At 44.6% G+C, this 67500-nt stretch overlaps 2 protein-coding genes across 3 annotated transcripts; both read right to left on the reverse strand.

The window, feature by feature from the left end:
• Window positions 1-5040: 5040 nt before the first annotated feature.
• On the reverse strand, window positions 5041-23116 carry LOC308672592 (adhesion G-protein coupled receptor G1-like; the record flags this gene model as incomplete). Its single annotated transcript, XM_081335636.1, is given in 14 exon segments — window positions 5041-5823; window positions 7816-8084; window positions 9675-9783; window positions 9953-10221; window positions 11905-12020; window positions 13137-13240; window positions 15400-15445; window positions 18260-18382; window positions 19129-19248; window positions 19603-19747; window positions 21133-21259; window positions 22706-22810; window positions 22813-22857; window positions 23065-23116. Coding segments are annotated over 14 exon segments (1746 nt in total). The 3' UTR covers window positions 5041-5707.
• A 23093-nt stretch (window positions 23117-46209) lies between these two features.
• LOC308672743 (adhesion G-protein coupled receptor G1-like) lies at window positions 46210-65749 on the reverse strand. Of its 2 annotated transcripts, XM_081335894.1 has the most exons (14): window positions 65588-65617; window positions 65084-65267; window positions 63296-63724; window positions 61875-62001; window positions 60542-60686; window positions 60117-60245; window positions 57208-57330; window positions 53096-53141; window positions 52664-52767; window positions 52351-52469; window positions 51283-51551; window positions 50424-50532; window positions 49189-49457; window positions 46210-46595 (listed from the first exon to the last, which is right to left on the reverse strand). In XM_081335894.1, the coding sequence occupies exons 2-14, from the start codon at window positions 65121-65123 to the stop codon at window positions 46480-46482; spliced, it is 2025 nt and encodes a 674-aa protein (XP_081192020.1). In that variant the 5' UTR covers window positions 65124-65267; window positions 65588-65617; the 3' UTR covers window positions 46210-46479. The 2 variants fall into 2 exon arrangements, with proteins under 2 accessions (XP_081192020.1, XP_081192019.1); XM_081335893.1 differs by having other exon boundaries at window positions 65084-65749.
• Between the last annotated feature and the right edge of the window lie 1751 nt (window positions 65750-67500).

Below are 67500 nucleotides of genomic sequence, written 5' to 3' on the forward strand. Positions count from 1 at the left end.
AGTGGTCCCTATTTTTCTACTTGCGTTTTTACGTGCTTTCGAACTGCTAGGTTGGCAGAAGCTGGGACGAGTAACAGGCGCTCACTCTGCTACGCGGCACTCGGGATTCGACCCGCCAAACTGCCGACCTTCTGATCGACAAGCTCAGCGTTCTAACCCACTGAGCCACCGTGTCCCCTGAGTGGCATATACATTGGATAAATAATCATTAAGAGGCGTGTATCATCTCTCCCCTAAGCCTTCTCTTCATTAGGCTAAACATACCTAGTTCCCTTAGCTGCTCATAGGATTTAGCTTCCAAACGCCTTGTCGTTTTTACAGCACTTCTCTGCACTGTTTCTAAAGCTTTGGCATCTTTTTTTAGCTGCTGACCACAACCAGATGCAATATTCTGTGAGCCATCGTGGCACAGTGGTCAGAATGCAGTATTGCAGGCTAACTCTGCCCACAGTCTGGAGTTCGATTCTGACTGGGTCAAGGTTGACTCAGCCTTCCATCCTTTTGAGTTTGGTAAAATGAGGACCCAGAGTGTTGGTGGTGGTGGGGGAAAAATATGCTGACTCTGCAAACCGCTTAGAGAGGGCTGTAAAGCACTGTGAAGCGGTATATAAGTGCTATTGCTGTTCTAAATGTGGCCTCATCAGTGCAGTGTCTTATCTTGACTGATAAGTAGTCAAGATAAACAGTATCATAGGGGTGACATGATAGCAGTAATCCAGTATTTGAGAGGCTACCACAAAGAAGAGGGGATCAACTTCTTGTCCAAAGTACCAAAGGGCAGCACAAGAAACAATGGTTGGAAACTAATCAAAGAGAGAAGCAACCTGGAATTAAGGAGAAAATTCCTAACAGTGAGGACAATTAACCAGTGGAACAACTTGCCACCAGAAGTTGTAGGTGCTCCATCACTGGAGGTTTTTAAAAAGAGACTGGATTTGTCTGAAATGTATAGGATCTCCTGCTTGAGCAGGGGGCTGGATTAGATGACCTCCAAGGTCCCTTTCAGCTCTATTCTATTCTATTCTATTCTATTCTATTCTATTCTATTCTATTCTATTCTATTCTATTCTATTCTATTCTATTCTTTCAAGTAATCTTGATCAAGAAGGATAGTGTCAGGATTACTTGATCAAGCAATCTTGATACTGTCCTTCTGTTGATGCAAGCAAGGATCACGTTGGCTGGTTTGGCAGCTGCAGCACGCTGCTGACCACAGATCAAAAGACTGTTCAGGCAGGTTTCTCTTGTGCTATATTTTCTAATGTGCCAGGCATGCTGGCATGCTAGGAAAATGTATAAGGACACAATAGGAACCAGTCCTGGCTTCTTGACAGTTTCTTGAGGGTAAAAGATGCACTGTTATTTTATTGGTTCTGGATTCATTATTAATCATTATTAACAATGCGTCTTGCTCGAGGTGGTAACTTAGTAGAGCTTCCGTAAGATAGTTAACATGGCTCCAACACACACACACACACACACACACACTGCTTTTTTGTAAGAAAAAGGGTGCCAGAACTCACATCTTGTTAATCTTTTATTAATATACGATTAATAAGACAATTTTTTAAAATAAATAATTTACCTTTTTTTGCACGTTGTCAATCACTGTACACCCACCCACACGTCAGTTGTGTAACGAAACATAACAGTCTCTGCCCGCAGCAAACACTCAGTGTGCAACCACATGACCAATCCCAAGCCAAGCAGCGCCATCACAACCAACGCAGACGAAGGACGCATGCATCGGCCTCCACACACAAGCAGCCAGCATGATTTCACCGCCAACTTGTTACGCTTGACAGGGCGATTCAAGTCCATGTGGACCAAACATCAAATTTTCAAAAGTTACTTTTAAAACTTGGAAAATCCGTCGAAAAAAGGTGCCAGAACTCCATTCCAGTGCGTTCTATGACAAATAAAAGCACTTCATACACACACACGCACACATATACACACATAATAATGCTATAAAGAAGTCAGTGGCAAAGATTTCGGCATATTTGAAAGACCAATCGCAACAGAGATATATTGTGGAATGGAGAAGATGGATTGAATATATTCAGAATAAATATGGGACTAAAAAGTTTCATTTAGCATTTGAATAAGTAGTGGATTTTTATGATGTATGATTAGTTATTTGTTACTTTATTAATATTATGATTATGGAGAGTTAAAGTCCGATAGAACTTAATGTATTATTTTTGTTGTTAGCATATTTTAGTTTATGTTTGTATTATTATACCCTGTATTCAGCTCTGGGAAGCTGGGGAGGGGGGAGGGGTGGGTAGGGGAGGGGTGGGGAGAGGGGAGGGGGAGGAGGGAGGTCATTGTACTTAAAAATTGTAAAACTTTTCAATAAAAAAAAAGAAGTCAGTGTCTCACTGTTAGTTAATTGTGAAAAAAATATTCATTACCAATCCAAAGGAACAATCTCAAAATTCACACAAACCGACTTATTGTAGATGTTCAGTAGGGCAGTGGCGCCCAACCTTTTGGGCACCAGGGACCGGTTCCATGAAGAAAGCTTTTTCTGTGGACCAGAGAAGGCATGGTTTTGCATGCTGCTGGCATCCCATGGATGGGGCTTTGCTTGTTTGCACGGCACAGTTTCTCTGGCGTGCCGTGGCCCAGTACCAGTCCACGGACCAGGGGTTGGGGACTCCTGAAGTAGGGCACTACCTGTGCCCTCCTGTAAATTTCCACAGAGAATTAAGTGAAGAAAAATCTCTTTTCAAAACTCTTTAGGGATTCAACAGTATAAAATCTACAGGACTAGGCTTGTGCTTTAGAAATTAACATAGCATTTATCCAGAAGGAAGATACTTTTTTCCCCTCAAATATTTCATTTTAAAGTCTGTCCTGTCTAATTTTCCTTTTGGGGCAGTGAGGTTGTCTTAATTCAGGTTTGTGTACCTTTCAGGAAAAGATGATGTCCACAATAGCATGAAGATTTATAAAGTCTGCTATGGACCTTATAGCTGTATTTGCACAACATATATACAACTCCTGGATTAAATCAGTTACAGCTTTGCATGATCATAAACTACTAGCCCTATAATGTGGACACTGTTATTCTGCTTCACCACCTCTTAGTCCACATGTTAATTTAGACCCCCTAATGCAGTGTTTCTCAACCTCAGCAACTTTAAGATCCGTGGAGGTCAACTTCCAGAATTCAGCTTTAAGATATATGGGCTTCAATTCCCAGAATTCAGCAAAAACGTCCACAAAAATGTGTGGATTTGAAACCCAAGTATTCAACTGTAAGATGTCTGCACTTTAACTCTCAGAATTCAGCTTTAAGTTGTGTGGACTTCAATTCCCAGAATTCAAACTAAGATGTGTGGATTTCAATTCCCCAAATTCGCAGGCCAACTAAGCTAGCTGGGGGAATTCTGGGAAATGAAATCTACACATCTTAAAGTTGCTGTTGTTGAGAAACACTGCTCTAATCTCCCATTAATCAGGGAGCCTCTGCTAACCAATTCACATCACTGCTTTTTATATTTTATAATCTGGCAGTTTCTCAGATTTAAAGGCTGAAGGGCGTAACAGCCATGTGTGGTTCCAATAGAAGAAAATCTCTAACACTCAGGATTGAAGTGTGGGATCTTTAGTGCTCTCTGAGCTTGCTTGCAGATGTTTCATGACCCAACTAAGCAACGTCATCAGCATCAAGGGATATGTACTGGCCCTTTTTTTAAAAAAAATCCATCTATCAAGAGTGATTCATTTTTCACCTAGTTTCTTCTCCGCTCTCAACTTGATATCAATGGGGCGGGGGGGGGGGGGAAGGTGAATTGCATGGGTTGGAAATGGAATGCCCAGAATCCATTTGCAGATCATGAGACCCTGCTCCCCGCTTCAAGGTAACGCTGCGCAGGTGTTTGAACGGTCTGGACAGTTCCCATAATAAAAGGAGCATATGTGATTGGGCAACGCAACGGACATTGCAAGGGGATGGACAAAGGAGGGGAATTCAAGTTTAATTATGTGGACATTTGAGCAGGAAATTCAGAGCTGGTTTTGCTTCTTTTGCACCAATGTCGTGTATTCAGTAAAAGCAGTACTTTTAGGAAGAGCAATGTCCCAGCCGTTCCTTTCTTGGATTAGCTAGGTGGACATCTGACCCCATCATTCTTTCAGATAGCCACAAGCAATATTTTCAGGTTGTAAAAACAGAAGGATGCTGAGAACAAAATGCCCATAACTCATCCAATAAAATGCCTCTTGAAACCAGGGGTACTAATAGGAAGGGGGGGTCAAAAAAGGCAAGGTGGCAGCTCCAAGCACTTTATCGCAGTCCGGCTCTTTCTCGTGTGCAAGATGGTGGTGGCTGCCATGGTGACTTCCTTTGGCTCCCTTCCTTTGACTCCACCTTGTTGTTGTTGTTAGTTGCGAATTCATGTCCGATCCATCGTGACCCCCATGGACAATGTTCCTCCAGGCCTTCCTGTCCTCTACCATCTTCTGGAGTCCATTTAAGCTCACGCCTACTGCTTCAGTGACTCCATCCAGCCACCACCTCCTCTGTCGTCCCCTTCTTCTCTTGCCCTCAACCTTTCCCAGCATTAGGCTCTTCTCCAGTGAGTCCTTCCTTCTCATTAGGTGGCCAAAGTATTTGAGTTTTAGCTTCAGGATCTGGCCTGCTAAAGAGCAGTCAGGGTTGATCTCCTCTAGGACTGACCGGTTTGATCGCCTTGCGGTCCAAGGGACTCGCAGGAGTCTTCTCCAGCACCATAGTTCAAAGGCCTCCATTCTTTGGCGCTCAGCCTTTCTTATGGTCCAACTTTCACAGCCATACATTGCAACTGGGAAAACCATAGCCTTGACTATACACACTTTTGTTGACAGGGTGGTCTCTGCTTTTAAGTGTGCTGTCTAGATTTGCCATGGCTCTCCTCCCCAGGAGCAAGCGTCCACCTACAGCCTGACTTCTTTTCGCTTTCCACAACTTTTCAGCCTGGCCCACAGCAACAACCACACAAATTGTTGTTTGAGCTATATTATGTCCCAACGTAATCAAGAAGACATCTGCACTAATAAAATTAGCCTTTAATATACATAGCTTAAGTTTCAACGTACTCTCATAAACTTTTTACACCACAGGAATTTTTTTAAAAAAATATTTACGTTAGAAAAAAGACCCATAAAAATACAGGTTGTCCTTGCACTTAGGGCCACAACTGAGCCCAAAATTTCTGTCACTAAGAGAGACATTTGTTAAATGGGCTTTGCCTCATTTTACGACCTTTCTTGCCACAGCTGTTAAGTGAACTACTGCAGTTGTTAATTTAGTTGCACAGTTCTTAAGTGACTCTGGCTTCCCCCTAGACTTTGCTTGTCAGAAGGTTGCTAAAGCGGGGGATCACGTGATCCCAGGACACTGTAACAGTCATAAATATGAGTCAGTTGCCAAAAGTGTCTGAATTTTGATCACGTGACCACAGGGATGCTACAACAGTCGTAAGTGTGAAAAATGATCATAAGTCAGTATTTTTCAGTGCCATTGTACATTTGAAAGGTCACTCAAACTGTGGTATGTCAAAAATTTCCTGTATTGGAGGGAAACAGGTCAGTATCATCTCTGAGCTGCCCAGAGGGATGAAGTCACCCAGGTCGACCCAAGAATTGCTTGGCTGAGTTTCCAGGGAGATCATCCCACCAGCGTTTCCCACCCAAAGTCCTCCTGGCCGGGACGAGGTCAGATGCTGGAGCTGCTGGACTGGAGCTTCAAGCTGTTGGAAGTTGTGCACTGCATGGCATTCGACCTGCGAGACTGCAGCACTTTGGCCAAGTACCAAAGGAAGATGAAGAAGCCTGGAGAAAGAGGAGAAGATCAGGGATGTTGAGCAGCCCCTGGAAGGCAGCGAGGAATTCGGACGTGTGGTACTGTAGGAATAACCTTGTGGAACCGGAGGAAGAGCTGCATCCAAAGCAACAGATAGATAAAAGAAATCTGAGTCGGGGGCGGAAACGTAATCTGAGAAAGCAATCTCACAGAAAGCTCCCTAATTGATATGGAGATAAAGGGAGGAAGGTGGAAGTCTAATGGGACTTGCAAGATTCTGTTACTATAACCTTACAATAAAAGTAGACAATAGACAATAGAAGCATAGAGTTGGAGCTGGAGAAACAGGAGAATGTCACGGATGTTAAGCAGGTAGTGAGCAATTGGGATGCAGGGAAAGGACAGCAGCAGGGTTGAGGGCTGTGGACCATCACGTGCTGTGGAAGGACTGAAATTCAGAAGTTAAGGACATTTTTTTCACTGCTGGCAATTTCTCCCTATACAGGTCATTCCTAGAAGCAAATGACACAGTCATTAAACAAACCATATATGTGTGTGTGTGTGTGTGTGTGTGTGTGTGTGTGTGTGTGTGTGTGTGTGTGTAAATGATGGTTTTCAGTGAAACTGTTGCATACTAAACAAAAAAAACCTGTAGGGACTTTTCCAGGCAGATTTACCAGATGGTAGCTGGGTTTCCACACTGAATCTCAAACCATTACCTCATTTTATTTAGTCTAGCATGCTATGCAAACCCACCCTGTGGATGGTGTGGGATAAGCTAATGATTGCCCCCAAATCATCCAATAGGCATTGTCTTCTCCTCAACTCCCAGCTGCTCCAACTTCACCACAACAGTTGTTATATGTGATAGATTGGTTAGGTCCATGATATTCGTTCTATTTGAAGCCCTTCTCTTCCTGGAGATCCTGGAAGTCAATCTAAGACTTCCCCCCAACAAATCGTGGATTCTACCTACCATCCTCTAGGGCAGGAGTAGGCAACCTTGGCTCTTTTATGACTCGTGGACTTCAACTCCCAGAATTCCTGAGCCAGGCATGCTGAGCAGTGGCGTAGCGTGGGGGGTGCAGGGGGGGCGGGCCGCACCGGGCGCAACATCTGGGGGGGGGGGCGCTCGCACTGAGCTGCTCAGGGAGCCCCAAGGGCTGCACAGAGTCGGCTTGGCTCCGCTCTCGAGCTGCTCTTTCTTGCAAAGCGAAACGAGTCCGGCAGGTGAGATGGGAGGCCACATAAACTGAATAAAATAAATAGAAGCGCCCAATTCTCCGCCCAGGCTCAGGCCAACCGCAAGCGCCCCGCAGGCGCCCCGGCAGGCTTGGCCGAGCGAAGACGGACCCGCCGGCCGGCTGGCCTAGCTTCGTGCGCATGCGTGGCTTTATTTAGCGGGGCTCACGTGCGAGCTTGAATGCAGCGGCTCTTGCAGGTCGGAGCCCCGCCCAGCCGCCCTCGAGAGGGACCCGGAAGCATCCCGCATGCGCGCGACTCTTCTTGGAAAGTCTACGCCGCTGCGGGGCGCGTCTTTTCGGCGGTGCCATGACGTCACCGGGTTAGGGGGCGCAAATTGCCCCGGGTGCTGACAACCCACGCTACGCCACTGATGCTGAGGGGAAAGGGAGAGGTTTCCAAGCTGAGCCATACTGGCTCAGGAATTCTGGGAGTTGAAGTCCACGAGTCATAAAAGAGCCAAGGCTGCCTACCCCTGCTCTAGGGTCTGCCTCACTTACAAATTAGATCAATGCTTCTCAATTTTGGCAATGTTCAGATAGGTGGACTTTAACATTCCCAATTCTAGAGATGGAGTCCAGCCATCTGAAAGTTGCAAGGTTTGGAAACAACTGAATGATATTGAGAAGATGCATCTTAAGTTAGCAGTACCTAGTACTCTGAAAAGATGAAATCAGAGTCAAAATGCAACTCTCTCTTCTGCTGTATGAAAATCCAGGGGATAAAAACCGATACAGTGGCCGATCCCAAGAGTAAGGTGAGCAGGAATACTCACTGACCTTGGACAGAGTTGATGATGGTGAAAAGGTAGACGGCCACCCACGTGAAGGTCCCAGAAATGCCTGCAAAGAAGGCCACCCCCCATGGGATGCCCAGGACACAGCTCAGGCCCAGGAGCATCACCGCATATTCCCAGTGATGCTTGCGGTGTCTCAGCCGGAGAATCTCGTACACCATGGTGGCCAGCATTATGCTGTTGAAGAAGAGCACCAGGATTAAATAGCCCAAATTCAAGAAACTGTTGATCTCCTTTTTGGAACTCCAACAGCTGGAGAAGAAGAGAATAAAAACAGAAAAGTAAGTCTAGGCACTATTTAACTAGCTGGAAGGCACATGAAAATTGGAATGCACACCCTCAAATAGGCTGGGAAATTTTCTTTAAGCTGACATCTTTCCCCAAAAGAGGAATTTCCAGGACACTCCAGGGCCAATCATGAACGAGATGCATCCCACCCTCTTTGTGGCCTCTGCTCATACCCTGATTCCCTCATTCTCCAAGAAGGTTGGTTGATGGGAAATGATGTTATACCATAACCTGGCTACAGGTGTTTTTATAATCAGCTACGAGGGACCAAAAAATGGGCCATGCTAAGGGGGGGCCTAATGAGCCTAGCTCAGGGGTCTTCAAACTTGGCGTGCCTGGCTGAGGAATTCTGGGAGTTGAAGTCCACAAGTCATAAAAGGGCCAAGTTTGAAGACCTCTGGGCTAGCTGAAATACATCTTGATAGAATCATAGAATCCCAGCGCTGGAAGGGATCTTGGAGGTCTTCTAGTCCAACCTAATGCCCAAGTGCTTATGCCATCCTGGACAAATGTTGTCCAATCTTTTCTTGAAAACCTCCACTGATGGAGCATCCATCCATCCATCCATCCATCCATCCATCCAGCAATGAAGCACAATCATGATGTGAGATTAGAAGAAATTAATCTGGGAAATTATGATATGGATGAAATTCAAATATTGAGGCTGAAACCAAAGGGGAGAAAGTTACTCTGTGTAAACATTTTGCGCCACCCAGACAACAGGAAATGTGGGATAACCTGGAAGAGTCTTTAGTTGACGTGTTACCTCAACCCATGATTTAATTATGATCTATGACCTGCTATTTACATGTACATTATGAGGTTATGCACTGGAGACAAATTCCTTGTGTGTCCAATCACACTTGGCCAATAAGGAATTCTATGATGATCTATGATTATTTGTGAGACTTTAATGCAAGTATTACCCAGATTTGGTAATACTGAATCTAAAGGATGACTTTTTTGAATTGGAGGATTAGAACTAAATAAATTAATGTATAATTTACAAAATTTATACATTCAGTCTAAATGGATCACAATGGGATCAGTCTGGGGTTTCTATACATCAGCCATAGAGAGGATCATTGTTAATTATATATTTGTATTAGGGACGCGGTGGCTCAGTGGGTTAGGACACTGAGCTTGTCGATCAGAAGGTCAGCAGTTTGGCGGGTCGAATCCCGAGTGCCACGTAGCAGAGTCAGCGCCTGTTACTCGTCCCAGCTTCTGCCAACCTAGCAGTTCGAAAGCACGTAGAAATGCAAGTAGAAAAATAGGGACCACTACGGTGGGAAGGTAACAGCGTTCCGTGTGCCTTTGGCGTCTAGTCATGCCGGCCACATGACCACAGAGACGTCCTCGGACAAGCGCTAGCATGCAACCTTTACCTTTTTTTATCATTCTCAGGGATATGATTTAGTACAGTAACATCTCCAGTTGTTGGATCTCAGCCTCTGGTACCCAGAGGTGGACGGCTGTTAATCCTCAAGAAAATAATGCATCTTTCTGAATAGATAGTAGGGGGCATTTTTGTTCTGTCCCCCAGGAACTTACATGATGGAGTTGGTGTAATTCTCAGGAGACGTATAGACCTTCATAGAGAAAGGGCCATAGTAGGACTGATCAATCCCAAAAATTACACATACGATGAGTAAAGGAAGACCTGCAAAGGAGAACAGCTGGAGTTAATGCCACATCCAGCCCCCCCAACTCCACAACAATTGTTGAAAGGTAAGTTCAAGCTAGTACAAAAATGTGAAAGAAATCTTAGATAAAATATAATAGTTCCAGAACAAGAGACAGTAAGATCCAAAAAATATTTTATCACTCACCCCAGCCCATTAAGGACAGCTTGACAAATAAGCATTTGATGTAGGAGTTGAAGACTTCAATCACCATCCGGTAGAGAGTGTAGCCCTCAATGGCCATCCAGGTCAAGCATGCAAGCATGCAAAAATGCAGGAACATGCCACCAGCTTTGCAAGCCATGTCCCCTCCAATAGGAGCCAGGTGCACCGCAATGAGGAAGCTCACGTCGATGAGAAAGATGGACCAGAGAAGGTTCATGTGGACAAAGACAACGTGGTCCCTCTGCTTTTTCCTGTGAAGAAGAGCGAGCATCATACTTCTCTGCTTGATTGAGGCACCAAGCTGCAGTCATGAAAAGTCGCACAACCTGTTGTGGGGAAGGGTTTGATCCCTGAGACCTGACTCCTGAGTTATCTAACCTGCTTCCCTCCAGATGTCCTGCAACCCATTCTCGCACTCCATTGCTGTTGGCCGTGCTGGTTGGGGCTCATAGAAACTGAAGTCCAAAAGACTGGACAGCCGCAGGTCATTGACCTCTATCCATCTCAGGAAACATATATCCTTCAAATGCACACAGACTCTCACCCCCACAGATTGCTGTCCAGAGGAGATTCATGTGGACACAGACAATGGGATGCCTGCTTTTTCCTATGAAAAAGAAAGAGCATCACAATTGTCTACCTGTTTCATGAGGCCCCAATGTGGGCACCTTAATCCTTCAAGGACAGCTGCATTCCCTGCTGCTTTTCAGATATTTTGTGCTGCAGTTTTCACAATTACTGTCCACTGTGCCAGCTGCAGCTTAGGGAAACACAAGTCCAAAATGGCCCAAGCTCTACCCTTAGAAAATGTGTATCAAATTCACACTGTCTCCCACCCTCCATTGACTGCATCTGAGGGTGTCCCCTTCCCACTGAGGTGGCAAATGAATTCCTCACTCTTATGACCATGTGCCATGAGTTCTAAATTTCGAGAAAGGTCCATCTGGGGAATCCTGCAAAAGCCTTCCACAATCTGGCTTTGGCAATTATCACCAAGCTCAGTTTCTGACACTAAATTTGGGGTGGGGTGGGGTGGGGTACCACCTGGAGAAATAACCAAGTCCACAAAACTCCACCCTCGGTTCCTACAGGTTTGGTGATTACTGGGAACAGCCTGAAAATGGTGAATTTCAGCTTGCGGCTAGATTAGGGTTCACAGCCGTGTTTGGGACTCGGGTGAAAAGGAGTCCCTGCAGATTTTACTCCGTTAGCCACTGTCACTCTGTGAGTGGTGCCTGAAGACATTTCTTCAGTCATGTGGCCAGCATAACATCATGGAGCACTGTTTGCTCCCCACCAAAGTGGTACCTATTTATCTACTCTCGTTTGCATGCTTTCCAACTGATATTTTTATTTATTTATTTTTTATTTTAATTCCATTTATATCCCGCCCTTCTCCGAAGACTCAGGGCGGCTTACAAGCTTAGCAGTAGCCTTCATTCTATGTATATGCCTGCTTATTAGGGCTTTCACACAAGCGGCATTATTACAAAGTCAGCTTAATTGCCCCCAACAATCTGGGTCCTCATTTTACCTACCTCGGAAGGATGGAAGGCTGAGTCAACCTTGAGCCTGGTGGGATGCGAACCTGCACTAATTGCAGGCAGCTGGTGTTACTTAAGGAGGCATTAGCCCACTGCTCCACCAAGGCTGGAGCTGAGGCGATGACGGGAGCTTACCCCACCGCCAGGAACTCGGGTCTTGAACCTGGGCTGCCAGTTTTCCAGCTGACAAGCCCATGTCTTAACTGCTGAGCTGCCAGGCTGCCCAATGTGACTCAGAGATGCACATTGAGATGTTCCTGCAGATGATCTCACAGGGTTCTCCTTCACTGTCTTTGCTTGTTCCTTCTTCAGTGCTAGTCTAAATTCCTTCTAAAGTCCTTCTGAATCCTCCTGTTTTCCAACTTAGAGCAAAATATCAACTTATCCTACCTCAAGCAAAGGAAGACGATGGTGACGAGTGAAGCCAGTGCTGAAATGATGCAACCAACCAAAGTAACAATCTCCAGATGTTCCTTGTGGATCTCGTCTATATCTGAGAGAGGGACCTGTGGAAGGAAAGGAAGGAAAGAAAAGATCTAAGAAGCGTAAAGGAGTTTGAAAGATTGTTTTCAGCAGCTCCAGGCTTGAAGGAATCATAATGTTCTGAATGGGGTTGGGCCACAACTAGAAGACTTTGCAGGAAGCAATGAGGCCCTCAGGTCTAACTTCCTGTGAGGGATCAAATCTCTGAAAGATGTCTGTCTTCCTCTTGAACACATCCTGTGAAGAGGAATTTGCTCTCTTCCTGGTTAATTAGTTCTACAACCAGTGGAACAGCTTGCCTTCAGAAGGGAACCTATTTTCCAAAGCACCAGAAGGCAGGACAAGAAACAATGGATGGAATCAAGGAGAGATCTAAGCTAAAACTAAATAGAAATTTCCTGAACGTGAGAACAATTAATCAGTGGAATGGCTTGCCTTTGTGGATGCTCCATCATTGGAGGCTTTTAAGAGATTGGACAGCCACATGTCTGGAATGGTATAGGGTCTTCTTCTTCCTGAACAGTGGCCTGGACTCCAAGGTCCCCTCCAACTCTGTAACTGAGAGCCATGATTTGGTATCCTATGTTCTTGGTGTCAAAGATCAGATCTTCACCTTCACCTGTGTGACATGCTGCTGTCACATCTGGACAAATGGAGACTGGATGATGTGGTTCCTCAGTTGTCTTTATGGATACTTCAAGTCCATTTTTGACTCTTGGTAATTACCTGGACATTTCCTTGGCAAATTATCTTTACTCAAGGCTAAAACAGTTCAATTCTCTTAATCTCTCTTTTAGGGTTGGTTTTCCGATCTTTTTTCTTTTCTCGTGGAATTTATCCCTCCCTTCTATGGAATTTATCATTACTCTGGGTTCATTCACTTCCTGGAAAATGAAGTATGCATTTGTCTACCTTCAGTTTCAATAAATAATAATATTAATATTATTGATATTAATATTAAATAAATAAATAGAATTCTATTATTAAATAGTCAGTTTTTCTTGGTTAGGTTCAAGAGTAAGAGATCTCCTCATCCCTCACCACTGGCCAATCTTTCTGAATTTTGGGGAATTGTAGTCCACCACCATCCTTTGTCCCCATATCCTCTGCAGGATGCCGATATGAACTTTGGCACTCACCATGAGCACCGCAAAGAAGGTGAGATGGTCACAAAGGCAGGTTGTTTGGTTCTTTCCTTTCACCACTTCACAGCCTGAGGTGTTCCACTTGCCGATGTCACCGGCTACAATCAAAAGGGTTAGGGTCTTTTGGGGTTACTAATACTGGCAGTGACACAGTGAGGAGCAGTGCAGGTGGTCCTCAACTTACAAGCACAATTGAGCCCCAAATTTCTGTTGCCAAGTGAGACAGTTGCTAAGTGAATTTTGCCCCATTTTATGACATTTCTTGCCACAGTTGTTAAGTGAACTGCTGCAGGTGTTCAGAATAACATGGTTGTTAAGTGAATCTGGCTTCCCCATTCCCTTTGTTCATCAGAAGGACACTAAAGGGGATCACATGATCCTGGGTCCCTCAGTTGCCAAGTGTTGATCATGTGACCCTGGGGATGCTGCAACGGTGGGAAGTGTGAAAAACGTTCATAAGTCACTTTTTCCCATGCCATGGTAACTTTGAATGGTCACTAAATGAAAGGTTGTAAGTCATGAATGAACTGTTGTGAGTCAAGGGCTACCTATAATTTTAGGTATGTTGTCCCTCTGTTCCCTGCTGATGTGGGAAGACAAGAAGAACCGTGACTCTTTCCTAGATGAGGGTCATTCCAGTGGTGGGATTCAGCCGGTTCGCACCACTTTGGCAGAACCGGTAGCTAATTTTTTGTTGCCCAGGCCCAGAATGGACTTCCAGAAGTGGCATCCATGCAGAGAACCATTTGTTCACCTATTTGAATCCCACCACGGGCTCATTCCACTTCAAAAACAAGATAAAGCAGAGCAGCTGTGCAAGAAACAGCCCCCCCCTCTGCACCCCACCCCATTTCTTTGAGATCCGGTCCCATTTTTCAGTATTCACTGACCCAAATGTCTACGGAGATTCTCAGTCATCCAGGTCAGGGTTGTTTCAAGGGCGTTTTTCCAAGAGGCAACTGGATTTTCTTTGTTTCTCCTTGAAGGAATTTCGCTTCTCATCCAAGAGGCTTCTTCAGCTCTGACTTCAGGCGGAGTTTGAAAAGAAGCTGCTGGGATGGGAAGCGAAATGTCTTCAAAGAAAAACAAAGGAAGTCCAGTTGCCTCTTGAAAAAGCATCTTCGGGACTGACCCAAATTATGATTTTTGGTACACTAGTTCTGAGAAGGCAAAAGAAGAACTCAGGGTCTCTTGTAGGGCACCTCAACACAGCCCTATTTGGATGACCAGAGAGGGTAAGGTTTTTTTCTTTCCCCCATCCCCCCATCTGATATCCTCTCATGCAACTCCCACAATTCCAAACCAACACAGACCTCGAGGCTGGGTGACCCCAAAAGGGAGCCCAGGGGTCAGCTAGGGACTAGAATGACCCAAACATATTCTTTCCTCCTATTTATTTTCCCCATGCAACAATCCTGTGATGTAGGTTTAGCTGGGAGAGGGTGACTGACCCAAGGTCAGCCAGCTGGCTTTCATATCTAAGGTAGAACTAGAACTCACCGTCTCCTGGTTTCTAGGCCAGGACCTTAACCACTATGCCAAACTGGCTCAAAATTATTTCCTAATTTTTGTAAAGCCGCATTTTGCTCAAATGAAGAACTGCAAGAAACACAAAGCCCAGAGAACAGACTGGACAGTCACTTGTCCAGAATGGTATAGGGCAGGGGTAGGCAGCCTTGGCTCTTTTATGACTTGTGGACTTCAACTCCCAGAATTCTTGAGCCAGCCATGCTGAGGGGAAAGGGGGAGGTTTCCAAGCTGAGCCATGCTGGCTCAGGAATTCTGGGAGTTGAAGTCCACGAGTCATGAAGGGGCCATAGTTCCCCCATGCTGGCTCAGGAATTCTGGGAGTTGAAGTCCACGAGTCATGAAGGGGCCATAATTCCCCCATGCTGGCTCAGGAATTCTGGGAGTTGAAGTCCACGAGTCATGAGGGGGCCATAGTTCCCCCATGCTGGCTCAGGAATTCTGGGAGTTGAAGTCCACGAGTCATGAAGGGGCCACAGTTCCCTCATGCTGGCTCAGGAATTCTGGGAGTTGAAGTCCACGAGTCATGAAGGGGCCATAGTTCCCCCATGCTGGCTCAGGAATTCTGGGAGTTGAAGTCCACGACTCATAAAAGAGCCAAGGTTGCCTACCCCTGGTATAGGGTCTCCTGCTAAGGCTAGAAGACCTCCAAGGTCTCTTTCAACTCTTGTCATTCTGGTATTCCTTCCAAATCTTCGCATTCATGCTCCCAACATCCTTGGACACTTACGCTTGGGACCCATCACCCAGAAGACACACGAGGGAGTCACATTCCTCTGAAATAAAATCAAATTTCAAATAATGAATGTCACGCATGGTGGGGTTTTTTTAAAAAAAAATGTAAAAGACAGGGAGCTATCATAATGGTATATGAAGTGTTTCTTAGCCTCCACAAGTTTAAAATGTCTGGACTTCAACTTCAAAGTTCAAACTTGCAGAGGTTAAGAAACACTGATACATAGTTTTATCTTCTTTTGATGTACAGGCAGTTTGCGTGCGTCACTGGGAAGATTGCAATCTTCTATCAATGTTGTGCATGGAAGGAAGTCAACACAATGTTACCAGAAGAAGAAGTGTGGCTGTTCCATTGTCATCCCTTTGCTTACCAATAGAAACAGCACTTAGACTTATATACCGCTTCACAGTGCTTTACAGCCCTCTCTGAGCGGTCTACAGAGTCAGCCTTTTGCACCCAACAATCTGAATCCTCATTTGACCAACCTCAGATGGATGGAAGGCTGAGTCAACTTTGAGCTGCTCAGGATCGAACTCCTGGCAGTGGGCAGTGAGTTAGCCTGCAATGCTGCATTCTCACCACTGCGCCACCACGGCTCTTGCATACGTTGCTTCTGTTTCCAGTCCCTACCCTTCCTGCCTCCTTCCAAAATTGGGGCAACAAAGTCCAAACAGATTTGACGCCTGTTGAGGCTGCTGATGGATGGTGATATTTATTTAGTGAGTTCCTGTATACCCCAGCCACCTAGCCAACCTACAGCAGTACCTGGACGGTATCTCTTTACTCTCCTACCATCCGGTAGGAGATATAGGAGTATAGCCATCCGTACCAACAGGCTGAAAAATAGCTTTTATCCATGGGCTGTTAGGCTTTTGAATGGGATATAATCTCTGTGAACTTATGCAGAATTGACTTGGGAGGCCGGTGTGTGGTGTAGTTGGTTCACATGGTGTGGTGGGATGGAGGGTTTGTTGTCACTGTGTGTTGGGGGGAGAGAGCACGGGGGGAGGCTCAGCTAATCTCAATGTACACATGTACTTTGACAATAAAGGTTTATTATTATTATTAGAATAGAAAATAATAACAATCCCAACTAAAATGAAACAATACCCCAAAACAACGTGACACTCTCCAGAAATTGTAAAGGAAACTCATAACACCAGGTCAATAAATGGAAGCAGTGAATACATAGGCAGTCCTCGGCATACAGTCACAATTGAGTCCCAACGTTTTGTGGCTAAGCGAGGCTGTTGTGGGTTTTGCCCCATTGTATGACCTTTCTTGCCATAATTAAGTGAATCCCTGCAGTTGTTAACTACAGTAACAGGTGTGTTAAATGAATCTGGCTTCCCCATTGACTTTGCTGGTCAGAAAGTCACAAAAGGTGACCCCAGGATATCGCAATTGTCATGGACACATGCCAATTTGTCAAAGCATCCAAATTGTGAGCGCATGACCATGGGGATGTTGCAAAAGTTGTAGGTGTGAAAAACAGCCATGAGGCACTTTTTTCAGTGTCGTTGTAATTCCAAACCAGTTACTAAAAACATTGTTGTAAGTCGAGGACTTCCTGTACCAAAGGACAAGCATAATTTTAAGGTAACATCTCCCCCATCCTGAAGGTTGGTCCTGATCCTGCTAAGTTTTTCACAAGGTCTTGAAGATGTGGCTCCACCAGTGGTATTTGGTAGAACCTGTGCAGTGGTTACTTTAATTGTTCTTTGGCTTTGCATCTTTTCCACCGACTGTGGTTATATGGTTTTTAGCTTTTAATGTAGATTAAAAAAACTAAAAACATGGTTAGCCATGCAGAGTCATAGGGTCAAGATTGAATCACTATGATGCTTGCTAGCTTCTATCGGAAATCAGCTTGCCGTAGAAATGGGGGGAGGGGTAGAAAGCAAAGGGAAGAAACAAGATTCCAAGAAGCCGTTCATGGATCATGAGAGCCTGCAAGAATGCCAAGGTCACAAATGCAGGTGCTTGATGGAGAAAGGGACTGTTCCCATAACAAACCAAAGTTCTATGATTGGACAATGTGAACACCCAGGGAGTGGGGGCAAGGAAGCTATTGTTTAACTAGGCCAGGGGTAGGCCACCTTGGCTCTTTTATGACTCGTGGACTTCAACTCCCAGAATTCCTGAGCCAGCCATCCTGAGGGGAAAGGGAAAGGTTTCCAAGCTGAGCCATGCTGGCTCAGGAATTCTGGGAGTTGAAGTCCATGAGTCATAAAAGAGCCAAGGTGGCCTACCCCTGAAGTAGGCCAATTTTCGCATGGGAAAACCAGAGCTGGTTTTGCTTCTTCAGTTCCAAGATGTGTATTCAGTAAAGTTTATCTTTTATGGCACTCAAACGCCTTGAAGATTCCTTTTTTTATTATTATTTGCTAGGAGGACATTTGACACATTTGAGATGGATGACTAGATAAATTGAAATAATCAATCAATTAATCAGTTGATGACCCTAGATTCTCTTTCTCCACTCCTTCTTATTAAGATTAGTCAGACAGCACTAACGACAAATGACCAGAGACATTTCAGTTAATTCTCTATGTTTTGGGACTGATCAACCTTCACTAAAGAAGACACAATTGTTTCAATTGTTACCATTTTTTCAGACTGAAGGCATTAAACAATAATTCTCATAAACTGGATGGAAGAAGACTGCTGTGCCATCTCCTTCATTTCCCATTTACGGTATCGCATCATTTATGTGAGAAAACCACAATATATGACTTGGCTTATCCCATATCACAAGAATGTAGAAACGTGTGAAGAATCTTGATAGAGACCTTCCTGGTACTACAAACAAACCAGCATCAGGGCAATGGGAAGAAGAGATTTTTTGACCTACCTGAAGGTGGTTGTGCCAAATAGTGATTGATATCCGCTCTTTCGGAAGCAGCCCATGGACCGGTGTGTTTCCCACGGAGATGCCAATCACTTTTCCACCAAGGATTGGGTGGGAATCTTTGTCCTGCCAGGAACAATTTTAGATGATATAGATAGATGATAGATAGATAGATAGATAGATAGATAGATAGATAGATAGATAGATAGATAGATAGATAGATAGATAGATAGATAGACAGACAGACAGACAGACAGACAGACAGACAGACAGACAGACAGACAGACAGACAGATGATGGATGATAGATAGATAGATAGATAGATAGATAGATAGATAGATAGATAGATAGACAGACAGACAGACAGACAGACAGACAGACAGACAGACAGATGATGGATGATAGATAGATAGATAGATAGATAGATAGATAGATAGATAGATACAAGAGAGAGAGAAAGAGATGGATAGACAGAGATAGAGACAGACAAATAGACAGATGGATAGAGAGACAGATATCATTATCCTGTCAGAAACTAAGTTTAGATGGTTGATAGGTTAGTAGGTAGAAGAGAGACAGAGAGAACAACAGACCGACAGGCCGATAGACAGATATGGACAGACAGACAAAGACAGACATAAGGACCATCTTCTGTCTCGTTTCCTTTCTGTAATGTATCTCTTCTGCGATGTCAGTAAATCTTCAAAAGTTTGTTTTGTCAAGAGTAATGGTAGCTTCCAAGTTCTTTTCCTGCTTTGCCACAACACCCACACACTGTTACTGTACAGGCATGCAGGGATAACCCTGGCAGAGGTACATGGGAGTTACTAAGAGAAAATAAGACACATCTAAGCCTTTCTCCAGGCCATTACCTTGAAGAGCACCGGGCTCGTAGCTGCCAACATCACAACTCGTCCCTCCTGGTTGACTTTTGCACCTTTGGCTAAGACTGATTTTGACAGAGTCACCTGGAACTGATTAATTTCATCACCCTGTGACACAGAAAAAGATGTGGCATTGCAGACTCTGATTGGAAAGGAAGAACTACAGTTGCCTTGTAAAGGGAAAGCTGGAACCATCATTTCCCATCTGGATTTTCTTAATTTGGTTTGCATCTACCGGTTCTGGCAACCAGGCCTATGCAGCTATCTGTAATTTTCCAAATTATTATGGCATTCCTTTCAGGTCAGAATTATACACAGGTAGGTCCTTCAAGTTGTCAAGGTTGGTCACCCCTGGTATAGGGCTTGAGCAGGGGGTTGGACTAGAAGACCTCCACGGTCCCTTCCAATTCTGTTATTCACTATTCTGCATTCTGGCTTGTTGCATCTCAGCTCTGTACTCACCTGCACCTTTTCCTCAATGGACAGATTTTCAGGTGGCTGGGGTGAAATTTTGTGCACATTGGCAAATAAACGTGGTTGCCCAAATCTTTTGTGGTGGCCTTGAAACTGCGTCTCTACCAATATTGACTCCAGATGTTGGAGGTGTCTGTTGAGAAAAGAGGGACCAGATGACTCCAGGCAACAGATCCACAGGTGCCCACCTCCATTAAAGAGGCAGGCTGCCATTTCATTGACTTATCTTGGTCCAACAGGAAGCAACATTTGCAGCAAATCAGAATGATGTTAGAAGGACAACACATGAACAGTACAGGCTGTCCTCATTTAATGGCCATTCACAGTTACGGGGGTGATGAAAAAGTAACACTGTGACCAATCCTTCAATTATTTTTAATTTTTCCCCCGCCTATTTTTTAATAAATTAGGCAATGGATATTTCTAATACTTCCTCCTCCTATTTTTCCCCATAACAACAGCCTTGTGAGGTGTGTTAAGCAGAGAGAGAGAAAGACTGGGCCAAAGTCATCTAGCCAGCTTTCATGCTTAAGGCAGGACTAGAACTCGCAGTCTCCTGGCGGTTGGCCCAAAATCACCCAGCTGGCTTTCATGCCTAAAGCAGGACTAAAACTTACCATCTCCTCTTTTCTAGCTTGGTGCCTTCACAACTAGACCAAAGTGGCTCTTTACATCCTTCACAGGCCTCCACAATCCTTTCCAGTATGGCAAGATGAGTCTCTGTCTCCCTTAGAGTAATATTTCTCAACCTCAGCAACTTCAAGAAGAGTGGACCTCAATTCCCAGCTGGCTGGAGAATTCTGGGAATTGAAGTCCACTCTTCTTAAAGTTGCTGAGGTTGAGAAACCCTGCTTTAGAGACTCAACTAGGTTCTAACCTAGGGAACGTTGATGGCAGTTGTTAGTCATATGATTATAGCCTAAATGGTTGGGTTGGCAATATATAAGCCATGATTGTAATGTATTGTATCCCTTTAAATGTGTAATGATTGGCCAACGCTGTGTTCTTTCAACAGCCATAAGAGGGAGCTAGAGACATAGCTTCTCTCTGTGTGTGTGTTAGTTACTCTGTTACATTCTTGCTGATTATTGTTGATTGTGGTTTTGCTACTGTTTGCTAAGCCCGAAGAACTGTGTTTTTGACTTTTGGACTGGTAAGGCGACTTTGTATTGGATAACTCTTGAACTGTTGATATTCTTCTCTGTACCCGTGTATGACCTGGACTGTTTATTCTTGACTTGTGCTGCTCCTAAAAGTAAAGTTTTTTCCTTTTTTTTTTACACACCTCAGTGTATCAGTGTGGTTGCTGTGCAAAACCTGACTACTCTCAGTACCACTTCTCCTGTGCATTGTGCTTGTTGGCTCAGCAGCTATTCTGCACAAACCCTGTCAGCAGTGATGAAAGAATTGAATAGCAAGCACATTCTCTTTTGGAGCTGTGAAACCAGAGTGAGGAATCAAAGGCCCAGCTGCCTTTTCTTCACCAGTACAGAAAGCCATTAGCCCACGTATACTCACATAAAGGGATCTTCACGTATGACACCCCTACTTTGCCCAGGCTTTTCTAGTCTTGTCAGTATTGAATCGATTCTTGTAAATTCTGTTTCCACGTCACTTGTCTCATCTGGTTTTACTTTTCCCCACACTATTGGGTAAAACAAGAAAGAACATACCAGAAAACGTTCACCAGAGGTCCCTCCTCGGGAGCATAAAATTTATTTATTTATTTATTTTATTGGATTTGTATACCGCCCTATTCCCGTAGGACTCAGGGCAGTTTACAGGGCAGTTAAAACCATGAAATACAAAAAATTAAAATCAATTAAAACAATTAAATTAAATTCAAGCCCCAAGAGTAAATCTAAAACCCAGTTAAATTAACAACCCCACAGTCTGGACCGAACAGATCAAAGAGCCAAGTTTTCAGGTCCCGGCGAAATGAGCGAAGGTCGGGGGCAGTCCTAGGTTCTGTGGGTAGTTGGTTCCATAGGGCAGGCGCACCCACAGAGAATGCCCTTCCCCTGGGAATAACCCCCCGGCATTCATTAACCGTTATTCATTAATCATTCATTAAATGATACTTAAGGTGGCGAAAAGCAAGGTTTTACACCTGGACAGGAAAAACCAAAGGTACAAGTACAGATTAGGTGAAATCTGGCTCGAAAACAGTAACTGTGAGAGGGACCTTGGAGTCCTAGTAGACGATCACTTAAACATGAGCCAGCAGTGTGAGGCAACAGCCAAAAAAGCTAATGCAATCTTTGGTTATATTATAAACAGAGCCGTAGAATCAAAATCACGCGAAGTATTAGTACTGCTTTATAAAGCCTTAGTAAGGCCACATCTGGAATACTGCATCCAGTTTGGGTCACCACATTACAAAAAAGATGTTGAGGCTTTGGAAAAAGTGCAGAGAAGAGCAACTAAGATGATCAAAGGCCTGGAGACGGAAACATACGAAGAACGGCTGCAGGACCTGGATTTGGCTAGTCTAAAGAAAAGAAGAAATAGGGGAGACGTGATAGCAGTGTTCCAGTATTTGAGGGGCTGCCACAAAGAAGAGGGGGTCAACTTACTTTCCAAAGCACCAGAAGGCAAAAAAGAAGCAACGGATGGAAACTATTCAAGGAGATAAGCAACCTGGAATTAAGGAGAAACTTTCTAACAGTGAGGACAATCAACCAGTGGCCCAGCTGGCCTCCAGACATCGTAGGTGCTTCATCACTCGAGGTTTTTAAGAAGAGACTGGACAGCCACTTGTCTGAAATGATATAGGGCAGGGGTCCCCAACCCCCGGTCCGTGGACCGGTACTGGACCACGGCATGCCAACAACCAGTCTGCACAAACAAGCAAAGCCCCATCCATGGGATGCAGGCAGCACACAAAACCATGCACTCTCCAGTCTGTGGGAAAACCTTTCTCCACGGAACCGGTCCCTGGTGCCCAAAAGGATGGGGAACTCTGTGTTAGGCTCTCCTGTTTGAGCAGATCCCTTCCAGCTCTATTTTGATTCTTCTTGATCTAGTGATGGCTCTTAGAAGGGAAGGCGAGATGCTGTGCTCCGTAGGAATGGAGAGAGTTTTACATTACCTGGAAACTGGAGAAGGAGAAGGAGAAGATAAAAAGGTCTTCTGGGAGCCCTGATCTCAGTCCAGATGCTGCAGAGGTTTGATGCTGTCGTCATGGTCTTATACAAGGCTTCCTTGCACAACCTCCAATAGCTTGGCTCTCCTTCAACGCACCTGGAAAAGTGCACAAAAAAGGACCTTAGTTAAACACTGGATCCCTTGACCGAGATAAGCGCTGCCTCACAGAATCGGACATGACTGGACAAGGTAAACCTTTACCTTTACTTTCTATGAGTAGAATTGTCCAAAGCACACGCTCCGCTAGAGAGAAGTTCTCTGAGGATGGACTCCAGCAGGAATCCGAAAACCCGGAAGACTAACCCTCTGGTCCTGGTGACCGATTCAGATTGAATCCTGACTCTAGCTTCCCCATTGTTAGAAGGCCACAAAAGTGATCATATGACCCTAAGGACACTGCACCCTTCATAAATACATCCCAAACGTCCAAATTTTGATCACGTGACTTGAAATTTTGAATCTCCCTCTGATATGCTTTCCCCCCCCACTATTTCCTGTCCTGCCCTCAGGTGCTTTGGGGAAGAAATTGATCTCCTCTTCTCTGTAACAGACTCTCAAGTACCCGAAGCTTGCTATCCTATCAGCATCAAATTCCTGGGTGTGTAGCTAGTGAGTAGGCTGGCTTGGTCGCTCAACAGCGAGACACTGGTGAAGCGGGCACAGAAACACTTGCATTTTCTGCATCGCATGAGAAAAGCTCATCTTCCTTCCCCTGTCCTGACCACTTTCTACAGGGGGACAATCTACAGGGGGACGATCGAGAGCATCCTGTCATACAGCATCACAGTCTGGTTTGGAAGCATCCCTGCTTCAGACAGGAAGGCGGTGCAGAGAGTGGTGAGGATGGCCAAAAAGATCCTTGGCAGTTTCCTCCCTCCCATCCAGGACATAGCACAGAAGCGTTGTTTGAACAGGGTCCGTAAGATTATCTGGGACACTGCACATCCTCTTCACAACCTGTTTTCCTTGCTACCTTCTGGGAGGAGGCGGCTTCGTGGTATCCACAGCAGAACATCCAGATTCAGCCATAGTTGCATTAACCTTGTGAACTCTCAGGCTTCCTCCTTCCGTTATGTATTCAAGATGGAGAGCATTTAATATTTACGTAATATTTGTTATGTATGTATTTAATATTTATTTGTTATGTATATGTAGGGGTATGGGTCTATACATACTGTATGTGTATATAGTATGGTTAGTGTGTGTCATGCATGTGGTCCACTTTGAGAGCAGGCAACTAAATTTCATTTTTGATGTGTGCCATTGTGCTAAACAGTAAAAAAATAACAATAAAGGTTATGTTATCTTATCTTACCTAGTTCTTCTCTTCAATAGTTCCGTAAGCTAGGGATCCCCAACCTGTGGGCCACAGCCCACTAGTGGGCATGAAGGGTTTGCAACCAGACTGTGGAAACGTCCAGCAAGTGTGCACACACGCACGCCTCATCACTTGCGGAACCATCCCCTCTCCCCCCCACACAGCCGGTCCATTGGGGAACTCTGCCCCAAGCCATTCATCATACGATTTAACCACTAGTCTCCAATCATCTTTGTTGCTCTTCTTTCTATGCACATCTTTTTTGTATCATGGTATCTGGAAATGTACACAGTATTCCAAGTGTGGTCTTATCAAGGCAGTGTATTGCAGTAGTATCACATTTCATGATTGTGATGCTGCCCCTGTCTTGATGCAACCCAGGACCGCGCTGACTTTTTGGCAAGTGCAGAACACTGCTGGCTCATCTTTAAGCTTTTGTCCACCTAGATCAGGGGTAGGCAACCTTGGCTCTTTTATGACTGGTGGACTTCAACTCCCAGAATTCTTGAGCCAGCCATGCTGAGGGGAAAGGGAGAGCTTTCCAAGCTGAGCCATGCTGGCTCAGGAATTCTGGGAGTTGAAGTCCACGAGTCATGAAGGGGCCATAGTTCCCTGCCCCGGCCTAGATGTTTTTCACAGTTGCTACCCTTAAGCCGGGTGCCATCTGTTCTATACCTGTATAGGTGGTTTTTCTTGCCTAAGTGTAGGACATTACTTTTCTCCCCACTGTATATAGCACTTTGTTGGTCAAATCTGTCAAGATCCTTCTGAATCTGGAAGTTCTAAGCAAACTATAATCAATTAATACAGGTTGTCCTCAACTTACAACAGTTCACTTAGTGGCTGTTCAAAGTTATAGCAGCACTGGAAAAAGTGACTCATGACCATTTTTCACATTTAGACTCTGGTTAAAAAAGAACAGTGACACAAACTGCATGTCTCTTTTTAAAAGTTCAGATGTGAAAATGCCATTTCCTCTTTTTCTGTCTGAGAACCCTGACCCAGATGAAGAGCTGTCTCAGCAACTAAAAGAATGGAAAGAGTCGATGTAATCGTTTTTACTCGTCTTTCTGTAGTTCCACAATTGCATCACGCTTAACGCGAAATGATCATTCTACAAAGGCTTTCAAGGAAATTGAAAACCAACTGGGCCAGCAAAGTAGGGCAATGGAAAATTCAGAAGTCAACAGGATTTCAGAAGTGAAATGAGATCACATGCACGTTAACTGCAATATTTGTTTTCCTGGTAAATATATATAAGCAACGCGTAAGGCGAAGCAAACCAATTCCTTAAAGCACAAATCTTGGATTGTCTTAGAGAACCACCAGGATGGGACATTTTCATCTTGTTTACTTTGGCGCATTTGCTAATGTAGTTGACTTTCTTGAAGTTTACATATGTAGATGTACTTTGATTTTTGTTTAGCCTAATTTGAGTATACGTATGTCAAAATATAAACCCAGGAAGTAATAAATAACTAACATTTCCAATGTTAAGTTTGCAAACTGAGACCAGCAAGTTCATTTCTCTTGTTTCTGTGAGGTCCTTGGCGCTCTCTGAAGATGTGACCTAGTTGGGTATTGAAACTTCTGCAAGAAAACACCTAGGCCAGGGGGTAGACAACCTTGGCTCTTTTATGACTCGTGGACTTCAACTCCCAGAATTCCTGAGCCAACCAAGCTGAGGGGAAAGGGAGAGGTTTCGGAGCTGAGCCGTGCTGGCTCAGGAATTCTGGGAGTTGAAGTCCACGAGTCATAAAGCGGCCTAGGCCTAGGCCAGGGGTAGGGAACCTTGGCTCTTTTATGACTCATGGACTTCAACTCCCAGAATTCCTCAGCCAGCACAGCTGGCACAGGAATTCTGGAAATTGAAACCCATGAGTCATAAAAGAGCCAAGTTTGCCTACCCCTGACCTAAATTCAGAGAGCATCAAAGGACCCCACAGTTCAGCCCTAGGCTACAGAGATACCCTTCTTTTGGTTGCTAACACTGATGATATTACCTAGTTGGGTAATGAAACATCTACAAGAAAATATTTACGGCTGCGGGACTTGGGTCTGGCTAGTCTAAAGAAAAGAAGAAATAGGGGAGACATGATAGCAGTGTTCCAGTATCGGAGGGGCTGCCACAAGGCAGAGGGGGCCAGGTTGTTCACCAAAGCACCAGAGGGCAGGACGAGAAACAATGGTTGGAAACTGATCAAAGAGAGAAGCAAATTGGAATTAAGTGGAAATTTCCTGACAGTGAGGACAATTAACCAGTGGAACAGCTTTGCCTCCAGAGATCGTGGACGCTCCATCCCTGGAGATTTTTAAGAAGGGTCACTTGTCTGAGATGGTATAGGTTCTCCTGCTATTCTATTCTATTCTATTCTATTCTATTCTATTCTATTCTATTCTATTCTATTCTATTCTATTCTATTCTATTCTATTCTATTCTATTCTAATTTTATTCTATTCCATTCCATTCCACATTTTCTTTTCTATTCTATTCTATTCCATTCCATTCTGTTCTGTTCCATTCCCTATTCTATTCTATTCTATTCTATTCTATTCTATTCTATTCTATTCTATTCCATATTTTCTATTCTATTCTATTCTATTCTATTCCATATTTTCTATTCTATTCTATTCTATTCTATTCTATTCTATTCTATTCTATTCTATTCTATTCTATTCTATTCTATTCTATTCTATTCTATTCTATTCTGTTCCGTTCGATTCCACCCCGCCCACTCCACCCCACCCCACCCCACTCTATTCTATTCTATTCTATTCTATTCTACTCTACTCTACTTTATTCTATTCCATATTTTCTATTCTATTCTATTCTACTGGTACCTGTTGTTTAAAAACAAAATAACAGAGTCTGAAGGGATCTGTGAGGTCTTCTAGTCCAACCCCCACTTCCATTTCTCTGGCTCTTCTGTATCGGCCACATCTAGCTGGATGCAGACCAACGTCTTCAAGTGCTGATTGCATCTGATCTATAGGAAACCAGATCTTGAATATTAATTCCCACTGCTGAGACTGGCACTCACTGACCGTTTCTGGATTAGCTACCAAAATTCTCCATTCTAAAGGAGTTTTTGCTTTGCAGATGTGACTTTTTTCAGGACACAAAGAAAAAAAATGTTTAGCTTTTGCCTCCTTCTACTGCGCTGTAAGTTTTTTTTTTCATTTTTTTAAGTTTTTCAGTCTAGCCTGCAGCCCTGAGATTTGTTAGCCAAATTCAATCTGATTATGTTTTTGATCTCAAACCAAGCTCAGGTATAGGCAGCAACCTGTTGTGCCAGAACAATAAAACCAACTCTTTACATTCAGTCTCTTATCTTTTTCGGCTGCAGAAAAAAATGGAATGTTTAGCACAATTAATTCAAACCTGACATTCATTAAACCTCAAAGATCTGAAGGATATGTAAATATAAAGAGATTTAAACCACTTACATTTATCTTTTATTTGTAATATATGTAGTACACAGAGAGAGAGAGATGAATGAAATAAGTGGTTGCAATAAATAAATCAACCCAGATTCTTTGATGATTAGAAAGAATAGAATAAGGAAAGAAGGGAGAGATGATGTAACCTCAGAGAGGATGAAATAGAAATTCTATTTATAACTGCTGTAAAGAAGATTAAAACCCTTTTTCTTTCTTTCTTTCTTTCCTTTTTCCTTATTTTTCATTTTCATCATACTTTTTTCCTAAATTTCCCCTTCTTTTAATATGCAAATAAAAATTGATTAAAAAAATCCAGATTCACATTTTATAACTGCTGTAAAGAAAATTAAAAGCCTCTTTCTTTCTCTTTCTTTCTTTTTCTTTTTCTTTTTTCTTTTCTTTTTTATTCTTTCATTTTCATCATACTTTTTTCTTAAATTTCCCCTTCTTTTAATATGCAAATAAAAATTGATTTAAAAAAAATCAATCCAGATTCAAATTGGTTAAAAATGAAATTCCCTTGAAAATAAAGTCCAGTGCTCTAGCCTTGAGCTCTAGGTAGGAAACTTATCACATCCTAGAACAGATTTTATGGGTCAAGAACCCTTCAATTTCCCAAAAGTTGGCCAAGGACACCCTCTGGGGAAAGGGGATGAAAGTGCCCCCCCCCCAAAATCCACAACATTTTTGCAAGGAACTAAACAAAATGAAAGTTGATTATTCGGTCACAAAAAACAGCATGAAGTTTCAATCTGACGTGAGAAATGTGGCAAACCTCTTCCTAAAACCGAAATACCATCTTCCGAAGACAACCTAGCTGACATTTAGTCCACCAGTCTATAAATGGCCTGAATGAGATCACAGCAGAAGTTCTGGAAAGCACCAACCTCCTCAAGAAATTGCTTAATATGGGTTTGTTTTCAAACTGTGTTTGAAATGGATCCGTACTGTTTTATGAGTACCTGATGGGGTTCGTCAGAGAGAGAGGGGGGCTGAAAATAATTACTCAGAGTCCCACAATGCAAATTGGACCTTGCGTGCGAGTGATACCTTGGTTGATGGGACTTCTCCCACATTGAATGAGTGGGCTGATTCTGAAAATGGGAATCTCCACATCTAGTTGTGCAAGGGGAAATGAAGAGGAGGAGAAAGGGGAAGAGATGCGTTGGATGACAAGCTAGAGAAGACAACACCACGCCAAATTAAGAGGAACATTTATCATTATGAGAGCTAGTTTGGTCTAATGCAGGGCTTTTCAACCTTTTCACCCACTGTACCACTTTTAGGATATGGCAACATCCAAGTACCACCAGTCGCCTAGCAAGGTGTCAAAAACCTGATGACCCAAAAAAAGGAAAAAGGAAAAAAGTGATGAAGTACAGGTAGTCCTTGACTTACAACAGTTTGCTTAGTGACTGTTCGAAGTTACAACGGCACTGAAAAAAGTGCCCCCCAAGCCACAGCCGAGCAAGACGCCTGCCTGCCCGCCCGGCGGTGCTCTTCCTCCTGTCCGAGATTTTCATTGTTGTGAGCTTTTCTGTTGAGAATTGGCAGCGGGAGTGGGGTGAGGGGGTGTTTGGTTTTTATTTCCCCCCCCCTCTGCTGGGTGGTTGCAGCAGGTTTTGGTCACTTCACATGAGCCTGGGACACTGTGACCGTCATAAATATGAATCAGTTGCCAAGCATCTGAATATCAATCACAAGACCCTGGAGATGCTGCAACATTCTAGCTAATCAGCACTTCTTCTGGGCTCAGAAGTGCCAGGATCAGCGCCGAGCTCCAGCTGGAGCCTGGCGCTGATCCTGGCACTTCCGCTGAGCCCTGACAGCCCTGCAGCTCCAGCCGTCTCTTGCTCAGGCTTCTGGGAGTTGAAGTCCACGAGTCATTAAAGAGCCAAGGTTGCCTACCCCTGGTCTAGTGATTTAGGTACTGGCCTAAGAACCATGAGTTCTAGTCCTGCCTTAGGCCTGAAAAAGCAGCTGACTGACTTTGGGCCAATCACTTTCAGCCCAGCCCATCTCACAGGGTTGTTGTTAGGAGGAAAATAGGAGAAGGAAGGAGTATTTGGTATGTTCAAGCACCTTGGGTTCTTTATAAAAATCAAATAAATAAAATCTTTCAGCCAGTGAATTCTCCTACGCAAGCTAGGGTGTCCATAATAATTTGTCTAAGGTACCATCAGCCCTGGATGGTAGACTAGACCATGAAACAGATTCTGCAGTATATTTAAAAGAGCCAATTGGACTTTAAAAGAGCTAATTTCAATAAACTTAGAGAGACCTTGGGAAGAATTCCATGGATGAGAATCCTAAAGGGGAAAACAACTCAAGAAGCTTGGGAAATTTTGAAAAGTGAGATAATAAAGGCCCAGTCTAGCACAATACCAACAAAGAAGAAAAATAACAGCTCTCAAAAGAAACCAGCATGGCTGCATAAAGAACTCTCTGATAAACTGAAAGATAAAAAGGACAAGTATAAGAAGTGGAAAGAGGGGCACATAACTAAGGCAGAATATCAGCAAACAGCCCGTGCCTGCAAAGATGAAGTGAGGGAAGCTAAGGCTCAAAATGAACTAAGGCTTGCGACCAAAGTCAAAAATAACAAAAAAAGCTTCTTTCAACATATAACAGACAAGAAAAAAGTTAAGGAAATGATTGGTCCATTAGTGGGGGAAAGTGGCAAGAAGGGGACAAGCAACAGGGAGAAAGCAGAACTATTTAACTCGTTTTTTGCATCTGTCTTTACACAAAGGGGAAAAACAGTCCAACCTACCAAAACCAGTGCCATAAAAAACAGAATAGAAACACAAGATAAGATAGGCAAGAAAATGGTAAGTGAGCACCTGTCCAGCCTAGACGAGTTCAAATCACCAGGACCAGACGGATTACACCCCAAGGTTCTCAAGGAACTGGCAGACGTGATCTCAGAACCACTGAACTATATTTTTCAAAGATCCTGGAGCACTGGGGAACTACCAGAGGACTGGAAGAGAGCTGATGTAGTTCCCATCTTCAAAAAAGATAAAAAAATAGATCCAGGAAACTACAGACCTATCAGCCTTACCTCAATACCAAACAACAAATCAGCGAACACCTTGATGCAAACAAAGTCATCACTAAAAGCCAACATGGGTTTGTCAAAAACAGATCATGCCAGACAAATCTTATTGCATTCTTTGACCAAGTGACAAAACTAGTGGACCAGAGGAATGCTGTAGATATAATTTACTTGGACTTCAGTAAGGCATTTGATAAAGTAGATCACAACCTACTACTTGATAAGATAGAAAAATGTGGGTTAGATAGCATCACCACCAGATGGATTCATAGCTGGCTGACAGGCCATACTCAGCATGTGGTCCTCAATGGAACTGCATCTACATGGAAGGAAGTGTGTAGTGGGGTGCCCCAGGGCTCTGTTCTGGGCCCAGTGCTCTTCAACATCTTCATCAACGATTTGGATGAGGGGATAGATGGGGAACTCATCAAATTTGCAGATGACACCAAGCTGGCAGGAATAGCCAATACTCCAGAAGATAGGCTTAAGATACAGGAGGATCTGGACAGACTCGAACACTGGGCACTATCTAACAAAATGAAATTCAATGGTGAAAAAAGTAAGGTTCTACATTTAGGCAGGAAAAATCAAATGCACAGGTATAGTATAGGTGGTACCTTGCTCAATAGTAGTAACTGTGAGAGAGATCTCGGAGTCCTAGTGGACAATCACTTAAATATGAGCCAGCAGTGTGCTACAGCTGCCAAAAAAGCCAACACAGTGCTAGGCTGCATTAACAGAGGGATAGAATCAAGATCAGAAATTAAATTATTATTATTATTATTATTATTATTATTATTATTATTATTATTATTATTATTATTATTATTATTATTATTATTAAGTGAAGTACTAATACCACTTTACAATGCTTTGGTAAGGCCACACCTGGAATACTGCATCCAGTTTTGGTCACCACGATGTAAAAAAGATGTCGAGACTCTAGAAAGGGTACAGAGAAGAGCAACCAAGATGATTGGGGGACTGGAGGCTAAAATATATAGGGAACGGTTGCTGGAATTGGGTATGTGTAGTTTAATGAAGAGAAGGGTGAGGGGTGACATGATAGCAGTGTTCCAATATCTCAGGGGCTGCCACAAAGAAGAGGGAGCCAAGCTATTCTCCAAAGCACCTGAAAGCAGGACAAGAAGCAAACTAGTCAAGGAGAAAAGCAACCTAGAACTAAGGAGAAACTTCCTGACAGTTAGAACAATTAACCAGTGGAACAACCTGCCTCCAGAAACTGTGAATGCTCCAACACTGGAAGTTTTTAAGAAGAGACTGGCCAGCCATTTGTCTGAAATGGTATAGGGTTTCCTGCCTTAGCAGGGGGTTGGACTAGATGACCTCCAAGGTCCCTTCCAAATTATTATTATTATCATTATTATCATTATTATTATTATTATTATTATTATTATTATTATTATTATTATTATTATTATTATTATTATTATTATTTTGAGATAGACAATATTAACAGGATCTTGCAAGGCTGATTGTGCTCTCCTCCCCTCCCTCTTACACCCCAAGAATCTGTGGGAGAGTCAGTCTGAATCTTTTCCCACTGTTTCCCCAACCCCTCCTGAGGCTTAACCCATGGACCTTCTGTTGTCCTAACAGCTTCTGGATGTCTTCTCCAAGGGCATCTCTGTAGCTTCCCATGTATAGTGGAAAACATGGGGTTTGTCAGCTCTCAATTAGAAGCCCCGCCCACATCTTTGCCCCTCTGGTATCCTCATGATAACTCATCGCTCATGCCTGGGTAGGATTTTTTTTAAAATTAACTAGTTCCGTGGCCTGAAACTCTTGAAACCCTGGCTGAACCCAAATCTCTACAGCCATGAATCGAACCATATTCCTCTTCCTGTTTCTGTGCCCTCAAAGGACTCGTTCTGTTTTTATTACTCCATGAAATAAAATAAGTTGCAAGCTAGCCAAATTAGATGGAGTGGCACAACACACTAAGGGATACAAAACCTAGCCAAGGTTAACCCTGAGCATTGTTAAGTTGTGGAAACGCCTCTCTCCAAGCACCCAAGAGAGCCGAGTATTGCTATGGAAGGTGTAGAACAAGAGAAGTCAGATCTGCCACTTTCTCTCTGTACATGTGACGACTCCCCCGGATGCTTCCCCAGATACCTGTCCAGAAGTCAGCTCAAAGGAGGATGAAGCAGTCCTGGGCACATCTGGAGAGGAGTTGGTTAATGGCTCCAACTCTGAAAGGCTCTGAAAGGGATTTGGCTGAAGCACAGCTGCAGCAGGTCAGCCCTGAGGCTTCAGGTGGGGAAAGCATGCAACTGCAGCCAGTCGGTGATGAGGAAGAGGCCTTTTGCACCTGATCCAAGAGCAGATAGGGCAGAGAAAAGGCAGGAGCAGAGAAGGTCAGCCAGATTACTCAAGAGGAGAAAGCCTCGCCCTTCTTGATGGGTTGCACCAGAAGCTGGCTATTTAGCATAGCAAAGAGATGCTTGGAACAATGTTTTCATTTGCTAGCTGTGTATTTTCTGGTCCTTGTGATTCTTGCCTTGCTTTGGACTGACGCCATGCCTTGACCAATTGTGCTTCGTGAACCGTTTTGTGTTGTGGATTTAATTTTGCCTGGTGGGTTTAGTTTGATTGGGAAACTTTCAGATGCCTTGTGGACTCATTGGCCATTGCTCTGTGGACTAGCATTGTGGCTGGACTTAACTGGGACAGTTCTGGGTTTTTGATGAAGAGAGTTGCGGCGGAATATTAATAAACCCACTAAACCATAGTTGTGTTTGTGTGTGAGCAGGACAGCACAGTAGAGTACCTGTCAGTTTCAGCCACTTCTCTACCACCATAACCTAAGAGCTGGTTATCCAGAAGATAATCTATTTCAGTTCTTCTGCTCCACAGATTGTTTCTGCCTGCAATTCTCTGGTTTTAATATGGAAAATTCCTGTGTCCCTGCTTGAGTCTCACTCTTTCTCCAGAATCTCTAGAAGGGCAGAGAGGAAGAGAAACTTGGATGTATCCTGCTGCTCTTTTTCAGCCAGCTTTGCTTTTATTCTTGATCCCCTATTCCCCACCCCCATCCCTTCTCTCTCTATTTTTCTCACTCCTGAATTTTCATTCTCCTTTCTTGTAAACTTTGCTCGAGTTCCTTAGCTTCCTATATTCATTCTGTCTGAACGCCTTCAGTTTTTTCAATTCCTCTTTTGTTCCCTGTTCCTCTCCTCTCAAAAATGTAGACCAATTGATTTGGCCTTGGTGAGTTGTCCATTCCATTCCTTGGTTTGGTGGAGGTGAACCTGGCTTTAGATTTTATACCTCTGAATAGAAACATTCTGCTCGAGGTTCTTTAGTTCCATTATCTGAACTGATGGTCCCTACCTACTCAGTTAATTGGACACGTGGCACCTTGTGCTACATTCTGTTTTGTTAAGGGCAGCATTACACAATGACCTGTTGTGCACTTCATGCTAAGCCAGTAAGATGGTATTTGCACAACACATTTAACTTGGTTAATGAACTGATTCATTATCTATGTTTACATAATACCTTAAATCATAAATTGACCAAGTGGCTGGATTTGTACAATATGTTATCTGAACAAAATAAAACCAAGTAAAAATTAAGCAATCTTTATATTTTGTGCAAATGCAACCTCTAGGTTTTTATGTCATGGTTCCCTTGGCTGAAAATGCAAAATAAATCAAGAGTTGATTTCCAAGGACACAAAAGTTCAGATAATTAGGATTTTGTGGGAAAGCTCTTCTCATGCTAGTAAAGTTATGCTTAAAATCCTACAAGCTAGACTCCAGCAGTATGTGGATCGAGAACTACTAGAAGTACAGGCAGGATTTCGAAGAGGCAGAGGAACTAGAGATCAAATTGCCAACATACGCTGGATCATGGAAAAAGCTAGAGAGTTCCAGAAAAACATCTATTTCTGCTTCATTGACTATGTTAAAGCCTTTGATTGTGTGGATCATAACAAACTGTGGCAAGTTCTTAAAGAGATGGGTGTACCAGACCATCTTATTTGTCTCTTGAGAAACCTATATGTGGGCCAAGAAGCAACAGTGAGAACTGGACACGGAACCACTGATTGGTTCAAAATTGGGAAAGGAGTCTGGCAAGGCTGTATACTGTCGCCCTGCCTATTTAAATTATATGCAGAGCACATCATGAGAAAGGCAGGGCTAGATGAATCAAAAGTTGGAATTAAGATTGCCGGAAGAAACATCAACAACCTAAGATATGCAGATGATACCACTCTAATGGCAGAAAGTGAAGAACTAAAGAGCCTCTTGTTGCAGGTGAAGAAGGAGAGTGCAAAACTTGGGTTGAAACTAAACATTAAGAAAACCAAGATCATGGTATCCGGCCCTCTCAATTCCTGGCAAATAGATGGGGAAGAAATGGAGGTAGTAACAGATTTTATTTTCCTGGGCTCCAAGATCACTGCAGATGGGGACTGTAGTCAAGAAATTAAAAGACGCTTGCTCCTCGGGAGGAAAGCCATGGCAAATCTAGACAGCACACTAAAAAGCAGAGACATCACCCTGTCAACAAAAGTGTGTATAGTCAAGGCTATGGTCTTCCCAGTTGCAATGTATGGCTGTGAAAGCTGGACCATAAGAAAGGCTGAGCGCCAAAGAATTGAGGCCTTTGAACTATGGTGCTGGAGAAGACTCCTACGAGTCCCTTGGACTGCAAGGTGATCAAACCGGTCAGTCCTAGAGGAGATCAACCCTGACTGCTCTTTAGAAGGCCAGATCCTGAAGCTAAAACTCAAATACTTTGGCCACCTAATGAGAAGGAAGGACTCACTGGAGAAGAGCCTAATGGTGGGAAAGATTGAGGGCAAGAGAAGAAGGGGACGACAGAGAATGAGGTGGCTGGATGGAGTCACTGAAGCAGTAGGCGTGAGCTTAAATGGACTCCAGAAGATGGTAGAGGACAGGAAGGCCTGGAGGAACGTTGTCCATAGGGTCGTGATAGGTCGGAGACGACTTTGCAGCTAACAACAACAAATAGTATCTTAAAAACATCCTTAAAAGAAAGCCAGCTGTCCTACAAGTCCATTGCCAGGCTCTTTGGCGGCTGCCTAAATCAAAAGAAATTCCTTTGCCCACCATGATTTCTATTAAAGAGTTTTACAAAAAAATTTTTACAATACATATCCCCAAAACCTACCCACCCCAAACCACCCCCCTTCCCCCCCACTTCCCAGAGCTGAATACAGGGTTATAGATATAATAATCATATTCTAAATAAAATTATCCATTATAAAATTAACCAAATTCATAATGTGCTTTAACTCCCCTTTAACATAGATACATTCAAATTATTAAAAACATAATAATAATAACTTAAACAAAAATATAATCAATACTAATACTAAAATTAATAACAATATCCCTCTAAAATCTACTCATAAGCTAAGTGGAACTTTTTAGTCCCATATTTATTCTGAATATAATCTATCCATCTTCTCCAACCTGAAATATATCTTTCTTGTGAGTGATCCTTCAAATAAGCAGAAATCTTAGACATTTCTGCAAGATTCGATACTTTAAGTACCCATTCTTCTATAGTAGGCAAACTATCCTTCACCATGATTTCTGTTTAGCAAGATCACTTGAGGAAAAAAGAGACAGATTCACAAGAATTCCAGTAACTGGACTATTTTAAATTTGGAAGCAATAAATTGGAGTTCACGTTAGTATATAGAGTCTTGTTTACTTTCTCTCCAACAGCCTTCCTTTGATCTGGAGAGGATGCCAGACGAACAGGACTGTCTTCTGGATCTTTATCCCTTTGGAAATTAAAACATTCCACCATTTCAAGCGAAGAGCAAGTTTTCATGGGAAAACTAAAGGCAGTCTGGTCCTTGAAGAAAATCAGTTTAATCTCCTGGATCAGATGAGCGGCATCCTAGGTCCCTTCCAGCTCTATTCTATTCTGTTTCCCGTTGAGTTCTTTATGCCTGCTCTGGAATCTTCCTGGATATTGAAGTCAGACCGACTGGCTTGTTGTTTGCTAAATCTTCCTTTCCTTGTGTTTAAAGTTAGGGGTGTTTCTTTTCCAGCCATTGGACATTTGCCTGGTTCTGCAGGATTCCTCAAAGACAAGACACGATGGCTTGCCAGACCTTCATCCAGCCTCCCACCCACCCCGGCTCCCGCAAGAGAACCGTCCTAAACCATCTCAGAGACAAGTGACTGTCCAGTCTCTTCTTAATAGGTTGACCCCTTCTTCTATGAAGGGCTGCCCCAAAGAAGAGGGAGTCAAGCTATTCTCCAAAGCGCCTGAAGGCAAAACAAGAAACAATGGATGGAAACCAAGCAAGGAGAGAAGCAACCTAGAACTAAGGAGAAATTTCCTAAAAGTGAGAACAATTAACCAGTGGATCGACTTGCCTCCAGAACTGTGGGCGCTTTATCACTGGAGGTTTTTAAGAAGAGACCGGACAATCATTTGTCCAGAATGGTATAGGGTCTCTTGCGTGAGCAGGGGTTTGGACTAGAAGACCTCCAAGGTGCCTTCCACTTCTGTTATTCTGTATAAGAATGCAAAGATTACAAGAAATCGGCATGAATTTGTCCAGAGCAAATTTACCAAGCTAACCCTGTCTCAGTTTTTTTTTCAACCATCAGCTTATTCGATAGATAGAGGGAAAGCTATTGACCTAATATACCTTGACTCTGCAAAGCACTTGACAAACCAACACAAGGACATATTAACAACCTACTGTGGGGGGGCCTAGAATGACAATTAAGGGATGCAAAAATCAAAGGGTGTGCGTGCATGATTCCTCCTCAAAATGGAGGCGTATCTTGTGAAGATGCTGCAAGGATCAGTCCTGGAGCCTCTTTTGCTCAATAGTTTTATGAAGGATTTGGGTGAACTGATAGAAAGAATGCTTATCAAATGTTCAGGCGACACAAAACATTTGGTGGGGGAGAGTAGTAGTCCCCGACATACAACCATTCATTTAGCAACCATTCAAAGTTATGGTACTGAAAAAGGGACCTACAACCAGTTCTCGCACTTATGACCATCGCAGCAAAAAACCCCACCCCCATGGTCATGTGATCAAAATTCAGGCACTTGGCAACTGGCATGTGTTTACGACGGTTGCAGCATCCACAGGTCATGTGATCACCCTTTGACACCTTCCCAGCCAGCTTCCGCCAAGCAAAGTCAATGGGGGAAGCTGGACCCGCTTAACAACCGCATGATTCACTTAACGGCTGCAGTGATTCACTTAACGGCCGTGGCAAAAAGGTTATAAAACCAGGCGCAACTCATTCAACAACTGCCTTGCTTAGCAATGGAAATTCTGATCCTAAGTGATCCTCATCAATTGAGGAGCAGCTGTAGCTGAAATGCTAAAAGGCAGCAATAGCACTCGGGAACATCTGGCTGAGTTACTGCTGGAGTAGCCAGCGTGAAGCAGGGGGTGTCTGGAAGTCAAAATGGCAGCCCCAAGCCTGCGAGTGAAGTTCACCCCCTTTTCATGTGATGCCCGTCACGGGTGGAGCTTCAGTCACACAGTTGTGGCCACCCTCACTTCCATCTCCACAGACACATCTGGCTTAGCACCAGGGGTTAGAAACAACAGAATGAAATTTAGCCCTCAACCGCAGAGCTGTTTGCTTCCATATTAGCCCTCCTTTCCACCACAGGGTGAGAAGTACTCAAAACAGTTTCCTGTTTCACACAGGATGTGAAACAGCCAGCCAAGTGGTGTGGCTAGAATAACAGAAGAGTTATAACAGAGTTGGGAAAGACCTCAGAGGTCTTCTAGTCCACCCTTCTGCTTAAGCAGGAGACCTATATATATTGAAACAGGAAATAAGATTTGTCCCGTGTCTGGGACCAAGCAAGTGTATTCTGAATGCTCAACAAACATTTAACATACACACACACACACACACACACACACACACACATATATATATATATATATATAACAAAGAATTAAGGGAGACTGAGATGCATTTCTGACTCTTTAGTTTTCATCAGTCAGCCATACCCCTCTGAGATTCGAACCTGGGCTGATTTGTGTATATATATATATATATATATATATATATATATATATATATATATATATATATATATATATATATATATATATATATATATATATATGGACTGTTGCATCCAGTTTTGGTGGCCACGATATAAAAAAGATGTTTAGACTATGGAAAGAGTACAGATTAGGGGTCTGGAGGCTAAAACGTATAAAGCACAGCGGCAGGAATTGGGCATGTTACGTTCAATGACAAGAAGGACCAGGGGAGACATGATAGCAGGGTTCCAGTATTTGAGGGGCTGCCACAGAGAGGAGGGGGTCCACCTATTTACTAAAGCACCAGACAGCAGGACAAAATGCAATGGATGGAAGCTTCTTAAAGAGAGACCCAGCCTAGAATTAAGGAGAAACTTCTTCCTAAGGGTGAAAGCAATCAAGCAATGGAACAACTTGCCTTCAGAAGTTGTGGGTTCTCCAACACCAGAGGTTTTTAAGAAGACTTTGGATGGTATAGAGAGTCTCCTGCTTTGTGCAGAGGGTCGGACTACAAGACCTCCAAGGTCCCTTCCGACTCTCTTATTCTGAAGTCCAGGGGTCCGGATAGAGAGCCCCGGCGTAGCCTATTGCGAATGGGCTTCTGGCCCGACCTTGCAAGAAAAGAGGGTCGGAAAGTGAGTCAGGCTGCTTGGATTTACCCAGAACCAGGGGTAGGCAACCTTGGCTCTTTTATGACTCGTGGACTTCAACTCCCAGAATTCCCCTTCAGTCCTCAGTCTTCCCCATCTCCCCCCAAATTAAATTCTACACCAATGTAGTCGCTCCGTCACATCCAACGACCGGGGAAATGTAGCGCATGAAAGTTGCTGCCTTTGAATCAAGTCTCTTAACTAGGAAAGGTGCAAGCAGATTTCTTTCCGATTAGAGAGAGAGAGGGGAGGGGAGTTTCAGGCCAGGTGAAAGATAGACACAGGACACCTGGGAAGCACCTGCCTTTCATCTGGACCAGGGGTAGGCAACCTTGGCTCTTTTATGACTCGTGGGAACAACCTGCCTTTCAGACCCTCCGCTTCGGGCTCATTTAAGCCCCTTCACGCTGTGCAGCCGCGTGCTGGGGGTCACTAAGTGAGACGGTCCCAACCTTGAGGCGGGGAGTCTTCTCGCCAACCCTCCTAGCTGCTCCCGCAAACCGCTTTACCTGCCGCCTCGCCTTTCCTCTGCCGGCCCCGCGGCGCTTTCCTCTACTGCGGTCCCCGCTTCTCCGGCGCAACGAAGCACCCAGGCGACCAGCAGCGAGGTGGGGGGGGGGGGGTTGATCTGCGCCGGCCGAGGCGGGGCTTTTCTTTCGTGGCCCACGTGGGGACGGTCAGGGGGGGGTGCAGCTCTGGTGAGGCGTGGGGAACCTCCCGCCAGGGGAATCCCGTGGCAGGCTAGGCGGGGAGTGATGTTCGAGCCGAGGAGGGGCGGAAAAGAGCACCCAAGAGGCCCGCCTTAGAATTGGGGAGGCCGACCGTTTGGGGGTGCCAACCGCCGCCCCCCCCCCCCCGCCGTTGCAACCAGCAAAGGCTGAGACTAGACGCGGCTCGCTCGGCCGTTGCTGCTTCGTGCTGGGGGCTCACCTTCCTTCTGCAACTTCCCTCCTTCCTCGAATTCTCTCTTTCCTCCCTTACGTCTCGTTTTTTTTGGCTTGGGCAAGAGTAAAAATGCACGCACGAACCGAAGAGCGCCGAAGAGTCTCTTCCGAGCTCAGTTGGCCATATATAACAAACTCCAGTTGTAAACCAAGCTGTTCCTAGCAAATACTGTAGATACAGGGGTAGGCAACCTTGGCTCTTTTATGACTGGTGGACTTCAACTCCCAGAATTCCTGAGCCAGCACAGCTGGCTCAGGAATTCTGGGAGTTGAAGTCCACCAGTCATAAAAGAGCCAAGGTTGCCTACCCCTGGTATAGAATAAGAACATTCGAGTCATTCAAGGTTTCTTTATAGGAAGGTTCCCCTGCACATGCGTGCTAGTCGTTTCCGACTCTAGGGGCCGGTGCTCATCTCCGTTTCAAAGCCGAAGAGCCAGCGCTTGTCCGAGGACGTCTCCGTGGTCATGTGGCCGGCATGACTAGACGCCAAAGGCGCACGGAACGCTGTTACCTTCCCACCGTAGTGGTCCCTATTTTTCTACTTGCATTTTTACGTGCTTTCGAACTGCTAGGTTGGCAGAAGCTGGGACGAGTAACAGGCGCTCATTCTGTTACGCGGCATTCGGGATTCGACCCGCCAAGCTGCCAACCTTCTGATCGACAAGCTCAGTGTCCTAACCCACTGAGCCACCGTGTCCCTTTTTTTCTGTATATATTACATGCCAAAATGGAAGGGCACTTTGGTTCCCACAGTGGGTGAATGGCTGAAAAAAGTTAGCAGAGAGGGCTAAAGTGACTGCTTTGAGGAAAGGAGAAAAAAAACACACAATTACTTTGGTTTCTACTTGGAAACCCGCTTCTGGACTTTGTGCTTGAGGTTGGGTTGGTGGGGGGATGAAACTTTGATTTTGGGTTTTAGCAGTTTGATAGGTTGGCTGTTATAGAAATGGCTAGTTTATACTACCACGTAGAAGTAAAAAGTTGAGGTTTGATGCTATTATCTTATTCTACTGCACCAAAGGGAGTTGGAAGTCAATGCCTTTTCTTTTCTTTTTTTTCCCCTTTTCCCTTCCCTTCTTATTTTCCTCTTGTTTTCTTTTGTATTTTTGTATTTTATATTAGAATCGCAATCGCAATAGCACTTAGACTTGTATACCGCTTCACAATGCTTTGCAGTCTTCTCTAAGCGGTTTACAGAGTCAGCATATTTGCCCCCAACCATCTGGGTCCTCATTTTACCAACCTCGGAAGGATGGAAGGCTGAGTCAACCTGAGCCGGTCAGGATCGAACTGCTGGCAGTGAACAGTGAGTTAGCCTGCAATACTATATTCTAACCAGTGTGCTCCATGGAAGGAAGGAGGGAGGGAGGGAGGGAGGGAGGGAGGGGACCTTCTGATGAGCAAAATCAAAGGGGGAAGACAGATTCACTTAACAACCGTGCTACTAACTTAACAACTGCAGTGATTCAGTTACTAACTTAACAACTGCAGTGATTCTTGCAGTGGCAAGAAAGGTGGCAAAGTAGGGCAAAACTCTCTTAACAACTGTTCTCGCTTAACAACAGAAATTTTGAGCTTAAATGGGGTCGTAAATCGAAGTCTAACTCTACTAGAGCCCGCAGGAGCAGTTCCTTTGCAAAATAAAGGACAATTTCTCTATTGCCCAATACCACATTTCTTCTTTGTTTTCTTTCTTTCTTCTTTTTTTTTAGTTGAGAAATACAGTCAGCAACTTGGGAAAGCTGTTTTGAACTCTGGAGCAACTTTTGTTTTCTAATTTAGCACGTTACCCTCTCAATCCTGCTTCCAATAAACGGGACAGCGATGCCTGTAGACTAAATTAAAATAGGTTTATCTTTGGACGCTCCCAATAAAGACCAGGTTATCTGCAATGGCAGCTCATTTGCATGGGATAGTCTTTTAGCGCCCTCTAGAGGATATATCACATTTGCCAGTTGTCCAAACTTGGTCCTTATTTTAATGGCGGCTGTTCAGTTGATCGAACTTCCAGCTAGACTAGAGAATTTCCCAATCTGATTCTTGCCCTTCTGCTGGGATGGCCAGGGTGACATAGAATAAATGGAAGGAACCCTGGAGGTCTTCTAGTCCAACCCCTTTCCTAGAGAAGCAAATGGATTGTGCTGCAGCTGCGTAACTAGGAAGCCTGGTTAAGCTTTCGAGGCCCCTGTGCTGAGGCAGAGGGAATTCTGGGAGTTCACGTCTACCCATCTTGAAGTTGCCAAGATTGAAAAACAATTGAGAGGACTGTTTGTTCCATATTCCAACATACAGGAAGTCCTCAACTTACAGCGACGCTTCATTTAGTGACCATTCAAAGATACGGGACTGGAAAAAAGTGACTTATGGCTGTTTCTCACACTTATGACCGTTGCAGTATCCTCATGGTCACGTGATCAAAGTTTGGACACTTGGCAACTGGCATGTACATATGACGGTTGCAGTGTCCCGGGCTCATGGGATCACCTTTTGTGAAAAGCAAAGTCAGTGAAGAAGCCAGATTCACTTAACCACGATAACTGAACAACTGATTCATTTAATAACTGCGGCAAGGAAGGTTGTAAAATGGGGCAAAATTCACTTGAACAACTGTCTCATTTAGCAACTGAAATTTTGGGTTGAATTGTGGTCGTAAGTCGAGGACTACCTGCATTGTGTATTGTAAAGCCAGACGTATGGCTTATGCTACCAGAACTTGATCAATTGTGGTTTATTCTGTAGATGTGGGAGACGGTGTCCTATGGAAGCGGGGCTGGGCTGAAAGACTAGAGTGAAATGTGAGTTTTCGAGGAAGAAGGAACATGTTCCAGAAAAGGGGATGAGCCAAGGGGTAGCAGTCTGCAGCTGCACTGGGGACAGAGGAAGAGTAAGGAGAGCCTCTCCGTAGAAGTAGAAGCCACTTCCAGGGCTTGCCCGTTAGGGTGAGAGAAATAAAAGTTTAGTCTGGCAAGATCCCATTTATTCTGGGTGAGCAAATAAAGATCAGGCCGAATGGTTCTATGTCGTTCTTGGGGTTAGCAATAGCAATAGCACTTAGACTTAGATACCACTCCATTGAAGTGCAATATTAGGGGCGGCACAATGGTGAATAGAATGTGAAGGATGTGTGTATATAATGTATGTTTTTACTTGTAGTTTTACATTAGGACACTGAGCTTCTCGATCAGAAGGTCGGCAGTTTGGCGGGTCGAATCCCGAGTGCCGCATAGCAGAGTGAGTGCCTGTTATTTGTCCCAGCTTCTGCCAACCTAGCAGTTCGAAAGCACGTAAAAATGCAAGTAGAAAAATAGGGACCACTACGGTGGGAAGGTAACAGCGTTCCGTGCGCCTTTGGCCTCAAGTCATGCCAGCCACATGACCACGGAGACGTCCTCGGACAAGCGCTGGCTCTTCGGCTTTGAAACGGAGATGAGCACCGCCCCCTAGAGTCGGAAACGACTAGCACACATGTGCGGGGGAACCTTTACCTTTACCTTTAGTGTGCACTGTGGACAGCACTCAATTTCCTTGTGGGATACCCAGTGACAATAAAGATTTTTCTATTCTATTCTATTCTATTCTATTCTATTCTATTCTATTCTATTCTATTCTATTCTATTCTATTCTATTCTATTCTATTCTATTCTATTCTATTCTATTCTATTCTTTATTTTATTTATTTTATTTTATTAAATTTGTATACCGCCCTTCTGCCGAAGGACTCAGGGCGGTGAACAGGGCATATATAAATAGAAAATACAAAAATTAAAAGAGAATTAAACAATTGCCCAAATAAAAACAGTAACAGTATAAAAACCCATTAAAAACCCTAACGTCCCCCATCAGGCCAGGCCAGCTTGTTCAAATAAATGGGTCTTCAGACCGCGCCGGAAGGAGCGAAGGTCCGGTGCCGTCCGGAGCTCAACCGGCAGTTGGTTCCATAAAGCCGGAGCGCCCACAGAGAAGGCACTCCCCCTGGGGGCCACCAGCCGACATTCTCTGACCGGAGGCACCCTGAGGAGGCCCTCTCTGTGGGAACGCACAGGGCGGAGGGAAGTTGACGCCGGCAGCAGGTGGTCCCCGAGGTACTCCGGACCCATGCCATGTAAGGACTTAAAGACCATAACCAAAACCTTGAATCTATTCTATTCTATTCTATTCTATTCTATTCTATTCTATTCTATTCTATTCTATTCTATTCTATTCTATTCTATTCTATTCCATTCCATTCCATTCCATTCCATTCCATTCCATTCCATTCTTCTACTTTACAGCACTCTCTGAATGGTTTACAGAGTCAGCCATTCGTTTAGTGAATGTTTGAACTTACGACGACACTGAAAAAAGTGGCTTATGACTATTTTCACACACCTATGACTGTTGCAGTATCCCCACTTGGCAACTGACTCCTGTTTATGATGGTTGCAGTGTCCTGGGGTCATTGTGATCTTCTGACAAGCAAAGTCAATGGGGAAGCCAGATTCACTTAACAACCAGGTTACTAACTTAACAATTACAGTGATTCACTTAACAATTGTAGCAAGAAAGGTTGTAAAATAGGGCAATAGCAATAGTAAAACAACTTAGACTTATATACCGCTTCACAGAGCTTTACAGCCCTCTCTAAGCCATTTACAGTCAGCCTATGGCCCCCAACAATCTGGGTCCTCATTTTACCAACCTCGGAAGGATGGAAGGCTGAGTCAACCTTGAGCCGGTCAGGATCAAACTGCTGGAAGCCGGCAGAGTCAGCTTCCTATGCTGCCTGCTAGCCACGGCTCCCCCAGGCCTGACAATAGCTAAATGAATGATGACGTAGCACAGTGTGTTTGCATGCTCTCAAGCCAAACCGTGAGCCTTCTGCTGCCCTTATGGAGCATGTATGAAACTGAAAGACAGACACCATCTTATTTCATGTTGTTTCGTATTTTACCCGAGAAACAAAGCTCGAAAGGAGAAAGGTCATTTGTGGTCTTTTCTTGCGTCAACGTTTCTTGGGTAAACCTTCAAGAGAAAATTGCTTTACTGTTTTGCAAACGGGCCCCAGAAGAGGAAGGGCAGAAGGCAGATCAAGAGCTGCAAGGGAACTGGAAGTCTTCTAATAGCCCCTGTGCCCAAGGCAGAAGTCTTTATACTATCCTGAACAAATGGTAGTCCAATCTTTTTTTTGAAAACCTCCAGAGATGGAGCACCCACATCTCCAGGAGGCAAGCTGTTCTGCTGGTTAACAGTTCTCACTGTCTGGAAATTCCTCATTTCCAGATTGGATCTCTCTCTCTGACAGGTTTTCTACTCATTGCCTCATGTGCTTTGGAGAATAAATCGATTCCCTCTTACTGTGACAGCCCTTCAAGTACTGGAAGACAGTTATCGTGTGTCCCCAGTCCTTCTCTTCAATAGGCTTGACATATGTAGTTCCCTCAACCATCCATCATACTATTTAGCCTCCAGTCCCCCGATCATCTTTGTTGCTCTTCTCTGCACTCTTTCTAGAGTCTCAACATCTTTTTTGACATCGTGGTGACCAAAACTGGATACCGTATTCCAAGTGTGGCCTTACCAAGGCATTGTAAAGTGGTATTAACACTCCACGTGATCTTGATTCTATCCCTCTGTTAATGCAGCCTAGCACTGGGTTGGCTTTTTTGGCAGCTGCAGCACACTGCTGGCTCATATTGAAGTGATTGTCCACTAGGATTCTGAGATCCCTCTCACAGTTACTACTATTGAGCAAGGTACCACCTATATTATACCTGTGCATTTGATTTTTCATGCCTAAATGTAGAACCTTACTTTTTTCACCATTGAATTTCATTTTGTTAGTGGGATGCAATAGGGGGAGGTTTGCTGGAACATGGGGGCTTCCAGGAACAGGCTGGGACTGGTTTAGTCCCATGTTTCTTACAGTCCCGCACAACCAGCCTGGAACAGAACACTAACAACTGGCACCTTGAGCTATATTTATCCAGACTGTGATCAAGAAGACATCTGCACTAATAAAATTTGCCTTTAATATACATAGCTTAAATTTCAATGTACTCTCATAAACTTTTTACACCATAGGAATTTTTCTTTTAAAAAAATATTTACATTGGAAAAAAGAGCCATACAAATATTGGAGGGAAACAGGTCAGTATCGTCTTTGAGCTGCCCAGAGGGATGAAGTCACCCAGGTCCACCCAAGAATTGCTTGTCTGAGTTTCCAGGGAGATCCTCCCACCAGCGTTTCCCACCCAAAGTCCTCCTGGCCGGGACGAGGTCAGATGCTGGAGCTGCTGGACTGGAGCTTCAGGCTGTTGGAAGTTGTGCACTGCATGGCATTCGACCTGCGAGACTGCAGCACTTTGGCCAAGTACCAAAGGAAGATGAAGAAGCCTGGAGAAAGAGAAGAAGATCAGAGATGTTGAGAAGCCCCTGGAAGGCAGCGAAGAATTCGGATGCGTGGAGGGAACTGCCGTGTAATGTGGTACTGTAGGAATAACCTTGAGGAACAGGAGGAAGAGCTGCAGCCATAGCAACAGATAGATAAAAGAAATCCAAGTCAAAGAATAGAAAAAAAATAATAGAGTTGGAAGGGAGCTTAGAGGTCTTCCAGTCCACCCCCCCTGCTCAAGCAGGTGTAAAAGGTAAACATAAAGGTTCCCCCACACATGTGTGCTAGTCGTTTCTGACTCTAGGGGCCGGTGCTCATCTCCGTTTCAAAGCCGAAGAGCCAGCGCTTGTCCGAGGACGTCTCCGTGGTCACGTGGCCGGCATGACTAGACACCAAAGGCGCACGGAACGCTGTTACCTTCCCACCGTAGTGGTCCCTATTTTTCTACTTGCATTTTTACGTGCTTTCGAACTGCTAGGTTGGCAGAGCTTGGGACGAGTAACAGGCGCTCACTCTGCTATGCGGCACTCGGGATTCAACCCGCCAAACTGCCGACCTTCTGATCGACAAGCTCAGTGTCTTAACCCACTGAGCCACCGCGTCCCTCTCAAGCAGGTGACCTTATATCATTCTGGATAAACGGCTGTCCAATCTTTTCTTGAAAACCTCCAGTGATGGAGCACCCACAACTTCTGGAGGCCGGCTGTTCCACTGATTCATTGTTCTCACTGTCAGGAAATTTCTCCTTAGTCCTAAGTTGCTTCTCTCCTTCATAAGTTCCCATCCATTGTTCCTCGTCTTGCCTTCAGGTGCTTTGAAAAATAAGTTGACACACACACACAGACACCCCACTCTTCTTTGTGGAAGAATATTGGAAGACAGCTATCAAGTCACCCCTAGCCCTTCTCTTCAGTAGACTAGGCAGGCCCAGTTCCTGCAACTGTCCTTCATAGGTTTTAACCTCCAGTCTGATAAGCATCCTTGTTGGTCTTCCCTGCACTCTTTCTAGGGTCTCGGCAGGGGGGTTTTTTTGTATAGGTTTCCTAACTTTGGTTTCTCAGTCTGGTCTACCTTGAAAGGTTGACATGCAGCAGCGTTTCACCATCAGATCTCTCTGCTTTTGAGGGCCAATGGTGTGGCAGGACTGGAATGTAGACAGCTGCCTTCCTGACAGCTTCGGCCCACAGAGTGAAGAAAAATCTGTCTTTGGAACTTCGCTGAAACACTGCTTATCCTGGGTTAACCAAGGATTCCATTTCCTCTAGCTCAGGGGTGTCAAACTCAATTTCATTGAGAGCCGCATCAGCATTGCGGTTGCCCTCAAGGAGCCGGGTGGGTATGGCCAGGGTGGGCGTGGCCTACTGGGTGGGTGTGGCTAGAGTGGGTGTGGCCTACTGGGTGGGCGTGGCCAGCTCTACATCGTTCACATCAAGGGTGCCTATGGGGCCCTGGGCAGGAGTGGGACAGATCTGAGGGTCTCTGGCAGAAGGAGGGTCTCTGGGCCAGGGCCAAGGCAGCGGGGGCCGTTCCCTCACTGTTTCCAGGATGGTTTCGTGGGCCGCATGAAACCACTTCGTGGGCCTGATCCGGCCCCCGGGCCTTGTGTTTGACATGTCTGCTCTAGCTAATCGCTTTAGGGTTTCAGGATGGGCAGGACCAATGCATGAACAGATGGACCTTGAGCAAAAAGTGAGCAGAGACTCCTGTCCTGTTTCTGACACCCCCTCCTCTCGTCTTTTATCTTTGTTGTTTCTCCTGAAGCAATCAAGGAGGCCTGGAGACTAAAACATATGAAGAACGGCTGCAAGACTTGGGTTTGTCTAGTCTAAAGAAAAGAAGAAACAGGGGAGACGTGATAGCAGTGTTCCGGTATTTGAGGGGCTGCCACAAAGAAGAGGGGGTCAAATTATTCTCCATAACACCAGAGGGCAGGACAAGAAACAATGGCTGGAAACTGACCAAAGAGAGAAGCAACCTGGAATTAAGGAGAAGCTTCCTAACAGTGAGGACAATTAACCAGTGGAACAGCTTGAAAAGTCCTTGATGATAGTGAAAAGTCAGACCACCAAAACCCTGAACCTCCCGTCGTCTTAGGGTCTGCTTCGCTTTCACCAGCTGAAGCTCAGGTGAAATTGAAAAGGTAGAGCCCTAGTCGGAATGCAACCCCCTATTGCAGGGGTAGGCAACCTCGGCTCTTTGATGACTCATGGACTCCAACTCCCAGAATTCCTGAGTCAGCTTATGCTGACTCAGGAATTCTGGGAGTTGGAGTCCATGAGTCATCAAAGAGCCGAGGTTGCCTACCCCTGCCCTATTGCGTTGTGTAAAAATCCAGGGGACAAAAACTGGTACGAGTGCCAGATCTCAAGACTAAAGTAATTACTGATGTTGGAGAGAATGGATGATGGTGAGAAGTTAGACCACCAACCCCTTGATCATCCCACCCTCTTCGGATCTCCGTCACTTTGACAAGCTCAAATTGAATCGAAAGGATGAAGTCATAACCAAAAGGCAGGTCTCTTCTGCTGTGTGAAAACCCAGGGGACAAAAACTGGCAGATTCCCAAGAGTAAGGTGAGCAGGAATACTCACTGACCTTGGAGAGAGTTGATAATGGTGAAAAGGTAGACGGCCACCAACTTGAAGGTCCCAGAAGCAAACGCAAAGAAGACCAGCCCCCACGGGATGCCCAGGACACAGCTCAGGCCCAGGAGCATCACCGCATATTCCCAGTGATGCTCGCGGTGTCTCAGCCGGAGAATCTCATACACCATGGTAGCCAGCATTATGCTGTTGAAGAAGAGCACCAGGCTTAAATAGCCCAAATTCAGGAAGTTGTGAATCTCCTGTTTGGTAATCCAACAGCTGGAGAAGAAGGGGAAAAAACCAGAAAAGTAAGTCTAGGCCAGCGATGGCGAACCTTTTAGAGACCGAGTGCCCAAACTGCAACCCAAGTCCCACTTATGTGCCGGGTGGGTGTGGCCCATTGAGTGGTCGTGGCTGCGGTGGTAACGGTAGACTGGGTGGGACTAAAAAGTTCAATCAACCAATTCCAACTTTGTGAGAACTTTGTTTTTCCCATGAGAAGTTGAAATTGATTGATTGAACCTTTTTTTTTTTTTTGCATACGGCGGCGGAGGCCTAAAGCGAAAAGGTTTTATAAAACCCAGCTGAAGGCCTAGGACTGGGGCGATGGCGTGCGTGCCCACAGAGAGGGCTCTGTGTGCCACCTGTGCCACGCGTGCCATAGGTTCACCACCACGGGTCTAGGCACTAGCTACAAGGTGCATGAAAACCGGAATATAAGCCTTCAAATAGGCTGGGAAATTTTGTTTAAGACGACACCGTCCCCAAAACCAGGAATTTCCAAGACACTCATCCGCTCACCTTTTGCAACCCTCCAGCGAGCAAACTCAATGGGGAAGCCAGATTCACTTAACAACCATGTTACTCACTTAACAACTGCAGTGATTTGCTTAACAACTGGGTCAAGGAAAGTCGTAAAATGGGGCAAAACTCACTTAGCAAATGTCTCGGCAACAAACATTTTAGGCTCAATTATGGTTGTTAAGTCAAGGACTACCTATATGCGATTCACTTAACTGCAGTGATTCGCTTAACAGCAGGGCAAAAAAAAAGGTCATAAAACCAGGCATGACTCAATTAACCAGTGCCTAGCTTAACAATGGGAGTTCTAGTTCCAACGGCAGCCAGAAATCAAGGGCTACCTGCACTGTATCTCAGCTTCTTACAGCAGTTAATCCTTAAGGAGAAATGCACCTCTCTGAATGGACAGTAGGGGGCGCTCTCTTCTAAGCTCCAAGAACTTACATGGTTGAATTGGTGTATTTGTCAGCAGCCTCGTAGACCTTAAAAGAGCATGGTCCGTAGTGGGACTGATCGATCACAAAAATTAGACACACAATGAAGATGGGAAGACCTGCAGAGGAGAACAGTCCCCATCAGTGCTTCTTCCATACTCTCTGCCCATATTGCTCACTCGGAAAGTTTTCAGTTTTTCATTGATTTAAACTATTTCCATACTGTCTAGTAGTATCTACTTTCCTCCTAGACTTCCCTCCAAAGTGAAACACCGAATAAAGCAACATCTGATTAAAAAGGACTCGGAGAATCTAAAAACTAGAGCCAAGTGAAATTTGCAGGATAATCTGAGAATCATGAAGGACACAGGAGTTGGAGAGCCGTATTAGTCTAGCAAAAAAAAAAAAAAAATTAGCAGCTTTTCTGAGGAGCAAATTTGATTAAAGAGGCTTTTTGTTAAAAACACGGATTAAATGATGCCATTTAATCAAGCTCGTTCATCAAAACTGAGCGATTCATCCTGACAGTAATGGAAGAGATTTTTTTTTAAAAAAGCATGGAATTTTCTTAAGAATACAAAGTCTACGAAAATTGAAAAATGTCTAATAGGTTACAATCAGATGCGGTACCCTCCTTATAAAGCCCGAGATGGTATGGTCCTTTCTTCCACTTCTGCGCCTACATACCAGGGCTTGTCTAAAGCCACTTCCTGAATTCACAGCAGAAGCTACGGTAGGTAGTCTACATTGAAGCTTTGCATCAATCTTTCGTGGTCGCCCCCACCTCCTTCCTCTCGTGTCTGCTTCTTTTTCTAAAGAAAGTCGCTCCCAGGTGACTAGATTCGCTCCCCCAAGCTTTCGCCACTCACCCCAGCCCACCAGGCAAAGTTTGAAGAGCAAGTGTTTGACGTAGGAGTTGAAGACTTCAATCACCAGCCGGTAGAGACTGTAGCCCTCAATGGCCATCCAGGTCAAGCACGCAAGCAAGCCGAAGTGCAGGAACATGCCACCGGCTTTGCAAGCCGTGTCCCCTCCGGTAGGAGCCAGGGGCACTGCGATGAGGAAGCTCATGTCGAGGAGAAAGATGGCCCAGAGGAGGTTCATGTGGACATAGACAATGTGGTCCCTCTGCTTTTTCCTGTGAAGAAGAGCGAGCATCATACTTCTCTTCTTGATTGAGGCTCCAAGCTGCAGTCATGAAAAGTGACACAACCTGTGGTGGGGAAGGGTTTGATCCCCGAGGCCTGGTTCCTGAATTATCTAGCCTGCCTCTGTCAGAGCTGCCATCCTTTGCTCACCTCTATGCTTCAGTTAGCTGCCGGCCTGCCATATTATATTATTGGGGGTGAGGGCTGGGGGAAGGGGAAATTAGGGAAGGGACGTCAAGCAAGACACAGGAAACCCAAAGGGATAGTTGTGCCATCTGGAGAGATCTCAAGATCGTAGTCCTGGGAATGGAACGCAGCACCTATCCATCTACCAACCACGACAGAGACCGTTACCAAAACATCTTTTCTAACTGTGACCGGATAATGGGGAGTTAAGGAAGGGGGGGTAGCTTGGGGAAGCTAACATCGGGATTTTTGTGCTCAAATTTCAGTTCTGGCTTTGCATTAGTAAAAGAAACCTTTTTACTACAAACGGAGTTGAGACTAGTTCTTTCCTTAAAGGATCAAGTTTGGACCAGGTCTGACAGCCTCCCTCCAGATGTTCTGCAGGCCGTTCTCACAGTCCACTGCTGTTGGCTGTGCTGGTTGAGGCTCATGGAAACTGAAGTCCAAAGGACTGGACAGCCACAAGTCATTGACCTCTGCCCATCTCAGAAAAGATATATCCTTCAAATGCACACAGACTCCCACCCCCACCCCCAGACCTCTGTCCGTGGTGTCCCCCTCCCGTTGATACGGTAGACGAATGCCCCACTCCACACAACCTACTTGGAACAAAGGAAAAAGAAGATGGTGAAGAACGAAGCTAGAGCCGAAATGACGCAGCCAACGTAAGTCACAATAGTCAGGTATTCATAGTGGATGTGGTCTATATCTGGAGAGGAAACCTGCAGAAGAAAGGAAGGAAATGGTTTAGGAAGCACAAGAGGGGAGACAAGACTGCAGATCTCCACCAGACTGTGTCCCATTACAGCTCGATCAGTGGCCAAGTTCCTTGGGGTTGTCAGTTGTTGCAGATCTTCTGCAACATCTGGAAGGCCCCCCCAATTTTTCCCGCCGACCTGCTCTGCAAGATACTCACCATGAACACCGCAAAGAAGGTGAGGTGGTCACAAAGGCAGGTGGTCTGAGATTCCTCTTGTACCACTTCACAGCCTGATGTGTTCCACTTGCCAGGGTGGCTGGCTAAAATCGAAAAGAGCATTGCAGCAACGATTCGCCTTCTTGTGTCCATGTGGGGATTCCAGACTAATTCCCCGCCTGACTCCTCCCCCTCTCCCGGCCAGTGTCTCTCCAACACCCCCCTGGGCTTCATGCCCAGGTCAGGACTAGAACTCACAATCTCCTCAGGTTTTTTTTTTAATCTCAACTATTACACCAAACTGGCTCTCCAGATATCGGATTATTTAGTTTCTAATCTTTGTTAACCACAGCTGCAGAAATCACTGGAGGAGAAACCCAGAGTTGTCTTTCAAAACTTCACTTTTACACCCCAACTCCTTTAGATACTTACCCGTGGAGCTCACGTCCCAGAAGACACATATGCGAGTCAAATTCCTCTGAAATAAAACCAAAATTCAAATAGTGAACATCGCACAAGGCACAAGGAAAATATCCACAGGGAAATGAGATTATTTACCTCTTTTTTTCTGGCTCAAAAACAGTAACCGCAGGAGGGACCTTGGAGTCCTAGTGATCACTTAAATATAAGCCAGCCATGTGTGGCAACAGCCATAAAAGCTAATACAATCCTAGGTTGCATAAACAGAGGCATAGAATCAAGATCACACGAAGTATTAGTACCGCTTTATAAAACCCTAGTGAGGCCACACCTGGAATACTGCAGCCAGTTTTGGTCACCATACTGCAAAAAAGATGTTGAGAACTTGGAAAAAGGGAAGAGAACAGCAACTAAATTGATTAAAGGCCTGGAGACTGAAACATACAAAAAAATGGTTGCAGGATTTGGGAGATAAAAATGACTAGGGGTGACATGATAGCGGTATTCCAGTATTTGAGGGGCTGACACAAAGAAGAGGGGCTCAACTTATTTTCCAAAGCACCAGAGGACAGGACAAGAAGCAACGGATGGAAACTAATCAAGGAGAGAAGCAACCTGGAACTAAGGAGAAATTTCCCGACAGTGAGAACAATTAACTAGTGCAGGGGTAGGCAACCTTGGCTCTTTCATGACTCGTGGACTTCAACTTCCAGAATTCCTGAGCCAGCCAAGCTGGCTCAGGAATTCTGGGAGTTGAAGTCCACGAGTCATGAAAGAGCCAAGGTTGCCTACCCCTGAACTAGTGGAACAGCTTGCCTTCAGAAGTTGTGGGTGATCCATCACTGGAGGTTTTTAAGGAGATTGGACAACCACTTGTCTGGAATGGTATGAAGTCTCCTGCCTGAGCAGTTGGACTAGCTCAGGGGTAGGCAACCTCGGCTCTTTTATGACTCATGGACTTCAACTCCCAGCCAGCACAGCTGACTCAGGAATTCTGGGAGTTGAAGTCCATGAGTCATAAAAGAGCCGAGGTCACCTACCCCTGGACTAGCTAGAAGACCTTCCAAGTCCCTTTCGGATCTATTCTGATTGATTGACAGCTGCTGCTTTGAAAACAAAATTGTCTTGTTTAAACTTCAGAAATTAAAGCAGTTGAAGAAAAAATTGAAAGAAACCAAAGCATATTCAGAAAAGAAAGAAATCGGTTATTTCGGATTACAGAGCAACATTCCACGTTTTTCTAGCTTAGCTGCTGGTTGATTGTTGCTTATTAGAAAAATCTTCTGCTTATAACCACATATTTGCATGCTATTTCCCTAGGAGGGATGCGCTGTTTTATTTTTTGAGCTGAATCACTTGTAAGTGTACAAAGGAACCAAGTTTCCAAAGGCTGAACAAATCGAAAGAATAGTCTTTCGATTTCCATTGTGTTGCAAACAAAATCCTAGAATATACTGGTGGAGAAAATACGCTAAGTTCCAGGTGCAATTCTACAGCACACCATTGTGTAAGAAGTGCTTTCTATGATTTTTGGGCTGAAGGCCAGGGATTCATTAGTCAAGCAACTCCACCCGTAGGCAGGAAAACAAAGTTCTGCTTTTGTGTTTCTGAACTGAACATTTTGTATTGAATCATAGAATCATGGAAGGGACCTTGGAGGTCTTCTAGTCCAACCCCTTGCTCAAACAGGAGACCCTATTATCATCCCAGACAAATGGCTGTCCAACCTTTTTATTAAAAAAAAGAACACCTCTAGCAATGCAGCACCCACAACTATGGGAGGCAAGCTGTTCCATTGATGAATTGTTCTGGCTCTCAGGAAATTTCTCCTTAATTTCTAGATTGGCTCTCTCTTTAATAGGTTTCAACCAATTACTTCCTGTCCTCAGATGCTTTGTAGAATAGGTTGACCCCTTGTTCTCTGGGACAGCCCTTCATGTACTGGAAGATGGCTATCACGTCCCTCCGGATTCTTCTCTTCAAAGGCTAGAAATATATCTAGTTCTCTCAACTATCCACCCTATGATTTATCCTCCAGACCCCTTTTCGTTGCTTTTCTCTGGACCATTTCCAGAGTCTCAGCATCTTTTGTTGTTGTTTTTTTAATGAAACAATGTTTTACTGCATTATTATCCCAAGTGCGGTGTAGTTTCTCTTAAAGAAAATTTTGAAATATCACATCAGATTCGGTTGGCCTTTCATTATTTTAGGAGCACGACGGCTCTAGCAGTTAAAGCTGGTCAGCTGGAAAGCCCAGGTTTGAGACCTGAGCGCCGTGTGATCGTGTGAGCTTCTTTGCTCCAGCTCCTGCCCACCTAGCAGTTCGAAAGCATGCAAAGGCGAGTAGATAAATAGGTACCACTTCGGTGGGAAGGTAACAGCATTCTGGGCGCCTCAGAGTATAGTCTTGCCGGCCAAATGACCACAAAAAGAGCCTTGGTGGAGCAGTGGGCTAATGCCTCCTTAAGTAACACCAGCTGCCTGCAATTAGTGCAGGTTCGCATCCCACCAGGCTCAAGGTTGACTCAGCCTTCCATCCTTCCGAGGTAGGTAAAATGAGGACCCAGATTGTTGGGGGCAATTAAGCTGATTTTGTAATAATGCCGCTTGGGGTGTGTGTGAAAGCCCTAATAAGCAGGCATATACATAGAATGAAGGCTACTGCTAAGCTTGTAAGCCGCCCTGAGTCTTCGGAGAAGGGCGGGATATAAATGGAATTTTAAAAAAAGTGTCTTTGGACAATTCTGGCTCCCTCAGCTAAGAAACGATGAGCCCCACCCACTAGAATCGGACACGACTGGACTAGGGAAACTTGGATTAATTTGGAGAGGGTTTTTTTTTTGCATTGTTAGCAAGCTGCCAATATTCAGGCGCGGTTTCTGAGTTAGGGGAGTAGAACCTATATCTGTTAACATAATGCCTGTGAATATAATCCCTGTTCCCTAGTGGTCTCAACATCTTTCTTTTTTTTGTATGATGGTGACCAAAACTGGGCGCACTATTCCAAGTGTGGCCTTACCAATGAAATACAGAGCAGCACTGTTGGTTCAGTAATCTTGATGCTATCCCTCTGTTCTGTACCAGCCTGCTACCGGCCCTGCAGAAAAGGCAGGGACAACCCCTTTTACAAGAAGGCAAGAGGCTGGAATTAAGCCTGCCAAATTTATGAATACAAAAACAAACAGAACAAGACACGAACCAAGAAACAGGAGCTTTTCAAGCGGTTGCCTTCAGCAAACCAGCCCTCCCACGCATTCCCCTTTTATACAGTTCAGGGCGTGGCTTCTCTCTGCCTCCTTCAAAGGTGCCCCATTGCCTTCCTCTGTTTACTCCTGATTGACTGCCTCCTGCGTCGGGCGTCCTTGAACAGGGCCAGCTGTGGGTCATCTTCATCCACGTTGTCAGGCTCACACAGCTGGGTCTCCGTCGTGACCAGGTGGGAGGGGCCTGGCTGAGGGCTCTGCGGTGCCTCAAGGCCATCATCAGTAAGCTCTTCAACACCCCCCTCCTCCTCCTCTGAGTCGTCCGACCCAACTGCCGAACCCACAGGCTGACCCTGAATCACAACACCCTCTCTTGATGCAGCCCAGGCAGTGGTGGGATTCAAATATGTGAACAATCGGTCCTCTGTGTAGATGCCGCTTCTGGAAGTCCATTCTGGGCCTGGGCAACAAAAAATTAGCTACCGGTTCTGCCGAAGTGGTGCGAACCAGCTGAATCCCACCACCAAGCCCAGGACTGCAATTGGGTTTCTTGGAAGCTGCAGCACACAGCTGGCTCATAAGTCTACCAGGTCACCTAGATCCCTCTCACAACCGTGACTCCCACTGAAGTCCCACTAGGAAAAAAAATCATTTTAGGAGCAAGGCTCATTCACACATTCACCGGGTATCATGAAGATCTGTATCCACTTCCTTCGTGAATGTGTTGGGTTACCAGCCCCGTATAAAGATTAAGAAGTGGAGAAACCTTGCTTGACAGAAGTAAGTGTCTCACGGAGTGATCTTTGGCTTAGTCTGTCCTACCACTAGGTTCTCAGGAGTTGCTCAGCTCAAGGCAGCTCATGAAAAGTCTTGGTGGAGATTCTCTTACGCCCCACCAGGGAGAAAATATTTCAGACCTACCGGGAGGAGATGGTGCCAAAAGGTAATAGAGACACGTTCTTCTTTGGGCAACCCATGGACAGGCATGTTGCCCACTGAGATGCCAATCACATTTCCACCAAGGAGTGAGTTGGAATCATTATCCTGCCAGAAAGGAAGTTTGAAAACTAAACATACATAGATACATACCGATACATAGATACATACATACGTACAGTTGATTTCAACTGCACATCTCAGAATTAATTCGGGACACAAATATGTTCAACAAAGACTTATTTTCACACATGCACTTTGTCACAATCGATGGGCACTAGGTGTTCTACACTTTCTTCCCAGGCAATATTCAAGCCCACAATTTTGTTATTCGGCAGAAATTTGCTTGACACTCAGGCTGGGAAGCTTCGCCTCTTCTAATCTGCAATATGGTTCTGATCCACAGAGATTTTGTCTTTACAACACTAGTAACGGTTGCTATTGCTTTTTGTTTTGGTCTTCGTCTCTTTCTTTTTTGCGTTTGTCCCATATGATGGGGAAAACAATAGAAGCAAACATTTTTGCAAAAAAAAAATCACGGCCAGCTCTTTTTATGTCTTAGGATGCCAAGCCCAATTCAATTTATTTTGCAAAAATCAGAGAATGCAGTAGGCCACTTTTGTAGCTAGATTAAATGTGTTATATGAGTGCTACTACAGTGTTGTTGGAGAATAGATTAGAATACAGGTAGTCCTCGACTTATGAGCACAATTGGGCCCAAAATTTATGTTGCTAAGTGAAACATTTGTTATGTGAATTTTGGCCCATTTTATAACCTTTCTAGATGCAAGTTGTTGAGTGAATCACTGCCGTTGTTAAGATGGTTGCTAAGTGAATCTGGCTTCCCCATGGACTTGGCTTGTCAGAAGGTCACAAAAAGGGATCACGGCAACTGTCATAAATGTGAATCAGTTGTTAAGCATCCAAATGTAAATCACCTGACCCTGGAGATGCTACAATGGTTGAAAGTGTGAAAAATGGTCATGCCACTTTTTTCAGTGCTGTTGTAACTTTGAATGGTCACTAAGCGAAGTGTTGTAAGTCAAGGACTACCTGAACTGCTTTTCAACCTTGGCATCTTTAAGATACTGAAGGTGGACTTCAACTACCAGATTTCCTCAGCCAGTATACAGGTTTGCTTATTTTGGATTGGATTGGACTGGATTGGATTGGATTGGACTGCATTGGATTGGACTGCATTGGACAACTGGACTGGACTGGACTGCATTGGATTGGACTGGACTGGACTGTATTGGATTGGACTGTATTGGATTGGACTGGACTGGACTGGATTGGATTGGATTGGATTGGATTGAATTGGACTGGACTGGACTGGACTGGATTGGATTGGATTGGATTGGATTGGACTGGACTGGACTGGATTGGATTGGACTGGACTGGAGTGGATTGGACGACTGGACTGGACTGGATTGGACTGGATTGCACGACTGGACTGGACTGGAGTGGATTGGACTGGACTAGACCAGACTAGACTGGATTGGATTGAACTGGACTGGGCTGGGCTGGGCTGGGCTGGGCTGGACTGGACTGGGTTGGATTGGATTGGATTGGATTGGATTGGATTGGATTGGATTGGATTGGATTGGATTGGATTGGACTGGACTGGACTGGACTGGACTGGATTGGACTGGACTGGAGTGGATTGGACTGGATTGGACGACTGGACTGGACTGGATTGGACTGGATTGCACGACTGGACTGGACTGGATTGGATTGGACTGGACTAGACCAGACTGGACTGGATTGGATTGAACTGGACTGGGCTGGGCTGGACTGGACTGGACTGGGTTGGATTGGAGTGCCAGCCACCTTGTCTAGATGCCAGACGCTGGATCAGATGACTGCAAGGACAGTGTGATGGTCCTAATTACAAGGACTGGTCACATGTCACATTTTGCAGTGTCATTGTCACTTCTAATTGTCATTAAACCAATGGTTGTAAACTGAGGACCATGTGTACAGTATTTGAATAAGTAAGCTCTGCTTCAAATTTGGATGGGAAACAGCCAAGGAGTCTCAGAATTCCAGGGTAGACTGGGAACTCAGGAAAAAACAAAAACATTACGAAAGAAATCCCAAAGGTGCTTTTTCAGGAGGCACCTGGACTTTCTGGTTTTTCCTTCGAAGACGTTTCGCTTCTCATCCAAGAAGTGAAACGTCTTTGAAGGAAAACAAGGAAGTCCAGTTGCCTCCTGAAAAAGCACCTTTGGGACAACGATGACCTGGATGACTGAGAACCTCCGTAGACATTGCAAAAGAAAGCAGCAACAAACCGTTTCTGTCTTGTTACGAAGAAAACTGCCAACCCATTCAGGCACTGAGCAAAACCCGAAGAAGATTTTACCTTCCTGAGCAAACGCATCTCAAACTGGGGCTCTTGCACAGCTGTTGGCTTTGCAACAAGAGCTTTCCTAGGAGCCCAACTTTGCTGATGCAAGAGGAAAAGCCGCTTGGTTTCAGAGAATATCTGAGACGTGAAAAAAAAGAACACCACACGACCCCAAAGCAAGCAGATTCCAGCATGCACAGCTAACTTTTCATAGATATGCGGAGAGATTCCGAAACCTAGTGAGGAAATGCGTGTTTTCTCTGGTTTTAGACTGAAACACTTTGCATCGTCTCTACGCAGCTGTTTGCTTCTGTTTGATGCACAAAAGTTGGGGCTGAATTGAAGGAACCTTCAACTTTAAAGCAGGCGGGGTGGGGGGGAGCCTTGAACATCTGCTCTGAACTTGCTTTGAACATCTGATGCTCTTGGCACAGCAATGCAGACAAAATAGATTCATGTCCAGAGTCCCAATGAAATTCTTTGTTTTTTAAATATGCGAACAAATCAGCGCCAAGGGCCCCAAAACGGTCCTTCCCATCACTACCTGGAACAGGGTCTCACTTGTGGCAGACAACACCACAACCTTCGTCTCCTCACTCTTGAAGCCACCTCTGGTTTTCTCAAACACTTTTTTTGGCAGGTTAACTTGGAACTTATGGACGACTTTGTTCTCCTGCGGGCAGAAAACGAGCACATCTTTACAAATCAAGAAGTGGGGGTCCTTATTTATAGAGCAGAGAATCCATAATGGCTCCCAACGTCTTTATTAAGAGACGCAGGAGAGTTTTTTAAAAGGCAGCTATTCACGAGACACAGATGGCAAATGATAAATAACCACGGAAATGCATTTCAGGTTTTCTTGCAGACATGCTCTTTTGTTTGCCAGCTGATGACAAAAAGCAGGCGACAGGAAGAGAGAAGATGGAGCAAAGTGGAACTTGACAGACAGCATTTTGAGGCTCAACTCACCTTCAGGGTAACCCCAATGGGCAGGTTTTCAGGAATCTGGAGTGGGACTTTCTGGATATTTGCATGCATTATTCTCCCCTCAAAAGTCTTGTGCTCTCCTGGGAATTCCAGTTCATTCAGCTTTGACTCCAGTTGCTGCAGGAACCTGTTGAGGATGGGAGAAATGGATGTAGCTGGAAATACTACACCGGGCCATTATTTATCTGGGCTAACTGAGAAGGATGGATCCAGCTGTTGTAATCCATAAACCACAGCTTAGCCTTCTGTGGGAATCTGGCTATCATTGCTTCAACCATCCATGATTCAGGCAAGCAGTAATTAAACACAATGTGTAAATCACACCTTGTTTGGTCCTCAAAACTGTGCAAGAATTTGCTCTCAATCCATTTCTGAATGTTGCCTCCCAGATCCACTTTACACAATTTAAGGAACTAGATTTGAAGGCATAAATTAGTTTTACTGGATTTTTTTTAAAAGAGAGCTCTTTTTGAACAGATACTTGTGGACTCAAAGAACTGGCCTCAAGGATTGCACTTGCCATTTCTCCAACACAATCATTTTGTGTTGCACTTACCATTTCTCCAATGCAATCGTTTTGTCTCATTACACATCCACACACACATCCACCGTGTCCAGATGGCATTTAGAACACCCTCCAAATGATAAGTACACATCATCCTCAATTTACGACTATTCGCTGAACAGCTTTTCAAAGTTACCTCAGCCTCGAAAAAAGGGACTCATGATCTGTACTCACACAATTGTTGCACTAACCCCCGCCCCAGTCACACAATCACAATTTGGGCACTTGGGAACTGGCCCACATTTACAACCAGTGGCAGCATCTTACAGTCCCAGGATGATAATTTGCAATCTTTTTTGTTTTTGTTTTGCAAATTTCTGGCAAAAATACAGCCGAACCACTATATGATTTTTTTTATTTTATTTTTTTTAATTTTAATTCCATTTATATCCCGCCCTTCTCCGAAGACTCAGGGCGGCTTACAAGCTTAGCAGTAAGATCAGGTCCGACTTGACTTGTGACCTCAATGACTTTACAACAGAAATTCTGATCCCAATTGTGGTCCTAAGGCAAGGACTACCTGTAGGTGCTAATCTGAAAAGTTGGAAGATTCCAGATCCTAAGGCACATACAAGACTTATGCAAAGAGCATCTCTAATCACTTGCACAACCGGACTTGTGCAAGACTTGTGCAAAGAGCACCTGCCACACCACCCTGCTCCATCTCCATCTCCTTTTCGCAGCCAACAAACAATGCCTCCTTTATTAATATGAATTAATAGGAACGCAGATTGGCTGCCAAATACTCACAAAAATGGATCTGTATCACTGCTAGGATGGGTTTCCAAGCTCTTCAGTTTTAATTCTGCTTCCGCAAATTCTTCTTTCATGCTGCTGGTTTGAACCGACGTTTTCTTCTGGTCTCTGTTCTCAAAATCTATGGAGCAAAGCAGAGTAAAATAAAAGGGCCTCACTGGTTGGCTGTTCCTGGGGAAAACCCTCCAGGGCCAAATGGCCATGGGAAAACTCGCCACGGTCAATTTGCCGGAGGACAACTCGCCCCAGGACAACAATTCAACAAATTTATTCTATTATTTAAAATAATTTTTTAAAATAATTTTTTTTCATTCACGTTTCATTTTGTCCCTCCTTTGGCATCCTTTCTCTAATGACTTTATTTCACCGTTTCTTCAATGTTATGCAACTTTTCTCCGGCGGCAACCTGTCCCATGGCGCACTGTCCTGTGGCATGTGGGCTGTGCTGAGCTGGCCATGGGGAGCTGGCCATTGCAAACTGGCAGCAGTGAGTTGGCCGTGGCGAGTTCCTGCTAGGTGGCATTCGAGTTTTCCGATGCCATGTTCATTTTGTGAAATGGTAGGGAATGGCATTGGCAAATTTAAAAAAAAATCAGTGTCTTATGATTGTAGCCATTGGTGTGTTTTTTTAAATAATGGTTTTAATTCCCAGGGTTGCACTTTGCAGTGTCTGATAAAATATTTAACCCTGACTATGACTAGGGCAGAATAAACGGTGCAAATGTTCAAGATTTTATGCCATTTTGATAATTTGTTCCAATCTGTTTCTCTGTAGGTAGGAAAGGCTAAGCAATTTATTATTCTTTTTTTAATATTGTGAGCCCCCCAGAGCGACTACTGTGAGATGGGCAAGCAAGCAAGCTCCAGGAGCTGCATTCACACAACCTACTAAACACAAGAAATTAAATGGGCTTATTTTTACCTGTGAAAATTATATATTTTTCTATAGCCAAGCTCAGGTGGTCCTTGACTTACAAGCACAACTGAGCCCTAAATTGCCATTGCTAAGGGAGACGGTCGTTAAGTGAGCATTGCCCCATTTTACGACTTTTCTTGCCAATTAGTTACGTGAATCACTGCAGTGATTAAGTTAGTAACACGGTTGTTAAGTGAATCCGGCTTCCCCATTGACTTCGTTTGTCAGAAGGTCGCAAAAGGGGATCACAGGGCCCTGGGACGTGGTCATAAATAAAGGACAGTTGCCAAGGATCCAAATGTTGATCAGGTGACCAGGGGGATGGCTGCAACGGTCGTTAAGTGTGAAAAAGGGTCCCAAGTCACTTTTTTCAGCGCCGTTGTAACTGTGAGTGGTCACTAAGCGAACTGTTGTAACTCAAGGACTGCAGCGCAATCCAACAGGGAATGCAAACATTCATGCTGTCTTTCCCTTTCCATCCCCTTCTGATGCAACTCACCCAAGACGAACTGGCATCCCGTCGCGCTCGGAAAGGAGCGGCTGACAGAGCCGTTGTTGAAGGCGTAGGAGACGTTACTGAGTGAATCGGGCCCATTTTCTCTCACTTTGCAGATGGCGTTTAGAGAGGAGAACGGATAATTAGCTTGGTTACTCAGCTGGTAAGTATGGCTGATCCCATAGGTGAGATTGAACACACGGTCATCCTGAAACCAGTAAACGCAAAAGCGATACGGACCCAGAAGTGTAGGCAAGGCCCAGGACTGCTGAGATCCCGGCGGGAATGGGGCGCTTATATTAAGTCCGTCAGCCCCATTGGAAATAGTGATGGTATCTGGCTGGATTTCGTAACGGATGTGGCCTTCGACCGTTTGCCTCCGGTCAGCACAGAAGCGGAAGTCCTCCTTGTAGCTGCTGACCTCATGCACACCTACACCACACACACCCCCAAAAAAAGAAAAGCAAAGATTTAGGATCGGAGGGAATTACCCAAAGATCTGCAAGTTGTTTGCAGTTAATGCTACGAAAACAGAGAAGCGTTCGTTCCAGAAAAGCCGGGAAAAATACTCAGGAAAATTCCACAGATAGTCCTTGACTTACAACCATTTGTTCAAAGTTACAATGGCACTGGAAAAAACGTTATTTACACCTGGTCATTGCACTTACAACTATCTGAGCATCCGCATGGTCAAAGGGTCAAAATATGGAGGCTTGGCCACCGGCATGAATTTACAATGTCCCAGGGTCACGTGATCGCCATTCCCAGACATGAGGTCAATAGGAGAAAGTTGATTCGTTTAACAGACGTATGAGACCCCTAACAACTGCAGTGATTTGCTTAGCAACTGTGGCCAAAAAGGTAGTAGTAACATTGGGCATGACGCCTTGCTTAGGAACAGAAGTTCTGGTCCCCATTGAGGTTGTAAGTCAAGGAGTACCCTGTATAAGGCATCCATTAGGCCAGGGGTCTTCAAACTGGGCCCATTTACGACTTGTGGACTTTAACTCCCAGAATTCCTCAGCCAGGCACGTGTGCCTGGCTGAGGAATTCTGGCAGTTGAAGTCCACAAGTCATAAAAGGGCCCAGTTTGAAGACCCCTGATATAGGCTTATTGTATGATAAAGGCCTAGTGGTTGAAGATGCTTGCCTTCCGTTTGGAAGGTTGATAGTTCAATCCTAGGTAAGTAGCAGATGTTTCTCTCTTCAGGCATCAGAATCTCCTACCTCGTTTCTTCAATGGTGAATTTATCATGATAAAGGAATGATAAAGATGACCAAGGAAAAAATATCTGCTGGGAATTTTTCATGGCATCAGGAAAGGCATCCGGACAGTAAATGCTCAGCTCCATCCAGTCACTCCAACCCTGAACTAAGGGATTACAGGGTTGCAAAAAGGGAGCTTTTCATTGCACACTAAAGTTCTCTACAAGAATCTGAACTACTAATGGTCAAAGCAAATTAGTGGTAGCTAAGAATCAATGGAATTCAAGGAGGGCTGAACTCTTGTGGGCACAAAGAGACTCAGGACTGATGACATGTTTGACCCCTCCCTCGGGCTCAGCCTGGTCATCTCCTACAGATATTTTCCCACTATTAGTTCAGTTCCTTCACCCACCACCAGCAAAGCCATTAACCATACAAGGTGGGAGTTGTAGTCCAAGGGAACTGGGGGGGGGCAGGTTTGGCAAGAAGAGTGTCTATCATGATAAATTCACTATTGAAGAAACGAGGTAGGAGATTCCGATTCTCCATGAATGGAGAAAATAAAATTAAGACTGTTTATGTTACCTTGGAGCTGGAAAAAGACAGAAAGAAGATAGAAGAGCATCCTGAGAGATCTGGTCTTGGGCTGAGGGATCTAGCAGAGGCTTAATACGTGGCAACTGTGATTTTCTGAGAGACACTCTTCTGGAAAATGTGGGTCTTCTGGAAGCATCTGCAATCCTAGAATTAAAATCCCATCACGGCGTTTCTGCAAAAGAATTGTGGAAAATGGAAGATCTTGTCAATTATGCTTTTTTTAAAAACTGGGTCATCCACGGGATGCTGCAAATGGTCATCAAAGCAGCTGTGTTGTCGAGTGCTCCAAGTGGTGTCACGTGATCACAAGGGGGTGAATCATCGGCATTTCCAATCTGGGTCAAAAGTTTCTTTTTTTGGGTCATTCGTAATTTTGAACTGCGACTAGGAGAACGGTTATGAGTCAAGAACCACCTGTATATTGATCTTTTATTTTAGCCAAGAACTTGAGTAGATAAGGTTACATTTCACAAACTTCAATTCATGACTTACTTTTTCTGTGGGGGGAAGATCTGGCAAAACCTAGGGGTGGAATGAAAAGGGGGAATTATTTATTTTATTTATTTATTTTATTTTAATTCCATTTATATCCCGCCCTTCTCCGAAGACTCAGGGCGGCTTACAAGCTTAGCAGTAGCCTTCATTCTATGTATATGCCTGCTTATTAGGGCTTTCACACACACCCCAAGCGGCATTATTACAAAGTCAGCTTAATTGCCCCCAACAATCTGGGTCCTCATTTTACCTACCTCGGAAGGATGGAAGGCTGAGTCAACCTTGAGCCTGGTGGGATGCGAACCTGCACTAATTGCAGGCAGCTGGTGTTACTTAAGGAGGCATTAGCCCACTACTCCACCAAGGCTAGAATCTTTACATAGCCACAAGCAAACTAGATCCAACACCCCTTAAGTGGCCCTTATCCCAAAGGTGCCTTTTCACGAGGCAACTGGACTTTTTTTCCCCCTCTCTGAAGACATTTTGCCTCTCATCCAAGAAGCTTCTTCAGTTTTTCTTCAACGAAGAAGCTTCTTGGATGAGAAGTGAAACATCTTCGAAGGAAAAACAAGAAAGTCCAGTTGCCTCCTGAAAAAGCACCTTTGGGACAGCCAGGACCTGGATGACAGAGCATCTCCAAGACATTGGCCCTTATTGAACCAGGTGTCCACTGTTAGTGGAGAAGATTCCCGGGCTTTAGCAATAAATCAGCCTAATTGAAACTTCATGTGTGGACCTGGTCTTCGCGCTTGACATCTTCTCTTTTTTTTCTGGATTAAAATCTGAAGCTCATTTCAAAACAAAATAATATGTTCCAGACCACTTCCAAATAAGGCTGCTTAGCTGCTGTTCGCCGCAGCACAGACTAAATTGTAGCCAGCAGCCCAGCCCAGCCCAGCCTTACCCACCAGCGTTCTCCTTCTCTCAATGGCATCGCCATCTAAATGTTGGCCAAAAGAGGTAGCCATCAATGCCAGGGACTCGGCACATACACCTGCATCAAACCTGCATCGTAATTCTTGCAACAAAATGAGCTGGAGACCCTCCCACATGTTTTTTTTTAAGGCAAGGAAGCAAGCGGTAGGTAATCTTCCGTGCCCGGCATCTGATGTGTGGCAAGAGATTAACGCAAACCGCAGGGTTTTGTTTTTTTTCAAGAGCTCAAACGCCAAAGGACAATTTCCCCATTTGGGGGCCTTGAGTCAGTCAGGCACGGGAATGACCACCCTGGTCCAGATGAAGTTGCCTCGTCTAAGCAGAAACAGACAAAGGAATTGTTTCCAGTCATTGTTCTTCATTTTTCTCTCCTTTCGCAGCTAGGCAGGGAAGGTTTTCCACTAAGCACAACAGAATCCTTCTGAAGCAGTTCAATTTGGAGACAGTTAAAATCTCAAATGAACCAGGAGAAAGACAGCAGCCAGACAGAGGTCATGGGCAAAGTGGCTTTCATTTGGTTTTGGGTGAGAAAAAAGAAGCAAACAAAAAAATGGAATTTCCAGTCCTGAAGTGAGGAGTTTCGCTCCATTTCCCCCCCCCCCCCCCATATATCTTGGTGGGACAAATTGTGCATTCATCCTGATCCATAATTCTGTTTGCTGGGCAGAGAAGCAGGAATAGTCTAGCAGTCAAGACATAAGGGGGGGATTGTTAAAGATAAAATGTACTGTAAAACCTTTCAATAAAAAAAAAGACATAAGGCTAGAAACCAGGAGACTGTGAATTCTAGTCCTGCCTTAGGCATGAAAGACGGCTGGGAAACTTTGGGCCAATCACCAAAGGCTGGGAGTTCCACCTTAGACATGAAAACCAACTGGGAGATTTGGGGCAATCACCAGGTGGCTGGGAGTTCTAGTCCCACCTTAGGCATGAAAACCAGCTGGGTGGCCTTGAACCAGTCCCCCTCTCTCAGC

Source organism: Vipera berus (genome assembly GCF_964194415.1).
Source record: "Vipera berus genome assembly, chromosome: 10".
Taxonomy (NCBI): domain Eukaryota; kingdom Metazoa; phylum Chordata; class Lepidosauria; order Squamata; family Viperidae; genus Vipera; species Vipera berus.

Bases quoted from the DNA above. Each gene is read 5' to 3' on its own strand.
- LOC308672743 (XM_081335893.1), bottom strand. From the start codon at position 65,123: ATGCTCTTCTATCTTCTTTCTGTCTTTTTCCAGCTCCAAG. The intron at 52,768-53,095 runs GTAAGTATCTAA...TTTCGATTTTAG, and splicing joins CTGGGACGTGAGCTCCACGG to CCAGCCACCCTGGCAAGTGG. The intron at 49,458-50,423 runs GTAAGTTCTTGG...CTTCTTCTCCAG, and splicing joins AAATACACCAATTCAACCAT to CTGTTGGATTACCAAACAGG.